Raw genomic sequence first — 72,089 nt, forward strand, 5'->3', positions numbered from 1 at the left:
TGTAATCTTTTTGCAATGGTAACATCAAATATCCGTGATCACAGATCACTATAACAAATATAATAATAATGAAAAGCTTGAAAGAATGTGAGAATTACCAAAATGTGACACAGAGAACACAAAGTGAGAAAATGCTGTTGGAAAAATAGACTTCCTCGATGCAGGGTTGCCACAAACCTTCAATTTGCGAAAAACACAATATCTGTAAGCACAATAAAGGGAAATGCAGTAAAACAAGGTATGCCTGTACAGAACACCTGAGATCTGTGTGACAATATTACATGATCTGACTTATGTGAAATTAGAATCCCTGAAGAAAAACAGAGAATATAGCAGAAGAAACAGTTTAAGAAACAATAGAAGAGAATTTGCCAGAATTAATGACAAACATCAAATTACAAATCTATAAATCTCAGAAAACAATGATCAGTATAATTTTTTAAAAGGCATATCATATTCAAAGTGCTGAAAACATAAGATAGTGAAATCTCGTGGAGGCAGACCAGGCAAAAAGATGCATTACATAAAGATAAACAAATATATGAATTACAGAAGACTTCTTTTCTGAAACCATACAAACCAGAATACAATAAATTGAACAAAATATGTGCAGGATCTATAAAATGAAAACTAAAAACAAACATAGAAAACAATCCACTGATGGAAGACCTGAAGTCCTAAATGAATGAAGAGATACACCATGATCATGGATTGAAGGACTCAATACTGTAAAGATGTCAGTTCTTCTCAAAATAATCCATAGATTGAAAGGAATTTCAATCAAAACCCAATTAGGCCTTATTTTTTTTTTTTGGTAGCTATCAGTAGTAATATTCTTAAACTTATATGAGAAAACTAAGGAACTAAAATAAACAAAATTTTTTTAATAAAAGAAGAAATCTTGAGAATCATATCCAAATATATAACTAAATGGGGAAAAAAGAGAAAACTCTTCGTTACAGAATAATTGACAGAAATAGTAAATCACCATAAAACACCACATTAATAATTTCCACAAGCAAAATCTTCTGGAGGATGCTAAAATTAGTGGGTAAGAGTTTAAGGAGAGAAAGGATATTTGCATAGCTTCAAATATCGTCCCCCAAATATTTAATAATTAGAAGGGGAAAAATAGTCACAGTGGAGAATCACTGCAGACACTACCTTAATCAAATGATCAAGTTTACATCAGCAGTAGCACTTATCTAAATTAAGTGCTACCTGATACAGTCCACTGAGAGGGCACATCACACCATGGCATTGTTCCCAGTAATATATAACCTGTATTTAATAATAAAGAAACCCACAGGGGGAAAAACAAATTGGGAGATATTCTACAAAATAACTGTCTGGAAATCTTCCAAAGTGTCCAGGTCATTAAAGATTTGAATAAATTCTCTACTTTAGCTAATAGTATGTTACCAGCATTAATTTCTTAATTTAGATAATGACATTATGGTCATGCAAGATGTTAATATAAGGGGTAGTTGGGTGAAAGGTACATAGGGTACATTATTTTTGCAGTTCTTCCGTAAATCTAAAATTATCTCAAACATTTAAAATGAGGTCAAAATCTACACAATTTACAAAAAAACAAATGAATAGAAAAAAATCTGCATCTCCTCACATTCCACATTTAACATTTTATAAGAAAATAATATATACATACTTTTAAGTGCCATTGATTATATCACATTACGTATACACTTTAAACAGTTATTTTTACTTACTAGCAAAATATTGAGTTTGTGACCATCAGAATACATATAGATACAGTGCATTTGTTTAAGAAGTTTAATCGTATTCCATTATGTGTAGTGTTTGTTAATTTTCTGTTTTCTCTCAATTCTATTCTTGTTCTTTCTTTTTTCTCCTATCTATATCACAGGAGGGCTGAAATTCAGCAAACTACATTTCCTAGACTCCTTGCAACTTTGTTTCAGGTTAGTTTCTATCTGTGGAAAATTAGAGTAGTTTCTGTATTCTTGAATGGATGTTAATGGATATACATGGTTGAACCATCACTACTTCAATGAATTCTTTTTAGAATGACAGTAGGGATTTTTCTGTCCTTTTATCTTCTATAAAGAATGTTGGAATGAACATACATACGTATCTAGTAATTTCTTTAGAATAAATTATTAAAAAGGAACAATCCAACCATAGAGAATGATCATTCAGTTTTTAAAAATATATACATTCCATATTCTTCTAGAAATGTGAAATACATTTTTACTCTCTCAAGTGGTATATGATTACATACTGTCTTATCTCTTTGATTAAGATAGACTAAAATAGTGGTGTATGGATAGTCAATTGGTGAAAAATGGGATGACACAATGATCTAAAATTTTAAAGATTTCATAAGAACAGAGTTTTTATATAAAATATAAATTTCAGGGAAATAGTTCCCATGTTTTAAACTCTCTCTTTTATTGGATCTTTAATCACACTTTCAGTGATTAAGCTCATAAGAGGCAGATTAACTACAGAAGTACAACTCATAACCTTCAAACGTTTAGACTTTTCTGTTTCCTGGCAAATGTGAGTATGTTTGCTTACATCAACAGTTTATTTTCTAATACTATGACACCAGGCAATTTCAGTGTGAACTTATGGTCTTAAAACCTGTTTGTAAATACCTTGACCCCTTCACATCAAGATAGTTAGACCATGCCCATTCTTTTGAATCTGAATGAGTCGTTATGACTGCCTTCTCAAATAATACGCTGTGGACGTGATTCTCAGTGACTTTTGAAGCTAGGATAGAAGATGCCATGTACCTTCTGGGAGCCTCAATCACAACGTAAGATGGTTAGTGACTATGTGGCCACTATATAAAAAGACTAGAGGACGTGACAATATAGACGAAGGAGGGGGAGAAAGAGAAAGAGGGAGTGCGAGCGCGCGCGCGCGCGCGAGAGAGAGGGAGCGCGAGCGAGAGAGAGCTACTGAATAACTCCAGCTGTTTCAGTGTCCAGATATTTCTCAGCCAGGCGCAAGAAAATTGACAGAAGAAGCCTTCAGGAGGACTGTAGGCACATCTGACTACAACTGTATGGGTTACCCAAAGAGAACTGCCCATCTGATCCTAGGCCACGTCCAGGTTCATGAGCAAAATAAGTGATAGATATTGTTTTAAGTCACTGGCTTGTGGTAGTTTGCTTGTCAGCCATAGATAACTGAGAGTGAATTTATTTAGAATCATCCCTAGGACTGTTACTGAATTTAGATACATAACCTTTTGTTCCAACTAAGTTAATAGTCTTGAATCTTAAACTCCTTGAAGTGATAATGTTTCTGTGATCTCTCTGTATTTTTTTCTGAGATGGTCTTTCTGTGTATCTCAAGAGCCTTTACCTTTATTAACAACTAAATTTGTCAAAATTCCTCTTTCTTCATGAATTCAATTGACTTGCTTATAGTAACGGAAAACAGTTTTTCATGAATCATCTTTCTAAAGCCTTCAATTAAGCAAGTTTCCTGGTAAATCCCCTTCATTTGCTTGGGTGTCTTTTGACAGAAGAAATATGAACTGTGATGTTTAAGTCAACACTGTGCTCTCTATATTTTAAACAGCAAGAAAAGCTCTAGTCAAATGCTTAAATAACTATAGACTATTGTCTTCATTTCTTGGTCATCCTTTTCCTTTCAAAACCTTAGACAAAGTTTGTAGTATCTAACTATATCAAGCAATAGGGATACTGGAGTCCATATTACTAAATTCTGTTTTGAGTCTTACTACAGATTCACTATAAGAAACTGGAAAAATTGTGTAAACTTGCAGGGCATAAAATAACACATCTGAGAAATATGTCCTTCATTGTCGCCAGTGTTTATTCTTCCATTATTAACATCTGAGTATATTTGAGAAATGCTTTTAGAAATGCCTAAATGTTGAAGTACAGCAACTTCTAAATGTGACATCATCTCAAATCTCAAAAGCTGAAACAGAAGTAAACACTTCAGCCAAGAAGTTCAGAAATTAAAAAAAAAAAGTACCCATTGCATAAAGAAGTCATTGAAAGCTGCCATTAAAAAATGGGGAGGTAAACTTAGCTCTCTGCCTTTCACCTCTGTGGTGACTTGATTCTCAGAATATTCTCTCCTTACAAGATTTGTTTTTGGCTCTTTCCTGCCTTCTGACATCACAAATTACAGGCAGAAAAGAAGAAAGAATACTTAAGTAATAGTGTCAGGAAATGGAAGTAAATTTGTACTTTAACAGCTGTGTGTCATATACATAGTCAAATAAAAACTGAATTGAAATAGGAAACATATTTCATAATATTTCCCACTATTCTCATACTCTAAATTGATGTTAGATATATTAAGATTTTAAACATTCCTTGATCAACTCATTTAGTTATTTTATCAACCCATTCCTTAGCCAATTTATTAATTATGCCAACTTTTAAAAATAGGCTACCTGAAGACCCTAGGAAATGGAAATAGGATGCAAGCAGTTATAGTTATTTCCCTCAAACTGTGCTACTAAAAATTTAAACATGGATAAAACAATTAAATACCTATAAAATCATGATGATTATTAATTCATTCTCAATAGAGGATGCCAAGTGTGAAATTCCTTAAAATTCTGGAAAATCATAAGTAACCTAGAGATCAACCAATTATGAATTAATAATTAAATTTTAGTACCCAGATGCAATCAAATAGTCATTCATTAAGTGATTAAACAAATATGCATTCACATGAAATAATATTAATTGCATATTAAGTGAAAAAAATTTTTTAATTTTAAAACAATAATGAATTATACCTTGTCCTATGAAATAATGAAATAGCAGAGACTAGATTTACCCTCCAACATTAAAATGAAAACCAGAAAGCTGTACAAATTATATAAAAGAGCAGTTTTTACACACTGGTCATCATGCAGAAAAGGACTGTGATATCTAGAGAAAGACTTAAAGGCAAGCCCAGAAGCTATTAAACTGATGACTAAGTATTTAAATGCATGCCAGGACAATGTCCAAACTAATTAAAATAATACAACAAAACCCTGGAACCAACAATGTAAAATTGACAATGTACATTACCCAATCAAAAGTGACCAGGCATGCAAAGAAACAGAAAAATATGTCTTTTCACCAGGAGAAAATCAATTACTAGAAATAGAGTCAAAATTATAGAGATAATAGACTTACAAAACATAGATGTGGGTAAAGAAAAGCTTTTATAAATATGTTCCACACATTTAAGAAGGTAGAGGAAAAGATGAATATGATGATGAGTGACATAAAAGATATGTGGAAAAGTTCAAATGAACTGCCACAAATTTAAAATTTATGAAATGAATAATACACTGGATTGGACTGACAACAGATTAGACACTGCAGAAGAGACAAGTGCTATTGAAGACAAAACAATAGAAAATATCCAAAATGAAACATATAGAGAAAACAGGAGTTTAAAAAATAAACAAAGCCTTGTTAATCAGTGGGACAATATCTCACCATCCAATATCTATATATGCTCCCAGTAAAAGAAGAAAGGTAGGGGAGTACCAAAAAAATGGAAGAAATACAGGGTTTAGCAAAGCTCTCTTCATTTGTAGGTGGTATGATGGTCTATATAGAAAATCTTAAGTAATCTACAAAAATGCTATGAAAAATATTAAATGGTTTCATCAGGTTGTGGGATGGAAATAAATGAAAATTTATATTAACAAAAATCAGCATTAAAAACAGTAGCATATGAAATGTGAGAGAAAAACATAAAGAGGAAACAACATGTGGAGTGTGTTGAAAAATTCAAATGCAAAGAGGATTATCTTAAGCAACATATTTTCATGTCCCATAAAGGAATATATGTCAATTGCCAAGAAAGGGCTATGTAGAACCTACACACTGTGCTTAATTTCCAGAGCCATATTCTCTCTTTCCATGAGGAAAAGCCCCCATTTATGTGTGAACAATCTGTCTGTGGGAAACGACTTGCAACGAAACATTCTCAGTTAGGTGTGTCCTGTGCTTGACCTGACAGGAAGAACATGAAGATCAAAATAAAACCATCTCGTGAAAAACAAAGTTTGCCCTCTCGTCTCAGTGAATATATCCCTCCTAAAAGGAAATGAGGACAAGGATTACTTTGCCTGAAACGAAGAGTCACTGAACTGTATTAAAAACAAAGTGCTTTCCACAGTTGTAATACCTATACCTCAGCTAAATAACAGACTGCTTTGTTTAAAGGACTACAGACAAACAAGCTTATTTTCTCTCAGAAGCATATTTTTCTTTATTAAAATCACTAATTCAGTCTGGAATATCTGTTCACTGATGTCAGTGGGGTGTTAAAATCTCTTACTATTATTGTTTTTCCATTAATTTCTCCCTGTATGTCTGTTAGTTTTTGTTTTATGTATTTAGGTGCATGTTTCCAGACAGAAAATCAATAAGGTAACAGAGATCTTGAATGACACAATAGAACAGTTAGACTTAACTGTTATTTTCAGGACATTACATCCAAAATAACCCTAAATATACATTCTTTTCAAGTGCACATGGAATATTCTCCAGGATAGACCACATAATAGGACACAAAAGAAGCCTCAACAAAGTTAAGAGAATAGAAATTATTTCAAGCATCTTTTCTGACCACAATGGCATGAAACTAGAAATCAACCACAGAAAAAGGAAGGAGAAAAAAACGATTTAAAAACATGCTCCTAAAAAACCAATGGGTCAATGATGAAATCAAATTAAAAAAAATACCTTGAGACACAAGACAATGAAAACACAAACATACCAAATCTATGAGGTGCAGCAAAAGCAGTCCTAAGAGGGATGTTCATAGTGATATAGGTCTTCCTCAAAAAACAAGAAAATTCTCAAATAAACAACCTAACCTACCACCTAAAAGAATTAGAAAAAGAACAAACAAAACCTAAAGTTAGCAGAAGGAAGGAAATAACAAAGATCAGAGAGGAAATAAATAAAATAGAGATGAGAAAAATTAAGAAATCAATAAAACCAAGGGCTGGTTTTTTGAAAGGGTAAACAAAATCGACAAATCTCTGGCCAGTCTCACCAAGAAGAAAAGAGAGAGAACCCAAATAAACAAAATAGGAAATGAAAGAGGAGAAATAACAAATGATACCACAGAAATACAAAAAACCATAAGAGAATACTATGAACAAATATATGCTAACAAATTGGACAACCTAGCAGAAATGGAAAAGTTTCTAGAAACATATAGCCCACCAAAACTAAATCAAGAAGAAATAGATTATTTGAACACCAATCACTAGAAGTGAAACAGAATCTGCAATAAAAAAAAAAAATGCCCTGTAATCAAAAGTCCAGGACTGGATGGCTTCACTGGGGAATTATACCAAACGTACAAAGAACTCATACCAATCCTTCTCAAACTCTTCCAAAAGACTGAAGAGAAAGGAACACTCCAAAAGTCATTCTATGAAGCCACCATCACCCTGATACCAAAAACAAAGACACTACCAAAAAAGAAAATTACAGGCTGGTATCTTTGATGAATATAGATGCAAAAATTCTCAACAAAATATTAGCAAACCAAATCCAACAACACATATAAAAGATCATACACCACGACAAAGTTGGATTCATCCCAGGGTCACAAGGATGGTACAACATATGCAAATCAATCAATCTGATACACCACATCAACAAAAGAAATGACAAAAACCACATGGTCATCTAAACAGATGCAGAAAAAAAGCCGTTGATAAAATTCAACATCCATTCACGAAAAAAACTCCTACCAAAGTGGGTATAGAGGGAACATATCTCAACATAATAAAAGCTATTTATGACAAACGAACAGCCAACATAATACTCCATGGTGAAAAGTTGAAAGTTTTCCCACTAAAATATGGAATAAAGCAAGGATGCCCACTCTCACCACTTCTATTCAACATAGTATTGGAAGTCCTAGCCACAATAGACAAGAAAAAGAAATAAAAGGTATCCAAATTGGAAGAGAAGAGCTAAAATTGTCATTATATGCAGATGACATGATACTACATATAGAAAATCCTAAAGACTCCACACAAAAACTACTAGAACTGCTAAACAAATTCAGCAAGGTAGCAGGATACAAGGTTAACATTCAGAAATCTGTTGCATTTCTTTACACTAACAACAAAATATCAGAAAGGGAAAGTAAAAAAAAAAAATCCCTTTTAAAATCACATCAAAAAATAAAATACTTAAGAATAAACCTGACCAAGGAAGTGAAGGACTTACATGTGGAGTACTATAAAACATTGATTGATAAAGGAAATTGAAGATGATTCAAAGAAATGGAAAGACACCCCACGCTCTTAGATTGAAAGAATTAATATTGTTAAAATGGCCACACTACCCAAAGCAATCTACAGATTTAACGCAATCCCTATCAAATTACCCATGGCATTTTTCACAGAACTAGAACAAATAATCCTAAAATTTATCCAGAACCATAAAAAACCCAGAATTGCCAAAGCAATCCTGGGGAAGAAGGACAAAGCAGGAGGTACAACCCTCCCAGACTTCAGACAATACTACAAAGCTACAGTAATTAAAACAGTGTGGTATTGGCACAGAAACAGACATATGGATCAATGGAACAGAATAGAGACCTCAGAAATAAACCCACACACCTAACGGTCAATTAATCTTTGACAAAGGAGGCAAGAACAATGGAGAAAAGACAGTCTCTTCAGCCAAGTGGTGTTGGGAAAGCTAGATAGCTACATATAAATCAATGAAGTTAGACACTCCCTCACACCATACACAAAAATAAACTCAAAATGGCTTAAAGACTTAAATATAAGACAGGACACCATAAAACTCCTAGCAGAGAACATAGGCAAAACATTCTCTGACATAAATTGTACCAATGTTTTCTTAGATCAGCCTCCCAAGGCAACAGAAATAAAAGCAAAATAAACAAGTGAGACGTAAACAAACATAAATTTTTGCACTGCAAAGGAAACCATAAAAAAAATGAAAAGACAACATACAGGATAGGAGAAAATATTTGCAAATGACGCGACTGACAAGGGCTTAATTTCCAAACAGTCCATACAACTCAATAACAACAAAAAAAACCCCAGACAACCCAATTAAAAAATGGGCAGAAGACCTAAATAGACATTTCTCCAAAAAAGACAAACAGACAGCTAACAGGCACATGAAAAGGTGTTCAACATCACTAATTATTAGAGAAATGCAAATCAAAACTACAATGAGATATCACCTCACACCAGTCAGAATGACCATCATCAAAAAGTCTACGAACAATAAATTCTGGAGAGGGTGTGGAGAAAAGGGAACCCTTCTACACTGTTGGTGGGAATGTAAATTGGTGCAGCCGCTATGGAAAACAATATGGAGGTTCCTTAAAAAAACTAAAAATAGAGTTATCATATGATCCAGAAATCCCACTCTTGGGCATATAACCAGAGAAAACTATTAATTTGAAAAGGTACATGCACTGCATCCCAATGTTCATAGCAGCACTATTTACAATAGGCAAGACATGGAAACAACCTAAATGTCCATCAACAGATGAACAGATAAAGAAGAGTTGCCATATATATATATGAATACTACTCAGCCATAAAAAAGAATGAAACATGCAGCAACATGGATGGACCTAGAGATTACCATACTAAGTAAAGTGAGTCAGACAAGGAAGGACAAATATCATATGATATCACTTATATGTGAGATCTAAAATATGATAAAAATGAAATTATTTACAGAACAGAAACAGACACACAGACATAGAAAACCAACTGTGGTTACCAAAGGGGAAGGGGGGAGAGGGATAAATTAGGATTTTGGAATTAGCAGATACAAACTACTATACATAAAATAGATAAACAACAAGGTCCTACTGTAAAACACGGCACAGGGAATTATATTCAATATCTTGTAATGACCTAAAATGGAAAAGAATATGAAAAAGAATATATATATATATAACTGACTCACTTTGCTCTACATCAGAAACTAACACAACATTGTAAACCAACTATACTTCAATTTAAAAGAATGAAAAAAATCACTAATTCAGAAAAAAAAGACTTCAAGGAAAGTTCTAGAGATGACAAAGAAATGTCTGAAATTTAGAATAAACAGCATAAGATTCTATAAGAATATATATAGGTAGAAAAAAGATTAGTGAACTTTCATGCACAGCAATTGAAACTATCCAACATGAATTACAGAGAAAAAAAATTGAAAAATAAAGAGCATCAGTGAACTGTGGAAAAATTTCATATGACTGAATATATGTGAAATTTGGATATGAATAGGTTCTGAATAAATAATGGCTGAAATGTTTTGAAATTTGTTGAAAACTATAAACACATTTCCAAGAAGCTCAAAGAACCTCAAGAACAAGGAATATGAAAAAAAATTACATCAAGACACATCATAAATAAATTTCCTAAAACAAATGATAAAAATTATAGCAGCTACAATAACTACAACAACAACAAAGGTTTATTGTCAGGAACAATGAAGCAAATATCTTTAAAGCAATGAAGGAAAAAATAGGTCAACTAGCTCATTCTATGCTCAACAAAAATACATTTTGAAATTCAAGGCAAAAAAAAGACTTTTTCAGATGTACAAAGGCTGAAAGAATTCATTAGCAACAGATCTTTGCTACCAGAATTGTTAAAGGTAGTAATCCAGACAAAGTCATTTACAATAGCATCAAAAAACAAAATAATTAAGGATAAAGCTGACAAAACATATGAATGTCCTGTACACTGAAAACTGCAAAACACTGCACAAAGAAATTTAAAGAAAAATAAAAGGACAGATATACTGTGTTTATGGATTGGAAGACTAAATATTGTTTAGATATCAATTACCCCTAAATTGATCTATAAATTAAATGTAATTCTAATCCACATCCTGGCAGGCATTTGAAAAATTGTATCTGATTTAAAAATTAATGTGGAAATGAAAAGAAAATTGAATAGTCAGAGCAACTTTGAAAAAGGAAAGCAAGCTTGGAGGACTTACACTGCCTGATTTCCATACTTACTATAGAGCTATTCCGAAAAAAAAAAGGAGGATATGTGTGTGCTTGTAAATTAACACTAAAGTCAGGACATGTATAAAGAAGGCTCTTATTAGTGGTTATTTCTGAGGAGGAAAATATGATTGTCTGAGGATTCAACAGAGCTTCCACTTTATTGAGAAGGTTTGACTTCTTTTTTACTAGAACATTGTGTATGTATATTATTTGAGCAATTATAAATACATTTGAAGTAAAATCAAAAATTTTAAATGCCATTTTTTCTTATTATAATTGCATTTATTTGGGACTGCAGTTATTTAGCAAAGACTGGATCAGGTTTTATATTCATTTGACAGTTGGAAAGGAAAAATACGAATACCAAAGAATTAGATACTATTACTGAAGGTATTTAACATGTTGGGTTATTTTTCTTTTATTCTATAAGTCACAGTCAACAAGTTATGGTAGTTTCTTGAATAGATTTTAAGGAATTGTACAAAATTGCATATAAGAGGATTTTAGGTGATATTGCATGAATATTTTACCAATTGGAAATTCTTGAGACCACCATCAATATATTAGCAATATACTGCAAGTTCATTTGATATAAAAGGGAATGGGAGAGTCAGAAGAGACTCACCCTAAAATCACAAATGAGAATTTAAAGGAAGGCACTTTTAACTTCCACTGCTGTGCTAACTTTAGTTCTGATGAGATTTGAGTGTATAAAGTACTTTCAACTATGTTTGACTTTAATGTATGACAAGCATTTGATTTTGCTATTCATCTCGCTATATAATAACTATGCCTGAAGGCCATAACATGCATCTATTTTAGAGTCTCAAATATCACTCATAAACTCAAGTTATTAAAACTCAAAGAGATAAAAGTTTCTATATAAATTATTATAATACAAAAGGGAAATGAGTCCATAGCCTGTTTGGAAGATAAGCTCTACATTTGGGAATAGGCTTAGAGAGTTTAGCAGCATTGATGCATTTCACATTGCTCCTCACAGAGGAGAAATTGCCATAGAAAACTCCGGAAAGTAAATGAGACATAGGCTGCATCCTATGCATCTCATTTTTAAAAATGTCTAATTTAAAAGATTTTAAAAGCTGTTCAATTTAATTAATAATGAAGGAAAAATTATCTTCTATGATTACAGACTGCTTCCTTCCTGTTTCCTAGGAGAAGTAAAGCTTAGTGAGATATTCTCACTTTGGGGAAAGAACTTATTATAGGTCCATAGAATGTTTGCTTCAGAAAAAACTCTTAGATCTTAGTTTTCTCATCTCCACATTTTACAAATTGGAAATTAAAAAGATGTTTTCTTCAAAAGGCAATAATCCCCCTTATTTTACCTAACCATTATTCAAGAAGCCTTGGCTAACTCCAAAAGACTGCATTGTTTTCTTGGTTACATGTACAGGTGACTCACTACTCAGTCATGAAGTACAGGAAAGGATCAGCTGGAGGATTTTAGGAGCTAGTAAACATGCGATCATAACTCAAGGCAGAATATGGCTTTCATCCTTTTTCTTCTGGGAACAGGTTACAGATGATCCAGAAGAACAAGAACAACATCAACAAAAAATAAGCAGAGAAACCAAAAAAAAGAGGAAAGCAGTACTGTTCCCACAAATAACCCTCAATAATCAGTACTCTATTGTTCACAATGAAAAATGCATACTATAGAGGAACATGACATTCTGTGGTTTTGAATGCCATGACCATTTTTATTTTGAGATTTTTGAGTTAGGTGCTTTTAATGTTGTTGCATCATATATTCTTAGATTCTCTGGTAACAGGTATTTATGTTCAAGAATGGCATTTAAAAAAAGCCAATAAATACTATAATTAACGATGTTTTCAGGTGATGCTCAGAACTGTGAACTATTACACAGGGCTGGATCAAGCGTCGAGCCACATCATTGATGAGCCACCTGACCAGCAATGAGATCCTCAGAAAGTTGTCTTTATTAGGACAAAACCATGCTGTGTTAAAGGTGACATGATGAAAATGGGAATGTGAAAGGTGCTATGCAGGACGCCCACAACTCAACTGCTAGCCACCCTCCTACACACTGTACAATCCCAACCAGTGAGCTAATGTTAATACAAGACAGAGACAGCCTCATACAAAGTAGGAAGGGAAACTCATTTCTAAAAGAGAACATAATGGAACTGTGTGCTGTTGTCAAGGTAAAAACCCCATGGCAGTATGAAATAGAAAGGATCTGATCAGAATGTGCAGTTTAACTTCTTACTAACTTAAGATGCAGTTCCCAGGGAGGGGACTTAATCCCTAATTTTAGTCAAAGGGCAAATGTACAATTAAGCTAACACAAATGCCTCAGCCAATCATTTAGGAGAATTCTATTAGTCCTGGACTCCCTAACCTGCCACAGCTTAATAAGAAGTTCCAACTGCACCAAATTGCTGTTTGTCAGGCTGAAAAGAGCACAGCCCAATGCACTGCTCTACAGACACTTTGCTCTGAACAGAATGTGAATATAAAATAGAGTATAGCATGCACAGTTGCTGGAACTGAAAACATACTTTATTTCTTCATGCATGGAAAATACCTCATTTAGTTCCAACCCCCAAGTTTCCCTGCCAGCCACTGTTGGAGCCACCACATACAGCCAGACTTTGGCCACCAAATGAATTTGAAAATAAAAAAGTATATGAAATCACAGGCTTTATTTAAAAAGCTTCCAGAATAAGGAAGTTCATAACTATAGGAATGCTTGCACCAGTACCTCCAGTGGCCTGAGTCTCCTTATGTGTTAACAGAGAGGTATTTCTAATCTACAGAGCTGGTGATGGGTTGAGTACTGTTGGTTCACATAGCTTGCTCCTGTGAATAAGTAGCTTACCCTTCCTGATGATGAAGCTTGTCCTTTGACTGGTGAGGGTTCACTAGCCCCTCTTCACCTCCTGCAAAGGACCCTTTAGGAAAAGGAAATAATGAGGGAGCTTTGGAAATTAAACCTGATTTAAGAAAATGGTCTGGCCTTAGCTAATATGATGCACTGTTTCATAGCCTCTATTCAACTAATTTAAATTTCAACTCAAATGCGCTCAGTTACATTTATCCAATACTTTTAACATCCACATATTAAACCTGATGTCATCAAGGTTTCCGGGAATGCACAGGAAAACAAAACAGACTCTACACTCAAACTTCCAGTTTATTAGTGAAAATTAAAAGTTCACAAATAAAAATATCTCAAAGAAGAATATAAAACTATGAAATAGTACAAACAACATGTCAAGAAGAATAAAATAAAAAGGTATCAAACCCACCGAATCATGCATATCTGCCCCTGCCCCTCCAAGCTGGACATACTAGGAAAATTGGTTCCTTGCTCAAAACATGCTACTGTTACTTGCTTAAAATTTGTCACAAGAATCTTCCATGATTAGAAATGTGAAAATTACCTCTAGAGTTGCACTCATATATCAGAGACATGGAATTTTAAAAAGAAGCATTAAAAAGTATTATCACTTGCAGATAATATTATCATTTACTTAGAAAATCTAAAATCTATTGGTGATTACTGACAAACTATTAGAATTGCTCTGGAGTTCATAAAGATGGTTGTTTACAGGTCAACATGCTATGTATCAGTGTCAGAACTGTACCTGGAAAAAACATCTAGTTACATAGGCAAAGTATTTGGGCTAGTTTTTGGCAAAACTGTCGGGTAATAATTAACTAATTTCTCCAATGATCATATTAGACAACGTAAGTTACTCAGTATTCAACAGTTTACCAAGTGTTTACTGAATGTTTATTGTCTTGGTACCTTACCAGGGCAACTGCAGTAAATTACAATGCAGGAATTAGTTACTGACTCCAAAGGCCAAAGGCCATCTGCTCCTATGCATAGATACATGCTTTGACTAAAATCGACATGAAACCTGTGTGTGTGCGTATATATGTGTGTATGGTGTGATGGTCATTTATAATATTTTGCATCATATATTTTCTAATCAGGAACTGAAGAAACAAATCAAAAAGAGATACGTTTGTTCCCCATTTTTAAATTATTCTTGAAACACTGCTAAACTGAGATCTTTGTTCTCTTTACATTTTCTTTGTGATTAGCAACATTCTGTGACTCAAACTTCAGGTTGTCATACTATTTAATTTTGGACTTCATAAAGAACACATAATGATTAGTATAAGATTATTACCACTAACATAGTGGTAAAATAAGCATGATAATTATATCACAGACTTTAGGTATTCTTTAGTGTTTTGGGTTTTTTTTTGGCCACACCCAGCAGCACATGGGATCTTACTTCCCTGGCCAGAGATTGAATTTGCACCCCTTTCAGTGGAAGTACAGAGTCTTAACCACTGGACCACCAGGGAAGTCCCTAGTGTTTTTTACATTAATTTCTAATTACACATTTCTAGGCACTCAAGCATATATGGTTAGCAGTATTATCTCTCTGGTCTAGATTTCTCTTCTTGTGCCATCCAGACCATGTCTTCTCTGCCTTTTCTTTAGGTTCTGAGTTCTTGCTATACGTGAGTCTATGCAAGAATGTTATTTTTTGCAGGGCCATTATTATGAAGCACAGCATTATTTAAAAAATCTTGTGTGCAATCAGACTTCACGTTCTTAATTATTTTTGAATCCAGTGAATTTTTAAGAGGACACTGCTTCTCTTAATTATCCTGTTGAACACCTGCCATTTTCTATTTACTTTAAGAGAAATATTTTGTCTTTGGGTTAACCTGCAGCTTTTGATTTCTCTTTCATCAGTCATATTCTGGTGGCTGCTTCTGAGTTCGTTTCTCTATTCCATTCCCATACTATATGTTTGTATATATATGTGGGGGGGGGTGATGTCGGGAAGAGAGAGAGGGACATTTTATCATGGATTTAGTCTGGTTTATCCTGGTTCCTAGAAGAAAGTAGAATTAGATCTAGAATGTATACACACAGAATGTAAATCCCTGATCTGGCCAGAAATGAAGACACCATAATACTTCTAATGTCATGTTATTATACTTAACCATGGGCTGCACTGGCTCAGGAATTTACTATTATCAAATCATGGTAATTATGAAAGTTTGGGGGACTTAATAATTTATCAACTTTCTCCTCAGGCTGACATACACAACAAGCTAGAAAAGAGTCAAAGAATAGCGATGATTTTATTAGTGGCCGTACTGTGCCTATAAACTTGCAAATACAAGGATTTTGACATATACTGTTAGAAGTAATGACCAGGACTTGAGGCCAAAATGAAGTTGTCTACTGCTTACTCCCCAATCTAAACTTTAACACCTGTTATTGAATTTGTGGGGTTAGGAATTTACCCAACTGGCCATTTGGAAAATCTTGGTCTGCTTCACAAACTTGGCATCAGAGCTGCATTATGACTTCCATGGGCCCTAGACAGTTTGCTTTCATGGCAATAATATGACTGCATTGATATAAATATAAATATACTATACTGTATGTTAAAATATTTCCTCAGCTTAAGAGTTTACTATTTTCTTCCAATTTTAAAAGAAGTCAAAACATTTTTGGGGGCCCCTAAAAGTACTGTATGCCCTAGACAATGCACCTACTATGCTTAATGGATAATTCAGTCCTGCCTGGAAGAACAGAGATTAGCAGAGAAGGCTGTTGTTGTTGTTGTGTGTGTGTATTCATTTGTTTGATTTTTTGTGTGTATAGGAAATCTTTCATTGATTAGCATGGCCTAATGGGTGTCTGGCTCTCCTCTAACATCATAACTTCTCCCCTGAGAAAAATTATAGCTTCTCTTACAGAGAGGAGAAAGTGAAAGGATTAGAAGGGAGAAAAATTATCATTTCCATACTACATTGCCCTGCGAAACAGAATGAAGGTCCCCTTTTTTCAATGGAAAGGTGTGCAGCAACAGGTAAGCCTCCCCTCAAAGACAGGAGGGTCTACATTTGACTCTCCCCATTTCTATAGAGTACCTCAGATACAGCAGGACAGACATGGTTATCATTTACGTGAAAATGTATGTAAGTCACATTTGATCATTTCAGAGGAATGTGGGTTTTCTGCTTTTTCTACTTTTAATAGTGAGTGTCTTCCTTCAAATTATTGAATACTGGTCCCTAACATCATATTTGACACTCGTAGGTACTTCAGCTCCCCTGTGAAATAAGTTGTCAAATTCTAGAGTCTTTTCTTAAACCATCTCTTACACCTAGGTCTTCATTTTTAAATCCTTCAAAATATTTTTTCTCCCAATTAACTTATTCTAGATTATAGGTACAAGACCAAAAATTCTACTGAGCTCTATCAAAGATATGAGTCTGACTGTGGGAGCGATGCTAACTTCCTTATCATGAGAAAGATATTCCAGATTACAAATCCAAAGTTAGTTGCGAACCAGCCTTCTGGGAGAAAGAAACAGTTAAGACCACAGAATTGTTAAAAGGGGAGAAAATGGAATGTGATCCCAGCATAAAGATAATACAGGTAGTTAGTGCATGTCCAAAAAGCATGCAGTTAACAGACAGCTTTAGAAAATATAAAGTATTTATTTATATATCAATAGTATAGATAAATAATGATTTTTCAGTGAGATCTGGATGCAGTTCTCAAAATAAGAATCAAATCTCCAGATGGGAAAGGACATCAGACAGGGAATGCAATTCACTAGAGGGCATTAAAGGAAACATACACATCCCCTCCCTGTTTTACATGCATCCTGTACAGTCTTGAAAAAAAATTTTTATTTTGACCTTACTGCCATTTCCCCTATAATAAAGATTTCTTCTTGTTATCATGAGACTATCTTACTTCTTGATGTATCTATCCCTCTGTAAATGAACTATTTATTATCTTAATTATTATTCCTCCAGTAGTCAAGTCCTTAAAGAATTAAGATTTCTGGGAAAAATTAGGTGCTATGATCAAGTCAGCAGTGATTTCAAGTTTACAAGGTAACTTAGGGCTGCATGGATGGCGCTGGCCTAGGATCAAACCTGGTCACACATTCCAGTAAGGAGTTAAACCTACTGATGGAGGTTAATTAGTTGCCCTGTGAAGGGTAAAGGAACTTAAGGCAGGAAGTCTGCATCTTTCTCGTCTCTACTTCTATGTCACGTTATAAAGCAAGTATGTCTTCGAAGTTACTCCCTTGTTATTCATTCTATAGACCAATATATTTTTTTTCTTAATTGTGAATAATCATGCTTAGGCAAAAGCCTCCAACTTTATCTCAATATTTCAAAAGACTCAATATTGTCCTACATTTAATGTACATTTCTTTGTCCTAAATTTCACATATAATGATTTTATACTTTGAGAGCATATTTTTAGTTTATTAACTCATTTATTCATTCATTTGATAAATATTTATTGAGCACTTGCTCCTTGTGGATACTGTAGTGAACGAGACTGAGGATCCCTTTCCTTATGGAGTTATCAATGATGGAAAGAGATAAAATAAAAACAATTCACTGCCAATCATATACCCTGAGATATGATGTGCTACAGCACACATATTTTTTTAACCAATTTACCTACAGAAAATAATAATAATAATAATTAGTCACTTTATAAATTGCTTACAATTTCCCAGGCATAATCTTACTTAATTATTTACAACAAGAATACAACAGATGAAATACAAATCTCTGGGATATTAAGTGACTTGCCGCGACTCAAGAGTCAGGAATTTCCAATGCTGGACTGAGATACAGGTTTCCTGAGGCCAGATGCTTAATTAACATAATATACTTGGTCTATTCATTTTCACAACAGATGTTTGGACAGAATGAACTCCACTTTATATATCCATTAAGACTGTATTGACTGAATCATCAGGTAAAGAGCACATTTCATTAAATGTAGCTCTAAACAAATTCATTACTCTTTGGGGGAGCCCACTTTCAGTTAGGTTACAACATTTTAGAAACCACAGAAGAAAGTCAAAGGTAAAGACATTAATGATGAATAAAATGTCTTTGGAGAATTAAAATGGTAATTTACCTCAAAACAAGTGATTTATATATTCCAAATTACACTTCTCATTACAAAGAACAATTTGTAAAGGATTCATTTTATGAAGCTCAATGGATCGTAAAAGTCAAATAAATAGGGTGATTTTATCACTGAGATTTCTCACATATTTCCTTTATTGCTCTGATAGCACAAAAATTTAGGATTTTTCTCTCAATTAAAATTATTATTGTTTTTATTCATTATAAAGTCCCTATGGCTATCTTTGACAAAATTTCAAAAGTCAGCTACTTACCTATTAAAAATCACGTTTCGGTTCTCAGAATCTCTTTTCTCAAATCACCAGAAAAAATAATGCCTAAAAACACCACCAAGAAAGTTCCTTTATCTTGCAAGCATTTAAAAATAAAAATAAAAACCTCAATTTCAAGTGATAAAATTCTTCAAATTTTAGACATGGAAAATGTGATCCTATATAACCTAAAACACCATTTACCCTCTGGACTATTGCTGCTGAACATTTAATTGTGACCCAAATGAATGTTCTAACATTTTAGGAAACCATCTTCTTTTGAACAATAACAGCACTAAGATTCAGGTGGCTGGAGAATACTCACAATAGATGGCTTCTAATTAAATGGTGGTACCCTTGAAAGCTTTTGTGTTTAGGCAGCAGGGTGGGAGTTATTTATTAGTCATATACTATCCACTCTAAAAAGAGGAGGTCAGGCCATTGCATAATACACTCACTGTTCTATTTCTGCTTTTTGAAAATATGTTGAGCATCAGGACAGTGATAAAGAAAACCATTTATAAGTAAGCATCAGGAACCTGGCACCAAATGGATATAAAATAGATATATTGCATCTCTGGAACTTTATCCCTTATTTCTGACACAGCTCTCATTGTTAGGATCTCCATGAATACTGTATGATTACTGCTTTTCACACAGTTCAAGGAAACAACCATGTGGCATCGCTAAGGCATTTCTGTGCAGAAACTTAAAAAGAATTCCTAGAGGTGAACACTGATAAAAAGGATGGATGAGGATAGGTGTTAGAGGGAGACCTGTCTAGAAAAGTTAGGTCAAGTCACCTCTGGTCATGTGGCTAGAAGATAAATAAGAGTGTGCACACCAAGAAGCCATTCTAAGTCTCCCTTTACCACTCTTCATTCTTAATATTTTTTCATGTAGACATTTAAGATCATCAAGACTCAATTAAAAAACTGAATTTCTCACCTGCTTCTCATTCAGAGTAATGGAAAAAAGACAACTGTGTTCATTATTTGTCCAGTCTGATTTATATCCTAGAAAAGTCTATGGGAGTAGGTGCATATGTAAATTCTTTCTAGTCATAGTTATTTAAAAAACATATAATGATAAATAAAAATGACATCTTCAGTAGTACAAATAGATATCCATACTGTAAGGTGCTATTTTTATTCACTTGATAATTCTAATGATTTCTATCCTGAATAATTTTAATAAATTACTTTAAAATCTCATATATAACTGATTCATATAATAGAAGTTTTTACAGAGTAGCATAATTTCAATGTTAGTTATTAATTATTGACCATATTAGAGTTACGATTGACAACTACCATCATGATTTGAATGTTGATATTTGATTCCTTTAAACACCATTGATATATAGGAAATATGTGAAATCCTGGAAGAGTTTAGTTATTCAGAGCACTTGGCAACGTTTTTCCCATGGACAGTAATTCAAGATGAACTTTCTTATGTTAATATAGCTTTTGGATCAGATACTACAGCCAGGAAGTCAATTAAAGATGTATTAGACATAGAAATCAGTGAGAGCACAAAATAAAGGCACTGTTCCTTCTCTGAAGGAACATACAGTCTACTTAAGGGGATTATACACAGACCCATAAAATTACAACTAAATATCTCTATGTGAAATTCAAGTTACAGACAATAGCAGAGAGAGAAGGGAGACAGCCATGAAGGATGTGAGGGTGGGCGGTGGTAGAAGCCTGAGAAATAAGTAAGATACATATAAATGAAGAGCAATGGAATCCCACTGTAAGCAAGTACTAAGAGGTGAAAGTGGATTTTGCATATACAAAAAAAAAAAAGATCCTATTGACTGTAATGATTGAAGAGTTCAGATTAGGAGACAGAAAGAAGTCTGGAAATTTTGAGAAACAAGTTCAAAGTGATCTTGAATACTAAGCTAAGTAGCACAACCTTTCTTGTCAAAATATCGGATTGTACTGATGTCGTGTGTGTGTTAAGAGAACGACATGAAGAAAGTAATCTCTTACTATGGTCTAATTGGGCTGTAAAACAGAATGGATTTGGATGAATGAAGAAACTACTCTGGTGGTTAGGATAGATGTGTTAGGACCTGCACCACAGTGGTTTTCATGTGGAAGGACATTTTAGACAGAGATTATATTAAGAAAGAGGACCATAAAAGGCTTTTGGATCAACCAGTTATATAGAATAAAGTAGGTACAGGTTACAGATTTTGCTTGTCTGATTTATGAGCAATTTAATCATGAAAACCAAGGAAAAGCTTTCTTTATTTCTTCCAGACCATATTTGCCCTTAACCTAAGGTCAAACTTCCCCATCTACTGTTAATTCAAAAAATAAATAAATAAACCAGACATCTGAAAGACATTAACTGATAAAGTGATAACAGCAATCTATCATAACATCCTGCATAAATCATTTGAACCTATCTTTATCCAATATTTTTCAATTAATTATACAATTACACACATTTCTTTTAATTGGAAAGTGGCTGGTTACTCATGCTACTACACTATTGGAATTAAGCAAGATCATTTCAGATACTTTTCTAAGTAAGTGTCTAAGCTCTATAAGGCATCTCTCATAGTTTCATAATATGCAATTGCTTTGTTTCTCCCCCTCCCAAGAAGAGTTTGATTATGTTCAGGTCACTTTACATTTACTATATCTTAATCTTTTAGCACTTTCAAGGTAATTTAGTCATACCAACCCTTAATATTTAGTCTGGGCAGGGAAATCCCTCCTCTGTACAGCACAGAACAAACTACCTCCCATGTGGAATTTTCCACATATTAGAATGTAGATTTGAAGTATTGGTCACGAAATGATAGCACATGGTTTGGGGTTGGGCAAATCTGAGTTTAAATCCCAACTCAAACTTATCTAATAAATTACCTAATTCTTTAAGGCCCAATTGTTTCACCTATATCATAGGTATAATGACCTTAAATCTAAGATTTCTTGAAGGCAGCAAATGAAGGAAAATATGTAAGACACTTGGCATACCTGGAATATAGAGTTAATAAATGAGAAAAATAATAATCATCATTACATTTGTATATTCATTGAGAGAATATATGGATTTAAATTTCTGTTGTGCCACTCACTAATTTCATGACTTTTGTAAGTTATCTGATCCTGGTTTAATAATACACACTTACAAGGCTTTAATTTTTTTTAATAATACAGCTTTTGTGAAGTCACATGGCTATTATTACATGAAATATGGTAAATATTTTAAAAGATTTTCTTTTTTCTTTACATCTTTATCTTTTATAGAACTATGGAGATTGCTTTGCACATAGTAGGGCTTTAGTAATGAAATAATGAAAAGATGAATATTTGGTTAAATAAATAATCATTTAAGGCATATAATAAATAAAAGTTTGTAAATTATCTCAATGACATCCTTGGGAAAATATAATGCATTGTTTTTCTGGTATAAAGTATCTTTCAGTAAATATCATTTCATGTTTATAGTATATACAATTCAGAGGTAAAATGACTCTATCATTGAATCACTTTTTATTGCTGTCCTCAGCACTCTTGTGACCATTATCGATCATTAGCATTATCGATCATTTGCAAGATACCTTAGCGTTCCTAAGGTATCTTGGAAATACACACCTAGATAGCAACTTGCTTCCTTTAAACATGATGGATAAGCAAAAAAATAAAATTACACCTCTTGCCTTTAAAGATATGTTTGAAGTTTCTCTATCATTAAAATGGCATAATATTCCTTATCATGCTTAAGATTACCCCTTGAAAAAATAGCAATATGCCATGGACTTTAGCTTTCTTTGATCATAATTTGGAGAGATATGTATGAGGTGGAATTTTTTGTTGCTTTAGTTACTGATATACATATATAAAGAGAAGGAGAATAAGGAAAATATTAAAATTTATGTAACAGATACATAAAAGATAATACAATGGAACATAAAGGAAAGTATAAATTTAATTTCCAATATTGACAAAGTGTTATCCTAAACAATCCAGAACTTATACTATCGTTACTATTTCATATTGAAAATATTTGCAATTATATGAGCCAGTTAATTTTATTTACTTTTTTCACTATTCTGTATATTTTGAACCCAAAAGATGCAGTATAAAATATAACCATTACTGTAGCAGAAAGAAAAGACAATTTGGCACAAATAGTGAGTATAACTAATTCATTGTAGATAATGAGAGTGTATCTGGGAGGCAAAGTTGAAAAAGGTGCATCCCTCTCTGTAAAATGTTGAATTCTAAAATATTTTATATATTACAGTGCACATACAAAATGAATTTTTCCAATTATAAATATACACAGGTAAAGTATTATATAAAATAATATATATTCTGATTAAAATATTTCCCTTCCATTTTTTAGAGGTGCAGCTGTATATAATATCACACACTACACTACTGTCAAAGCAAGAAATTCCATATGACCAATGCGGATTTATAATCCTGGTGAAGATGACAATGTAGCAGAAAAAGTCATCTTTTGTACTGAGCAAATAAGCAATATTTAATATGTTTACATTAGTTAAGTGGTAACAGGAATAAAATATTATTTAAATTTAAGTTATTAGTGAAAAGCTGGGAAAAATAGAGCTTTGAAAGTTCAAAGGAGAAATCAAGGTGACTATCACAATAAGAAATTCACTTTTAAAACGTAAGTTCAATGATATTCAGAAGGAATTAGAAAGAAAAGGACTTCAAAGGTCTCATAAGCATAAAGAAGTCAAAGAAGGTCAATCTTGAAACAGCTGCTGGAAGGGATCAGAGAGATAAAACTTAAGCCTCATAATTACTGTTAGAAAATTAAAGGAATAAAAGTGGCCAACATCAAATCAAAAGCTTTCAAACTGGAAAAGGAGATTCCTGAGAAACAGCAATAAAATCCATCTGGACATAGTGATCAGAATTCACATTAAAAGATGATGAAAGAAAAAAACAGCCTTTATCAATACACTATCAAGAAAGTCCCAAGAAATCATTCAGAATAAGTAGTAAATGACAGAAAATAGGAAAGATGACTTTTTCCTGAGTCATGGAAAATTAAAAACCTTGAGAAAAAGAAATAAAATTCTAAATTAGAAATCTAACAAGACCCAAGTCAAGGATGAGCTCCTGAATGGTGTTAGTAAATTCAACCGAAGCAGCTCTGATTCTGTGGGCAAACGGTCCAGTGACCAAGTAGATCAGAAAAAATTTAATTTATGTGGTTCTTTGAGATAGCAATTTGTATACTATTCTCAGTAATCAAGTATAGAAACTATGAATCAGTATGAGTTTTTCTACTTTCTGAGTAAATTCCACCAGAAAGCATTCATATCTATAGGAACTTAATCATACTTAGTAAAAAAGCTTAAGTAGTGTGGATCCATAATACTGAGTAAATAAATAAATGGAGGCGAATACACCCATTTCCCTGTGCACAAGAATTCCAAATAATTTACATATATACTCCATACTCAAGGAGGTAGCACATAACTCCCCATCCTTTAAGTGGGGGCTGAGCAAGGAGACTTCCTTCCAAAGAGTACAGCATGTAATGGGGGAAGGAGAGTAGTGTTACAATGGAGAAACCTGACATAACACTACCTCAGTCAGATAATCAAGGTCAACATCATCAGTGGTAAGTTATATTGATAGTGTGTACCCTTGATAGGACGTGATGAGAACGGTACTTGGCCTCTGTACTCTTCCTACCAAAACCCAGGTCGTCCATTTTATTGGCATGTAGTTGCTTATAGTAGTCTCTTTTTTTTTTAATTAATTAATTAATTTATTTATTGTTGGCTGTGTTGGATCTTCGTTTCTGTGCGAGGGCTTTCTCCAGTTGCGGCCAAGTGGGGGCCACTCTTCATCGCGGTGCGCGGGCCTCTCACCATCGCGGCCTCTCTTGTTGCGGAGCACAGGCTCCAGACGCGCAGGCTCAGTAGTTGTGGCTCACGGGCCCATCTGCTCCGCGGCATGTGGAATCTTCCCAGACCAGGGCTCGAACCCGTGTCCCCTGCATTGGCAGGCAGACTCTCAACCACTGCGCCACCAGGGAAGCCCTATAGTAGTCTCTTATGTGCACATTTTAAAATTGGGCTCTTTATCTTCTTATTGAATTGTATGAGTTCTTCTATATTCTGGACCCCATTCATCTGACAAAGTATTTTTCTTGCAGTATTTTTCCTGTTCTTTGGCTTTCTATTTTATTTCACTTTAAAAACAAAGTCCATAGGTCATCATAAGTAATATAAGTCCATATCAATGATAATCAGAACAACAGTGCAGTTAAAATATATTATAATAAAGTACCTATTAAATAGGTATTTCTACTTCGGTTGTTAAGACTAATTGTTATTTTAATCAAATGTTTCTATCACCTGGAAATTCAAGGAAAGTGTGATTTGCCAACAGATTAAAAAAAAAAATTGCATAGCATCAGCATCCATGGAATGATATAAGAAGGCAGATGATCATTTTATATTCATTTACTATATGAAAAGAAATATTCTAATATCAGAATTGTCCAAAGGCTAAGCTTTTTAAAATAATATAATTCATTCACTACATGTTAACATAAAAAACACACTTTTAAAAATTTTTAAATATTTTCCAAAACAACATAAATTTTTGAGAAGAGTAGCCTTGTTTTACTTTTTTTTTTCCTTTTGGTCTGGCTTACTGGAAGATAGTGGTACTCTCATATAAGATTCTACATTTAATCTGTTACATTGTTCCAATTGAAACACACAGTGAAAATCCAGCCCAACTTTTCAGATAAGTCTGGATATACTTTGATACTACACCAACACTTTAGGTGCGATGTGGTGTTTGTTGCAATAATATTTAACTCTGAGGAAAAAATGGAGGGAAATGGAAAGGGAAGAGTGGTAGGGAGTGGAAGTGGATTCAAAGAGCTCACAATTATCTGTAATATTCTGTATATTTTACTTTAAAAATCTGGAGGATATCTGAAAAAAATGCTAATGGATATCTATTCCATGAAGTCTCAAAATCAGCATCATAGATTCTCTATTAGTTTAAATTTTCTCAAAATAATGTTTGAAAGTATGGCTGTGATATATGGAAGGTAAACCAGTAACTACTACTTCAGAAAAATGTTCCCTGAAGTTTAAAACAATCAAATAAAACAATTTTGACAATTTACCTAAGAAATTTTACTCTTTTTTTTAGTCTTTTTTAAAATTCATTAAAAAAATTTTTAATTTATTTTATTTTTGGCTGTGTTGGGTCTTCACTGCTGCACACAGGCTTTCTCTATTTGTGGCAAGGGGAGGCTACTCTTTGTTGCGGTGCGTGGGCTTCTCATTGTAGTGGCTTCTCTTGTTGCAGAGCACTGGCTCTATGCATGCGGGCTTCAGTAGTTGTGGCATGTGGGCTCAGTAGTTGTGGCTCGTGGCTCTAGAGCGCAGGCTTAGTAGTTGTGGCACACAGGCTAAGTTGCTCCACGGCATGTGGGATCTTCCCAGACCAGGGCTCAAACCTGTGTCCCCTGCATTGGCAGGCGGATTCTTAACCACTGCACCACCAGTGAAGCCCTTACTCTATTTTTTATGTAATAATTAGGGAGATTAATCGCAATTAATTTAACAGAATAGAACTCTCATGTAATGAAAACCCAGAGAAGTATGATAGCATTAACAAAAGACGTTTAAGTTCTAAATATGAAAACATGGAGAGATAAAGATTAATGTCCACATATTTAAAAATTGAAAATACAAAAGACTAAAAATAAAACTTTTCTTTGCATGATATATTCAAGAGCTTTTGATAAAATTAAATTTTAATATTACATGAAAAACCAGTCAGCAGGGAGAACATGACCAGCTGTAATGAAATGACTGATTCTCCTACTTTCAGGGCTGATTAGTTATGTGATTTGGATGAGCTATTGTGTGCTCCTAACATGTTCTGAAGTGACTGGGAAAAATTATTAGAGTTATGAGTCCTTATGTTTCCTGGAGTAAGTTGATCCCTGCCAGAGCTAAATAACAAATTAAATCCACAGTGCTATATCAATAACTAATGCAGCACCCTGGAACCACAATTTGTTTTTTTCCCATTTAACAGAGGAAAATAAAAACTTTGTAGACTAGTTTGTTAAAAGTTCACATCCATACACCAGAGACGGACAGGCAAGGTACAAATGAGCACTACTCCCACAGGCTACTCCTTCCTGCACATTTATCCCTCCTCCCCAGTAGCCGAGTTGCATCTGTGTCTCTTCTATGAAACTGCTGTACAATGCTGCTGGGAGAACACTTACCCAATCCTTGGGCAAGAAATCTTTTGAAATTGTTATTTTTGGTATCTCTCTTCTCATTGTTACTTGACAGGCAGAAGGATTTGAGGCATTTACTTATTTTGGTGAAGAACTTAAGCGACCACTTTGATCAACAATGTCAATGAAATCTCACTTTTGTTAACATTTTAATGCTTTCAAGTGCTTTTACCTACATTATTTCATTTGCTTTTTATCACATCCCTGGGGTGGGGAGGGAATGAATTTATTTTAAAGTTTGAGGAGAATAAGACATTTAGAGACTTGCAGAAGCTCTTAAGGAAATACTAACAAAAGAAGAACTGGAATCCCAGTTCTTTTGAACCCTTTCAAACACTCTTCCCATGATACCTTGTTTCTCATGATAAGCAGTGCGAGGGGCACTTGAAATAATACTTCTTAAAAATAATAACCCCAGTAGAATGTTGCTCTAGAAACTTTATTTGCAAACAAACACATTAATCCAGAATTTGTCTTTCAATAGACAATCACTTATTAAATCATGATTAACAAATCTTTGTATTAAATTTCCCCTGTTTAGTCTAGAGCGTGGTTTCTGTTTCTTGCTTAGACAGACCCAGGCTGCTAGAGCTCTCAATTCACACAGCATGAATGTCAAACTTGTCAAATGAGAGTGATCCCAGGCACTTGTTTAAATTCAAAAACATAGAAATTTTTTCAAATTAATTCATTGCTTTCTCTATCTCCTTTGCTCCAGGGGTACCATCTATATACAAGGCATACTAATGGGTTCTCACAGCTTAAGAGCAAATACCTTGTTTGATATTAGCATCTGTTTAAACTTAGGTCTATTCAATTATGCACTTTCAAGAAATTCTAAATTCCTCTTTTTCTGTCTTACTCTTCTTTCTCTGCAGGAAACACTCAACAAATATTTGTGGGAAGCATACAAAATGAGCAGGGAACTCTGTTGTATATGCTTGGCTCCACCTTCTAGTAGTCATGAAAAATGATCAAAATTGCAAGAAAAGTGTTGTAGATTCTTATTAATTACTTAAAGAATTTTCCCAAAAACTGAACATATTAAAAGTTTGAAAGAGAGTAAACATACCCTAAGTTTATTCTTTCCTTGTTCATCCTCTATGACACTGTATATCTTTTCCTTGAAAAGATTTAAAAAAAAAAAAAAGAAAGAAAACATATTTTTTTCTTCACGTCCCAAAACTACATGCACACACTTAAGGTACCTAGGAAAAACCCAATGCTAAAATAACAATGTGTTTCAAGGGTGCATATATTTAGTTGCATCCTGTGTTTTTATGAGCTTATTAACTACTTTAAATCAAACCACTTAAATAATTTAGCAAATATCTACCTGCCTACTCATTTGGAATATGTTACTATGTATTTGTGCTCCAAGAAGTAAGAAGCTACTGAATTCATTAAGTTATTTAAAATCGTTTTAGGATTAGAGGGCATTAAAATAATTTTTAATTAGTATATATTTTTGTTATTTATTTACAATACTAACTTCATAACAGTGACAAATATTTCCCTTTAAAATGCTCTTCTATTAACTTTGAAATTTTTCACTAAATAAGTGAGAGAAACATCATTATTTCCTAATTGTAAACCTTTTCCTCTTTTTAAACTTTACAGGATGACAGTATCATTTTGTCAAGATTTTAATCAAACCTGCATGCATGAGATTCATGTCTGGTACCCACAAAAACGGCCATATATAAATCTGTCTTTGAATGACTACTCCCATGCTCTGTGCTCTCAAGATGGGTATCAATGTTTTTGATATAGAAAGTATTGTATCTCTTGGCCTGGAAGAAGTCCAATTATTTAAAACTGTATACATGAAGTTAATAATATTTCAGGATTTCATTAAATAGTTCAATATTTGACCAGTCCCTTCCATCAGGAAGCTTACACAAGCCTCTTAGATAGACTCATCAACCAGAGGGCAGACAGCAGAAGCAGAGAAAAACTACAATCCTGCAGCCTGTGGAATGAAAACCACATTCACAGAAAGATAGACAAAAGGAAAAGGCAGAGGACTATGTACGAGATGAAGGAACAAGATAAAACCCCAGAAAAACAACTAAATAAAGTGGAGATAGGCAACGTTCCAGAAAAAGAATTCAGAATAATGATAGTGAAGATGATCCAGGACCTCAGAAAAAGAATGGAGGCAAAGATTGAGAGGCAAGAAATGTTTAACAAAGACCTAGAAGAAGTAAAGAACAAATACATAGAAGAATTAAAGAACAAACAAACAAAGGTGAACCATACAATAACTGAAATGAAAAATATACTAGAAGGAATCAATAGCAGAATAACTGAGGCAGAAGAATGGATAAGTGACCTGGAAGAAAAAATGGTGGAATTCACTGCCGTGGAACAGAATAAAGAAAAAAGAATCAAAAGAAATGAAGGCAGCCTAAGAGACATCCGGGACAACATTAAATGCACCAACATTCACATTATAGGGGTTGCAGAAGGAGAAGAGAGAGAGAAAGGACCAGAGAAAATATTTGAAGAGATTAGAGTCGAAAACTTCTCTAACATGAGAAAGGAAATAGCGACCCAAGTCCAGGAAGCACAGAGAGTCCCAAGCAGGATAAACCCAAGAAGAAACATGCTGAGACACATAGTAATCAAATTAACAAAAATTAAAGACAAAGAAAAATTATTGAAACCAACAAGGGAAAAATGACAAATATCATATAAGGGAACTCCCATAAGGTTAACAGCTGATTTCTCAGAAAAAACTCTGCAAGCCAGAAGGGAGTGGCATGATATATTTAAAGTGATGATAGGGAAGAAACTACAACCAAGATTACTCAACCCAACAAGGATCTCATTCAGATTCAATGGAGAAATCAAAAGCTTTACAGACAAGCAAATGCTAAGAGAATTCAGCACCACCAAACCAGCTCTACAATAAATGCTAAAGGAACTTCTCTAAGTGGGAAACAAAAGAGAAGAAAAGTACCTACAAAAACAAACCTAAAACAATTAAGAAAATGGTAATAGGAACATACATATGATAATTACCTTAAATGTGAATGGATTAAATGCTGCAACCAAAAGACACAGGCTCACTGAATGGATACAAAAACAAGACCCATCTATATGCTGTCTACAAGAGACCCACTTCAGACCTAAGGACACATACAGACTGAAAGTGAGGGGATGGAAAAAGATATTCCATGCAAATGTAAATCGAAAGAAATCTGGAGTAGCAATACTCGTATCAGATAAAATAGACTTTAGAATAAAGAGTGTTACAAGAGACAGGGAAGGACACTACATAATGATCAAGGGATCAATCCAAGAAGAAGATATAACAATTATAAATATATATGCACCCAACACAGGAGCACCTCAATACTTAAGGCAAATGCTAAGAGCTATAAAAGAGGAAATCGACAGTAACACAATAATAATAGGGGACTTCAACACCTCACTTACACCAATAGACAGATCATCCAGACAGAAAATTAATAGGGAAACACAAGGTTTAAATGACACAACAGACCAGATAGATTTAATTGATATTTATAGGAAATTCCATCTAAAATCGGCAGATCACATTTTCCTCTCAAGTGCACATGGAACACTCTCCAGGATAGATCACATCTTGGGTCACAAATCAAGCCTCGGTAATTTAAGAAAACTGAAATCATATCAAGCATCTTTTCTGACCACAACGTTATGAGATTAGAAATCAATTACAGGGAAAAAATGTAAAAAACACAAACAGAAACATGAAGGCTAAACAATATATTACTAAATAACCAAGAGATCACTGAAGAAATCAAAGAGGAAATCAAAAAATACCTAGAGACAAATGACAGTGAAAACTCGACGATCCAAAAAATATGGGCTGCAGCAAAAGCAGTTCTAAGAGGGAAGTTTATAGCAATACAATCCTACCTCAAGAAACAAGAAAAATCTCAGGTAAACAATCTAAACTTATACCTAAAGGAACTAGAGAAAGAAAAACAAACAAAACCCAAAGTTAGTAGAAGGAAAGAAGTCATAAAGATCAGAGCAGAAATAAATGAAACAGAAACAAAGAAAACAAGAGCGAAGATCAATAAAACTTAAATCTTGTTCTTTGAGAAGGTAAACAAAACTGATAAAACTTTAGACAGACTCATCAAGAAAAAGAGGGGAGGACTCAAATCAGTAAAATTAGAAATGAAAAAGGAGAAGTTACAATGGACACCGCAGAAATATAAAGCATCATAACAGACTACTACAAGGAACTCTATGCCAGTAAAATGGACAACCTGGAAGAAATGGACAAATTCTTAGAAAGGTGTAACCTTCCACACTGAACCAGGAAGAAATAGAAAACATGAAGAGACCAATCACAAGTAATGAATTGAAACTGTGATTAAAAATTTCCCAACAAACAAAAATCCAGGACCAGATGGCTTCACAGGTGAATTCTATCAAACAATTAGGGAAGAGCTAACACCTATCCTTCTCAAACTCTTCCAAAAAATTGCAGAGGAAGGAACACTACCAAATTCATTCTATGATGCCACCATCACCCTGATACCAAAACCAGGCAAAAATACTACAAACAAAGAAAATTATGAACCAATATCACTGATGAATATAGATGCAAAAATCCTCAACAAAATACTAGCAGACAGAATCCAACAACACATTAAAAGGATCATACACCATGATCAAGTGGGATTTAACCCAGGGATGCAAAAATTCTTCAATATACGCAAATCAATCAATGTGATACACCATATTAACAAGCTGAAGAATAAAAACCATATGATCATCTCAATACACGCAGAAAAAGCTTTTGACAAAATTCAACAGCCATTTATGATAAAAACTCTCCAGAAAGTGGGCATAGAGGGAACCTACCTCAACATAATAAAGGCCATATATGACAAACCCACAGCAAACTTCATCCTCAATGGTGAAAAACTGAAAGCATTTCCCCTAAGCTCAGGAATAAGACAAGGGTGTCCACTCTTGCCACTATTATTCAACATAGTTTTGGAAGTCTTAGCCACAGCAATCAGAGAAGAAAAAGAAATAACAGGAATCCAAACTGGAAAAGAAGAAGTAAAATTGTCACTGTTTGCAGATAAAATGATACTATACATAGATAATCCTAAAGATGCCACCAAAAAACTACTAGAGTTAATCAATGAATTTGGTAAAATTGCAGGGTACAAAATTAATGCACAGAAATATCTTGCATTCCTATACACTAACAACGAAAGATTAGCAAGAGAAATTAAGGAAACAATCCCATCCACCATTGCAACAAAACGAATAAAATCCCTAGAAATAAACCTACATAAGGAGGTAAAAGACCTGTACTCAGAAAACTATAAGATGCTGATTAAAAAAATCAAAGATGACAGAAACAGATGGAGAGATATACCATATTCTTGCATTGGAAGAATCAATATTGTGAAAATGACTATACTACCCAAAGCAATCTACAGAATCAATGCAATACCTATCAAATTACCAATGACATTTTTTACAGAACTTGAACAAAAAGTGTTAAAATTTGTATGGAGACACAAAAGACCCCAAATAGCCAAAGCAATTTTGAGGGAATAAAAGAGAGCTGGAAGAATCAGACTCCCTGACTTCAGACTATACTACAAAGCTACAGTAATCAAGACAATATGGTACCAGAACAAAAGCAGAAATATAGATCAATGGAAATGGATAGAAAGCCCAGAGATAAACCCACACACCTAGGGTGAAGTAATCTATGACAAAGGAGGCAAGGATATACAGTGGAGAAAAGACAGTCTCTTCAATTAGTGGTGAATTAGTGGTGCTGGGAAAAGTGGACAGCTACATGTAAAAAATGAAATTAAAACACTCCCTAGCACCATACCCAAAAATAAACTCAAAATGGATTAGAGACCTAAATGTAAGACTGGACACTATAAAACTCTTAGAGGAAAACATAGGAAGAACACTCTTATGACATAAATCATAGCAAGATCTTTTTTGATCCACCTCTTAGAGTAATGGAAATAAAAACAAAAATAAACAAATGGGACCTAAGGAAACTTAAAAGTTTTTGCACAGCAAAGGAAACCATAAACAAGATGAAAAGACAACCCTCAGAATGGGAGAAAATATTTGCAAATGAAGCAACTGACAAAGCACTAATCTCCAAAATATATAAACAGCACATGGAGCTCAATATTAAAAAAACAAAAAAACCCAATCAGAAATAGGCAGAACCTAAATAGACATTTCTCCAAAGAAGTCATACAGATGGCCAAGAGGCACATGAAAAGCTGCTCAACATCACTAATTATTAGAGAAATGCAAATCAAAACTACAATGAGGTATCACCTCACATGAGTTAGAATGGGCATCATCAGAAAATCTACAAACAACAAATGCTGGAGAGGGTGTGGAGAAAAGGGAACCCTATTGCACTGTTTGTGGGAATGTAAATTGATACAACCACTATGGAGAACAGTATGGAGGTTCCTTAAAAAACTAAAGATAGAATTACTATGTGACCCAGCAATCCCACTACTGGGTATATACTCAGAGAAAACCATAATTCAAAAGACACATGCATCCCAATGTTCACTGCAGCACCATTTACAATAGCCATGTCATGGAAGCCACCTAAATGCCCATCCAGATAACTAATAAGAACCTGCTGTATAAAAAAATAAATTAATAAATAAAAATTTAAAAAAATAAAAATAAAAATGTTTTAAAAATTAGTTCAATATTTAATGAACGGTTATGGTGAATAACTTTTATTCCCTCTGTATATTCATGAAAAGGGTAGTTTATTTTTAGAATGCTACATATTATTTACATGGTTTATCAAAGTTATATATGTGTGTAATATGTAACTAATTTTCTTGCTTGGAAGATTCCATATGAAAAATTATATTGGAAAACTGATATATCAGTACATTAACATCACTAAAACTGAGACTTTAAATTTTAAATGATTTAATCAGCTAAATTCTTCAGTAAATAAGTTAAATCTTGGAGTAAGTCACTTAAGTCATCCCTTTAGTTCTTTCAAGCCATTACAGGTTCTATTTGTGCTCAACAGGCTTATTATAAGCATTAGTAGAATTCTTCTATGATTAAATCATTGCTGTCTCTATGACTCTTCTCCTTTGTTTTCTTCTTGTTCTCTACTTGACTGTGGACTATGAAGGACATGGAAGATCTTCCAAGAATATTCCACTAAGATCTTAGGTGTTAACTCAATATTGAAAAAAACAACCAAATTAAAAAATGGGCAGAAGACCTGAAGCAACATTTTTCCAAAGAAGACATACAGACAGCCAACAGGCATATAAAAAAATGCTCAACATCACTAATCAGCAGAAAAATGTAAATCAAAACCACAATGAATTATCACCTCACACTTATCAGAATGGCTATCATTAAAAAGACCACAAATAACAAATGTTGGCAAGGATATGGAGTAAAGGGAACCCTTGTACACTGTTGGTGGGAATGTAAATTAGCGCAGACACTGTGGAAAACAGTATGGAAGTTCCTCAAAAAACTAAAAATATAACTACCAGCAATTCCACTCATGCATATATACTCAAAGAAATTGAAAACACTAATTCAAAAAGATACATGAACCCTAACGTTCATAGCAGCATTATTTATAATAAGCAACCGAAGTGTCCAACAGATGAATGGATAAAGAGGATGTGGGATATATATGTATACAAAAGAAATACTACTCAGCCATAAAAAAGGATGAAAATTTGCCATTTGCAACAACATGGATGGTCTTGGAGGGTATTATGCCTAGTGAAATAAGTCAGATAGAGGAAGACAAATACTGTATGGTACCACTTATATGTGGAATCTAAAAAATAAAACAAACTCATGAATATAACAAAAAAAGAAGAAGATTTGCAAATATAGAGAACAAACTAGTGATTACCAGTGGGGAGAGGGAAGGGGGGAGGGGCAAGGTAGGGGTAGGAGATTAAGGGGCACAAACTACTATGTATAAAATAAATAAGCTACCAGGATATATTATACAGCACAGGGAATATAGCCAATATTTTATAAAAACTTTAAATGGAGTATAAATTATAAAAATTTTGAATCCTATTTTATACACCTGAAACTAATATAATATTGTAAATCAATTATAGCTCAATAAAAAATTAGAAATTACATATATAATTATATATATATACATATATATTTATATATATGTATATATATATATATCTTGTTACATTTTTCACTCTGGATTTCTGAAGTCTTTCTACCATGTCACCAGATAATTATAAATTTCACTTCTCCTTATATAAATTATACATGGTACTGGTGCACAGCACATTTTAGTGGGAGGCCTACATTCTTCATGAAGACATTTGCTATATTCAATTAGAAGTTTCTCGAAATGGAGAAAGGAAATTATAGTAATAAAGTATATTATGTTATAAACCCATCTGTGCTTTAAGGTAGGGTAAGGCAATTAATGTATATGTAAGTGTGCTATGCAAACATTTAGCTGTTTTTGGAAGTAGAGAATTCATGGATGTGATATACCCGTTGATCTTTCTAATATCTTTTTCAGAACATTAAACTGTATACATAGATCTGAAACTAAAACCTGATGGCATAATGGCTAGCCACATGAATTGTTTGTGCCTTGGTTCTCTATGTACATATACCATCATCTATATTTCCTGATATCAACATGAATTGAATCTAGCTTTTAGAAAGTTTAATGAAAAGAGTGGATATGTACCTGTTACCTACCATCATGCTTCAGAAATCTAGGAAAACACCACTTAATTCACAAGTAGTAGTTATTATTCTTGTAACCTCATATCATACTGCTCTCCATTTCACTTTCAGCTTCATGTAAACTGACACAGTTCTTGTTTAGGGTTTTGAATTTGCTATTTCCTCTGCCTAGGAAGTTCTTTTTCTAGATCTACCTTGGCTTATTCTTTCACTTCCTTCAGATATTTGCTCAAATATTACCTTCTCAGTGAAGTCTTCCCTAACTACCTTATCTAAAATTACAGTCCCTTCTCCCTGATATTTCCTATTCTAAATACCTGATATATTTTTCTCCATTGCACTTGTCATGTTCCAATAAAGTTTGTGTGTGTTTATGTACGTGTGTGTGTGTGAGTCTTAAGGTTACCAGATAAAAAGGAGGATTCCTGTTAAATATGAATATGAGATATAAGTATGTCCAAATACTGCATGGGATGTAATAATAATAAAAACATTATTTGTTGTTTATCAAAAATTCACATTTAACTGCATTTTAATATGTAATATATGGAACATATATTTAAAATACAATATATTGTACATTCTTTAACTATGCAATATTTGGGACGTATTTATACCAAAATTTATTTGTTGTTTATCTGAAATTAAAATTTAAACTGTTATTTTGTATTTTTTTATAAATTTGGCCATCTGTGGGTACATGTACACACAGTGTGTTTCCAACTAGAATGTAATCTCTACAAGTGAATTTTTGCTGTTTTGTTCTCTGACGTAGAGGTGAACAAATAAATAGGGTTGCTCAGCAGTATGTATTTAAGAGTGAATTTAGTTACTTAACCCTTTATAATCTGGGTTTCATTATGTGTTAAATTAGGACAATATCTACCTACAGAGTTTTGGTGTCATTTAAAAGAAAGAATTTATGTAAATAGTTTTTCACAGTACCTAGCAAGGTAGTAATTTTTTTTTCCATACAGGTTTGCTTTTATTTCCACATTCAGCCTATTGAGACAATGGTAGTAAGTATTTGATGATTATTCATTCTTTCGCATTTGTTATTACTATAGCCATTATTATTGTTATTGTTCTTAATCCCAACAAGGGCCCCTAAATATTCAGGGTAAAAATTTCTCAAAATCTGCAAGTTTTTCATATAGAAAATGTCATTAACTGCTTTCCCTAGGATTGAGCTCAAAAGAGATTCGCTTTGCTTCTGAAAGACATATGCAGTGTCTATTGAGTCACTGTTGGAGTTCAAGAATATTTTTCTATTTTTCAAAGGATATAAAAATAACAGATTTTTTCTTTCCTCATTTGGGAAAAAATAAGATGGGTCAAAGAAATTTATAAAGGTTTGGACTGAAGCTATAAAATGACACTTCAAATGTTATATCTCATTTTCAAGTAGAAGTCTGTTATAGACAGGAGGATGGTATGGGTGGTGGGAACTGCTTAAAAAGCAGCTGCAAAGTAATTTTAAATAGCACCATTTCAAAACTTGCAATTTCCTTGTTTTCTGGAATAAGCTTGATAAGAGGTGAACACATCAAACGCACTTTAATGCATTAAGTGCTGATTCTCTTTTATAAGGAGACTCACCTAAGAAGCTGAGTGTGCTGCGATGGGGCAGGGTTGGGTCCTCTGGAAAACAGAGGGCCACCTCCTCTTTCACTAACAATATAGAGCCATAGGCTTTGTACATGTATCAGACATTGGGGCTTTTTTTTCCAGTTCATCATCATGGCTTCTTCAGAAATCAAGTTTACATAAGTTTAAGCAATACATGCATGCTTGAAAAAATGGTTGTAAACTGATTATTTTCTATAATGCATCATGTATATCAAATTTCTCTTAGAGGATTTACCATTTAAAGAGACATTTTAATGAATATTCTTGTGAAGTGAGAAATATTTTGGGATTTCATATAACCACACTCTAACTTATCTGTTTTGTAAATTTGGACATTGACAAAGTTATTTTATTTTTCATGTTGGAAAACAACTAGTAAGCATCAGATAGACTTAAAGCCAGATATCAGAATTTTGTTGTGATTATATCACTGACAAAATTGAACAGATATTTAATGTCCCATTCGGTGACACACATTATTCATAGTACTCTATTGAGCAAAAGGCACCAAATTAAAAAAGGGATATACTATTACTAAGATTTATACTTGCATTTTTACAAGTACACTTACATATCAGAATCCTCACGGTTCCTAATTGGGTATGAGAAGAAGCATACACTTGAATTTTCACATAAATGACTTTAATAATAGACATGTACGGAGACACTCTATTTCTGAATTTGCCAATGACTATTCTCTGTGGTAGAAGCAAATAAAGAACAGAGGTAATAAGCATGGACTTTAGAGTTAGACTCCTGCTTAGCCCCTTCCTATTCATATAATCCTGCAAAAGCTACTTATTTTCAAGGCTGATGCTCACTAATTTAATTAATGGGGGACTATAATAGTACCAGACTCAAAAACCTTCTGCAGTGGTATAGTGACATAGTTCATGTAGGGTGCTTACCACCAAACCTTTTACATAGTATAAAACACATAAATTTCAATTCTTAATATCATTTCATATCATATCATGAAGAAATGTGTATAACCACTGTAGGGGAGCAAAATTTGCCACCCCAAAATGTCTCTTTGGTATGAGGATTGTTTCGAGGTGAAAACAATCAAGGCCCAAAAGACTCAGGAAGAAACTTTGACCTTCCCCTTAACTGTCTGAAAGAATGTAGATAGAGGAACTGTTCCAGGAAGGGAGCTGCCACCATAGATAACTACAGTATGAACTAGGCGTGATAGGGAGGAACCTAGCAAAGTCTGTTTGTTAAAAGTTCTCTCTGTGTCCCATTGTCTCTGCATGGCCCTGCAAACACTTTACCAAATACTTGCTTTTCCATCTCTATGTGAATTGCCTTCTTCCTCTTTGAAGTCCTAAACCACTACCCCCAACATCCTCTTTTATCTTTAGCTGAAGAGGTATTTAAGGTGAGGGTTTCGGCCATTTTGGCAAGTACTCAGTTTTCCTGGGTCTCTCTCATGTATACATGTTATTAAACTTTCATTCGATTTTCTCCTGTTAGTGCATCTCATGTTAATTTAATTCTTAGACTAGCCAGAAAAACCTAGAATGGTAGAAAATGTCTTCTTCCCCGACACCACTTTGAATATGAAGAACTCATGACCCTCTTGGCAGTTATTACCATTACTATCATCATCATCATTATTTTAGCTGTTATTAAAGATATTAAGAAGTTTTTGTGTTACAGATGATCCTTTTACACTATACAAATATATATATGCATATTTTCCATTCCATACACACATATATTTTACATGCCATGCTTACATTTTTGAGAAGAGAACTGTCAAATTTTAATAGCATCTTCATATTTTAAAGTAAGGAGGACAAATAGGCTATTTAAAAATTACTTCTCTCCATATAATTTGCAGAATGGCAATTTCTACTCTTTATTTAGTAAAGTTTTATATTTTGTGTAATACTACTGTGCTTACAAAAGCTTGTGATTTAAGTAACATATGTAAATGAACTTAAGTGGTATTTGCATACTAAGACTCATTTAATCATAATATTCATAATCAAATGAAAATCATTTTAGGTAAGCATAGCCCTAATTAATGTAGTGAATTAGCTTTAATTTGCAAATGAGGGCTTTTAAATAATGCTTTTAAAATTTGACTTCATATCGAAAAAACATTGATCATTCTTTTCCAACTTTAAAGAAAATATTGGAAGCTGACTAGTTTAATTCAACCACTCTGTTTCTGAACAAAAAGTTATTGACCTTTTGTATAATAAATAACAATGTAATAAATAATAACAGTACTCTATGTTAATTAGTCAAATGACTGACTGACTAAGCCTTTTAAAATGATAAAATTCTAACTTCCAGTTAGTAACCATCTCATCTACAAAAGCATCTTCAATTGAAAGATAAATCACAAGATACTGTACAACTTACATTTCCTGGAAAATGGAGCCAGTATATGCATGAATATAATACATATTGGTTTCTTGTACTCAGTTTATCAAGAAAATTAATAAGTATCCAACAGTTTCTAATTTTTTTGAAATAAAGCAAAGATTTAACAAACAATTTTAATAAGGCATAACTCATTTTATTGCACTTCACTTTATTGTTCTTTGCAGATAATTGCTTTTCTTTTTTTTTTTTTACAAATTGAAGGTTTGTGGCAACTCTGCTCAAGCAAGTCTTTTGGTGCCATTTTTCCAACAGCATTTACTCACTTCATGTCTCTGTGTCACATTTTGGTAATTCTTGCAATATTTCAAATTTTTTCATTGTTATTATATTTGGTATGGTGATCTGTGATAAGCAATACTTGATGTCACTAGTTGTTTGGGGGTGCCGTGAACCATGCCCATATAAGATGGCAAACTTAATTGATATATGTTAGATTTGTTCTAACTGCTCCACCTACCAGCCATTCCTCCATCTCTCTCCTTCTCCTTGGGCATCTCTATTCCCTGAGACACAACAATATTGAAATTAAGCCTATGAATAACTCTACAGTGGCCTCTAAGAGTTCAAGTGAAAGGAAGAGTCACACAAATCTCACTTTAAATCAAAAGCTAGAAAAGATTAAGTTTAGTGAGGAAGGCATGTCAAAAGCCAAGACAGACCAAAATCCAGGCCTCTTGTGCCAAATGGTTAGTCAAGTTGTGAATGCAAAGGAAAAGTTCTTAAAATTAAAAGTGCTACCCCAGTGAACACACGAATGATTAAAAAAAAAAAAAAGAAAGAAAAAAAAAAGTGGAACAGCCTTATTGCTGATATGGGGAAAGTTTTAGTGGTCTGAACAGAAGATCAAACCAGCTACAACACTCCCTTAAGCCAAAGCGTAGTCCAGAGCAAGGCCCTAACTCTCTTCAACCGTATGAAGGCACAGAGAGGTGAGGAAACTGCGCTAGAAAGGTTTTATGCTGGTTTATGAGGTTTAAGGAAAAAAGCCATCTCTATAACACCAAAGCACAAGGTGAAGCAGCAAAGGACTGGGATAGAAGCTGCAGCAAGTTATTCAGAAGATCTAGCTAAGATAATAAATGAAGGTGGCTACACTAAACAGATTTTCAGTGTAGATGAAACAACCTTCTATTGGAAGAAGATGCCATCTAGGACTTTCATGGTGAGAGAGAAGTCAAAGCCTGGCTTCAAAGTTTCAAAGGACAGGCTGACGCTCTTTTTAGGGGTTAGCAGTTGGTAACTTGAAGTTGAAGCCAATGATCATTTACCATTCCAAAATCCCTGGGGTCCCTAAAAATGATAGTAAATGTACTCTGCCTATGCTCTAAAAATGAAACAACAAAGCCTGGATGACAGCACGTCTGTTTACAACATGATTTACTAAATATTTTAACCCTACTGTTGAGATCTACAGCTCAGGAAAAAAAAAGATTACTGCACCTGGTCACTCAAGAGCTCTGATGGAGCTATACAACAAGATTCATTCTGTTTTCATGCCTGCAAGCACAACATTCATTCTGCAGCCCATGGATCAAAGGGTAATTTTTTTTTTTTAATTTCTTTACCAATATATATATATTTTTTAACATCTTTATTGGAGTGTAATTGCTTTACAATGGTGTGTTAGTTTCTGCTTTATAACAAAGTGAATCAGCTATCCTTATACATATATCCCCATATCCCCTCTGCGTCTTCCTCCCACCCTCCCTATCCCACCCTTCTAGGTGGTCAAAAAGCACCAAGCTGATCTCCCCTGTGACGCAGCTGCTTCCCACTAGCTATTTTACATTTGGTAGTGTATATATGTCAATGCTACTCTCTCACTTCATCCCAGCTTACCCTTCCCCCTCCCCGTGTCCTCAAGTCCATTCTCTATGTCTGCATCTTTATGCTCAAGGGGTAATTTTGACTTTCAAGTCTTATGATTTAAGAAACACATTTCATAAGGCTATAGCTGCCATAGATATTGATTCCTCTGTTGGATCTGGGGAAAGTCAATTGAAAACCTTCTGGAAATATTCACCATTCTAGATGTCATTAAGAACATTTATGATTTATGGTAACAGTTCAAAATAGCTACATGAACAGGAATTTGGAAGAAGTTGATTCTAACCCTCATGGACGACTTTCAGGAGTTCAAGACATCAGTGGAGGAAGTCATTGAGACGTGGTGGAAAGAGCAAGAGAACTAGAAGTGGAGCCTGAAGATGTGACTGAATTGCTGCAATCTCATGACAAAACTTTAATGGATGAGGAGTTGCTTCTTATGGATGAGCAAAGGAAGTGGTTTCTTGAGATATCTACTCCTGGTGAAGATGCTATGAAGACTATTGAAATGACAACAAAAGAATTAGAATATTGCATAAACTTAGTTGATAAAGCAGCAGCAGGTTTTGAGAGGACTGACTTCAATTCTGAAAGAAGTTCTGAGATCAAAATTCTATCACACAGAATTACATGTTACAGAGCAATTGTTCATGAAAGGAACTGTTGATTGATGTGGCAGACTTCATTGTTGTCTTATTTTAAGACATTGCCACAGTCACCCCAAGCTTTAGCAACTACCACCCTGATCAGTCAGCAGCCATCAATACTGAGGCAAGACCCTTCCCCAGCAAAAAGATTATGACTCACTGAAGGCTCAAATAATGGTTAGCAATTTTTAGCAATAAAGTATTTTTAAATTAAGGTTTGTACATTTTTTAGACATAATGCTATTGCACACTTAATAGACTACAGTTTCGTGTAAACATAACTTTTATAGGCACTGGGAAACCAAAAATTTCGTCTGTGACTTGCTTTATTGCAATGTTAGATTTACTGTGGTGTTAGATTTATTGCGGTGTCATGAATCTAACCCACAGTACTTCCGAGGTATGCCTATATATTGTAACCACCTGTCTATATGTGAAGGTAAGATAATATAGTTTTTAAGAATATGGATATCTGAGTCAGAAGGCCTCTGTTCCAATTCTGGTACCACAGCTGCTGTGTGACCTTGGGCAAATTATTTAACTTCTCTAATACTTACTTTTCTCATCTTTAAAATAGCAATGATAACAGTACCTAATTCATTTATTTATTGAATTATGTAATATCATGCTTGGCAATCTTTTAAAAAGCAAAAGTACTTAATACATACTAGCTATTATCACTATCAGTGCTATTATTTGCTAGAAGGAAAAGCCTATCTTTATGAATATACTTCTTGATATTTTGCCCACCAATATGGGACCTGTTTAAGAGAAAAATTACAGAGTATGGCAGACCTCCTACAGCAACCAGAAACAGATAAATAATCTCCTCTGTATCCACTCCTGGAAGAATAACATGAACCCTGTGGCTCCCAAACCTGAGACTGACAAAGATGTTTGGCCTGCCCCAGGTTAGATTATAGGTGCTGGGAGCACATAACTAACAAACATGTGTCCCATAAAACTACTGTGGCTCTCACCCTCCTCTCACTTCCTCACTGTGAAACCTAATTCCCACACCCATATTTAGATGTTACTCTATTCCACTGGTCAATCTGCAATACAGCAGATATCTGTAAGGAGACAACCCAGTTTCCTGTACTTTGAAACAAGTTAAAAGTGGTTTATGCCCATAGATTTGTGCAGTGTCCAAATTAAACTGAGCTGAAGTACAAACCCATTTCAAAGTGACTTACTGTCATGCAAATTAGTTTAGATTATGTATTTTCTCATCCTGTTTAAAAACATATTCCAAGATAAACTATTTTAGTAGTTAATGTTATTACACTTGAAAATTTAAAAATTAACTTATTTTAAAGGCTTCCATATCACATTGGCATATTTGCCTCTCCCAAAAACCTTGTCAAAGAGACAGGGCATAACTAACTGTTAGTTATATTTTATAAGTGAAGATCAAAGAACAGGAAGACACTGAGGTACGGAAGAAACTAAATTCAAAGAGTTGGATTGTAAGCAAAGGATTCTTGTTTTTGGACCACTAGATAAGCGCGTGTGCGTGCACGCACACACACACACCCCTAAAACGAGGGGATAATAAATATGTGGTAGGCAGGTAACAGTCTCTACCAATTCAAAAGTTTAATTTTCAACCTATTACAAATCTCTGTCCTCAGAGTAATCATTATGAAGTCACTAAAAATTCTACAGATTTGTCCATAAAGCTGAAGCCCAAATCTTAATGTGTCACAAGGTTTTCAAATCATCCCAAGTTTTTCACAAATTTTCAGTGAAAATATTTTTACATTTTACCTAAGATATTTGTAAATAGTAGAAATACAGACTACGTACAGTCTACAGGCTGAACAAATGAGAACAAAGAGAAATATCTTCTTTGGGCAATAGATCATAGTGACCCTTCACTTCAAAGTAAGCTTTACAAAAACTCATTATTAAATTGACCATGTGGAGGAGTTGTTAATTAGGAAACAAATACACACAGCAACTCACACACTGAGAAAGACATACACTAGAACTTGCTTGAATCTTCTAGCCTGATAGCTGTATAGACCAATAATTCTGAAGTAGAAAATAATTTTGAATTTTAATAAATACAAGGTAAAAAAGAGAGTTTAGGTTTATTAATTTAAAGGACATTCCTTATGTTAGTTTTTAAGTTTTTGTGCATTATATGAACTTCACAAAGATTTTTCTTTTGTCTTGTTCAAATTTGATTCTTGAGATAGAGATATCGGTGTGTTTATTTTCAAAATGTTGCAAAACAGAAAATGCTGGTATTACTTAAATATTAATAGGGAAAGTATATCCAGTTAAATAGATAAAATTAGTTAAAGCCATTGCTTTAAGCAAGAGGAAGACTCTACTTTACTTAATATGGATCAGACCCATCTTCAGTTATATCTTGCAAACATGACATTTCTAACATCGAACTAATTTTGGGAGCAAAATATAAACATTTTATCTTTCCTCATTTAAGAAATGTTGGCCAAGTTCCTAGGTATGATACAGAAGCATTATTTCTTCTTTACTTAATATTTGTTGATAGAGCACAAACCTCCAAAATGCTGGCAAATACCTCCTTCATACCTAAAAGCAGTTATCTATGTACTATGGTGTCAGAAGTGTTATCATACCGAAGGTGCAAATTTTATTGTTACCAGGTTGTTGCTAAGGGGGAATTTGTATATTCTTGAAAGATAATAGTTATGGGACTTTCAATATTTTTTCCCACATCACCCATATAATTTAGCCAAATAATTTATAATTAAAATAGAAGAAAGATATTTAAACAAATCAGCCTTACTAAAACTTTAAGAAACTACTGATAAAATTCAATGGGCCTTTAATCTATGGCCTGTAAACCACCTTTCAGGATATCAAAACATACAGACAAGAAGATTAATTAATGCAATAGTGAATATCTGTCTTGGATGTTTTAGGCATTGCTGGCTTGAAGGTAGAGATGTGGGCTCATGATTTCAGAGTCTTTTCAAATTCTTAAATATAGTGACCTTCGAAAAGCTGCATTGTGAGTTACTATCTATTGATATATTTCACTGTGATATGCAGAGAAAATAAAACTTACTTTTAAGAACTTACATGTCAACTTTTTAATAATGCAACACTTTAGTGTATATTATATTATAGCAAGCCTCTAATTTTCATATCTTGAAGAAAATTTACTGATTGCACGTAAGGACAGAAATGCCTAATCTAAATGTGCTTGCCACCATCCTGACCACACACAGACCCTGGGGAAAAATAAATTAATAGATAAGCCTATGAGCCTGAATGAGCCTTAATGAGTTGGGGGCAAAAGGCAGGGAAGGAAGATGGAGCCAAAAGTATATTTCTATGCATAATAGTGTCCATTTTTTTTGTTGTTGTTATGGAAGTGAATATGAAGTGGAAACCACAGCTGGAGTCTCTAAGAAGTTATGTCAACTTAACATTTTATTAAATACTTACAATTTGTCTTCCACTGCTGGACTAGACACTTAGAATTCAAAGTTGAAAAAGCGAGGCATTTTGCCCCCTCAAGGAGCTCAGTGTCACAATCAGTGCGAGATGAGTAAAATGGTTCTGGCAGTATGGTGACTGATGTGCTAACCACACAAGCATACTACCATGAGAATACAAATAAGAATCTGTTCATGTTGAGCGGAGGGAAGACTTTGCTGAAGGAATGATGTATGAGTTGGACCTTGTATTGTATAATACAGTAGTTAAGCATGTAAAGTAGTTAAGCATGACGGTTATACAGAAAGATTCACAAATGGCACGATGGTCATGCGTATAAAATTTTGACTCCTTGGCTGTAATTTTTTTCCATAAAATTGAAGTAGTGTTACATGCAATGTCATATTCTAGATCAGATCCTGGGACAGAAAAAGGACTAAAGTGAAAAAACTGGTAAAATCCAAATAGGATCTGGAGTACAGTTAATGGTAATTTATTACTGCATTTGTTTTAGTCAGTTATATTTATGAGGGTCACAGTCACTTTCTTATAGTACTAGCTTACTGCTGGCTGTCACACTATAGCAACAGCTTGCAAGACTACTCCTACCTATAGTGCAGCTTGCATCTGAGAAGAAGATGCCAGCCAAACCCCTTTTCCAATTTCAGTGGGTTCTATGGGGCCTAATAATGGAAATATTTGGATTGTAGAGGCCCCAGAATTAAGCTGATAATAAATTCCTTTAAAGCACGGAGTTTATAAATTTAAAAAAACTTTATAAATTTTAAAAAATTTTATAAATTTTAAAAAACTTTTCACTACATTTGACAAATTCCTAAAAAAGAAGCAACATACCAATAAAAAGTTGTGAACCTAAAGCAACTTTTCTAAGTTATCAATAAGTAAAATAAATTCTTATGGATCATGCAGAGGAAAGCTTGAATTGTCTTTCTATCTACTTTATAGAAAATAGTATTTAAATATTGTCAGCAATCAAAGAATATTCAGTCAACATACATAAAGCATTATGAAAATGGGATGGCAATAATAAAAATGTTAATTTTCTCAATTTTGGATTACTTTTATAAATATATATTTATATAAATCCTTTTATGTCCTTTTTTCATATTGTACCTTATTTTTGAAGTTATGATTTTTGTAATATATATCATAAAATGACTCCTCTAAACTTTGTAAGCTAGAGGTCACAAAAATTCCTGGATTCTTCTCTGTAAGTAGAGTCGCTAAAAATGACTGATGGGGGCTTCCCTGGTGGCACAATGGTTGGGAGTCCGTCTGCCAATGCAGGAGACATGGGTTCAAGCCTTGGTCTGGGAGGATCCCACATGCCACGGACCAACTGACCCCATGCACCACAACTGCTGAAGCCTGTGCTCTAGAGCCCATGCTCTGCAACAAGAGGCCACCACAATGAGGGGCCTGTGCACTGCAGTGAAGAGTGGCCCCCACTCTCTGCAATTAGAGAAAGCCTGCAGGCAGCAGCGAAAACCCAATGCAGCCAAAAATAAATAAATTAATTAATTAAAAAAAAATGACTGATGGGAAATTAAAACAATGGCATTTGTTAGAAAAACTCAAGTGCCCATAATTACAAAATGTGCTTTATGAGGTATATTCTGCATACAAAGAGCAAAGGTGGTCTAAGTCTGATGAACAGAAAAGTCTGTGTTACGTGAATAAATGGCAAAAAAGGAGAGGAATTACAGGAGGCCTGTGCTGCTTGTCTTCTGTGTGAGGAATATTTTCAGAGATTGAACTAGGTGTATTCCGGTCCCTTAACCCTGATGCATCACCTCCTAGAACCCTGAGGGTAACTACAGATGAGTTATTGAAGCTGCTTACAGAATGGTTCACTAAAAACAAACAAACAAAAACAAAGACAATAAAACAATAAGGATTTTAACTCAAACTGACCTGGGTCCTGAGTTGCCTTCAAGCCTGCAGTAACTATACTCTATAAAACTCTACTCATAGATCACTTCCTGACCACACATCTCAACTGCAGACATGACTCTTTAAGAGGGATGCTAAGTCCTGGTTTTTACAGAAGAACAGAGCCATTATGGAATAGCTTATCATATGGCTGAGAAGGAAGAACAGATGGTCTAGTGGTCAACATACAATCTCTGTAGCCAGATTGCTCAAGTTCATATGTAAACTCCACCACTGAATAATGCCAGGGCATTGAACAAGTTACTTAGCCCCTCTGTGACTAGATTTCCTCATCTATACAATGGGGATAATGATATAACCTATCTCAAGTTGTTGTGATGAGGATTAATTGAGTAAGTACTCATAAAGTACTTAGGATAACGCCTGGAAGATAATATAAAACTTCTTGGGCTTCCCTGGTGGCGCAGTGGTTGAGAATCTGCCTGCCAATGCAGGGGACACGGGTTCGAGCCCTGGTCTGGGAAGATCCCGCATGCTGCGGAGCAACTGGGCCCGTGAGCCACAACTACTGAGCCTGCGCGTCTGGAGCCTGTGCTCCGCAACAAGAGAGGCCGCGACAGTGAGAGGCCCGCGCACCGTGATGAAGAGTGGCCCCCGCTCGCCGCAACTAGGGAAAGCCCTTGCACAGAAACGAAGACCCAACACAGCCAAAAATAAATAAATTAATTAATTAAAAAAAAACACACTTCTTTAGTTAAAAAAAATCACTAAACAAGTTGTTAATCTGTAGGCAGAAAGAAGGAAACTTGGGAGACAGGCTCATTATTTTGAAAAATCTACGTTTTCTTTCTACAGAAAAGGACCTGGTCTAATTGTGATAAGAAAACAAAAATGCCAGTATAAACTAGATGAGATTCAGAATCACATATGGTGGGACTTTTGAATCTATTTCTCCATATCATTCTACCCTCACCTAGGCAACTACTCTAATGTGCTTACTTAATATTTTATTTTGTGAAATTGGCATCATTGTTTTATGTGTGCATGTTTTTAATTTGCACAAATGGTATTGTATCATATACCTTATTAAATATCTTTCTTCAATAATCCCCATGCTATGGATATTTACCAATGTTGTTTTCTGTATCTCTAAACCATTTCCTTCAAACACTAATACTTCATGGTGTGCATTCAGTCCATTTTACCCATTTTGCTCTTCGAGTGACAGACATACAGCCTGACTGGCAAACATTTGAAAAAATGTGCCTATTGTTATTAAGGACCAGAAACTGCAAGAACATCCATACACTCTAGTTAAAGGACAGATTGATATAGGCATTCTGGGAAGTAATCTTTTACCAACTATTCAATTTAAGTAATAGCTCCTTGTTTTGACGTGCATGTATCTCACAAATGATTATTTTATGCTTTCTTCACATATGTGCTTTCAGATTTTTCACTTTTTTTCTGAAGAGTCTACTCATGTCACTTAACAAATTTTTCTACTAAAATTTCCCCTTTTGAAACAGGTTCTTGAATATTTTACATAATAATCCCCAGCTTATTTTAGACATTGAAAGATCTTTTCCCAGTCAGTCATCTATTTCTTAACTTGGTCTGTGGTATCCTTGGTTAAGCAGGTGTTGATTTTCTTAACCTTTAATTTCAAATTCACAAAGAAAGCTATAATAATACTCAAATTATCTCATATGCCGTGTACAAATATGCATCAGTTGTTTACAATTTGCTTTTGCTAAATTATATATAAACCTACATATATAAACACATCCACAATATCATAGATACATATTTATATTTTTTTCTGAATCATTTGAGAGGAAGCTGCAGAAACTATGCTCCCCTACTTTTAAATATTTCACTGTGTATGTCCTAAGAGCAGAATTTTCAAAGTCAGAGAATAACATTGATTCAATATTTTCTAATCCACAATCCATATTTAACTGTTGTCAGCTATCCTGATAATGTTCTTTAAACTTCTTACCATTCCCAATGTGGGATCACACAACGCATCTTGTTATTGTGTCAAATGACAAAAATATTGCAATTAAGTCATGTGCTTAATGACCTTTATTCAAGAGAAAACAACCCATGGTTGGGGAGATGCAGTGGCTCACAAGCAGTGGAGCACTGTTCCTGAGAGAACTACATTATCTTCAATTTGCTTTTTTAAATCAGGGAGAAGATCTTCAACTAAAATGGAAATCAAAAGACCTTGTATTCTAGATTTAGAGCTGTTTGTCTTTGGAATGTTTTTCTTTCCCTCTGAGTACATAGTTTCATTTAAGCTTAGGGGAGAAGGCCTAAAACAAAAAGTTCTTATCAGGCTCTGAATATCAGCTTCCAACCTGGCAAACTTCTGACCATAGAGCTATTTAAAAAAGCCTTTCAAATATTTTGTCACGTTTCAGCTGGTACAAATAATAAATATACCTGGTGGTACTGAATAAACACATGGAGGAAAAAGGCATCCTCAAAGAGGGTGCAAAAGATACTATCCTCCCAAGATCCAGAGCCACTCCAAAAGATAGCCAAAAGAAAAAAAGAGACTTAGACAACTCCCCTGAGAACTGGCAACAGTTTGTATGACCCTACCTACAAATGGAGTGCAACCCACATTTCTGTCCGGCCATATTTTGGGGCCCCAAACCTGATGGTTGAGCTGCCTGCATATGCAAGAACCCAATAACCTGTGTGCCCCAGGCAGGGTAGAAAGCCAAGCCAAGCTCTCAGAACACAAAAAGGAGACAAACATGAAGGAAACTGCTGTTCCTGCGAGAGAAAGAACCAACAAATGGGCACCGCAAAACCAAATCCACAAGAGTATGAATTTGGAAAGGAAGAGACAATGTGAAATTTCACCTTTTCTAGGTACTACTAAGGTCTGGAAGAGCTGACCCTGGTAAGAACTCTCACCCTTCACTGGCTTCTGCCAATTTTCCCAGGATGCCATCTGTAGGCTCTGGAGTGAGTGGTGTTTAAAGAACAGAGTGTAGCTCTGGTATCTACCAAAATTTAGCAAGGTTTTCTATTAATTTTAATTTTAGTTTCCTCTTGGTTGCCTAAGGGAATAACTGGTAGCAGTTTACCACAGAATCCCTGGAATTCCCACCAACTCTGAGAGGGGAACCATAAACTTTCAAGGACAATCTCTTCTTCCAGTATCCTGGTTGATGGCGAATGAGACAACAATTTCTGGGCCAGGGTTTTGATGATGCACGCTTGGTAGGGTACAACAGGGGACACTAGATCTTTAGGTTAGGTTTCTGGCCTTGAAGCTGTTGTAGTTGTCAGGGCACTAACTTGATGGACTTTGTTTGCAGTTTTGTAGTCTCTTCAGAGTGGAGAGGCAACTCAGTTAGAGCAGGGGTCCCCAACCCCCGGGTCATGGACCAATACTGGTCCGAGGCCTGTTAGGAACTGGGCTGCACAGCAGGAGGTGAACGGCAGGCAAGAGAGCAAAGCTTCATCTGCTGCTCCCCATCGCTCCCCATCACTCACATTAACCGCCTGAACCATCTGAACTATCTCCCCCGCCCCCGCATCCATGCAAAAATTGTCTTCCATGAAACCAGTCCTTGGTGCCAAAAAGGTTGGGGATTGCTGACTTAGAGGATTAGTAGGTTGAGTGCTCAAGAGAAGGAGGCTAGAAGGGGTAATTAGGAGTCAAGTCAGTTTTATAGTCTTTTGTTTTAGGTACTTCTTGTGTCTTTAATTTTTCATTAGCCTTTTGTAATGAATCTTTCAATGAAGCTATTTTGGAATCTTGAGGCCTTTTGGAGGCTTCTGCATGCCAATTAAAATAGGTATCCCATTCTGTGTATTGATTTGGGAACACCTGCTTTCAAGTACACTTCTTAAATAAACAATCTTATCTAACTGGAACGTTCCCCATAACAGCCACTTTGTAAGATTGCGCCATATTTGTAGATAGATACAGTTTCTAGGATCACAGTTCGAAGACATACAATAAGCAGGTGTGCTGGAAGGTGGTATGCTCATTTCTTTGAAACTTGAGGATCCTGTTTCTTTAGCTAAGTGTTGGATCTCTTGGAGCCAAATTAATACCTAATAGGGATGCACCACTGGGTTGGGGATTTTGTGGTGTTTTACAGTGCACCTTGTTGCACAGAAATTTTCTTGAGGTTGGGAGGTGCCTAGTGTCAATAGAACCCATTCCATGACCAACTTATCCTAGCCTGGGAGTCTTTACAATTAGGTAGCAAGAGTTCTAACAGCTTTTAAGCACTAAACCCACTACCAATTTTGTGAGATGTGGCTTCTTAGATTCCCATTAGCAATATATCTCTTACTCTTTCCGTGAGAATATTTCTTTATAGTGGTAGATTCCCTAATGGCTTTGAATAGTCTGACTTGTGCCTAGTTAGATTTTGATGTGTCATTGGTCAAAAAACCTTGGACTTCTTGTCTTAATTTATTTCCCAAGTCCCCCAGTGGTTTCTGTAATGGACTTAACCTCCAGGCTTTGTGAGTCTCCTAAAGGCTGCCATCTTGCTTTCTTAGATTTAGGGGTACCCATTATTTTCCCTTGAAATAATCCTCCATAATTCAACTAGACTTACTGTTTCTGGATGCCTGTGCACAGTTCTTAAGAACTGTAAGTGTCAACATGAAAATCTGGAGTCTCTCACACTCCAATATACACTCTGTGAAAATGTGGAGTCTCACGCATCCCAATTTTCCACCCAGAAGGATTAGGACAAACAAACTCAAAGAGCTCAGAACGCAAAATAAGCGGAGCTCAATTCGAGAGAAACTTACCAGAGATGCTGGAGAATAGCCAAAGAGACAGCAAGCCAAACGGGCTCTGTGGGTATCTTCACCTGCATCTAGGACCTCTCCCTGGAATCTTCACCAGCTATCTTCGAGTACCATCTCACGCCCAAACTATCAAATGACAAAAATAATACAATTTAGTAATGAGTTTGTTGTCTTTTATTCAAGGGAAAACAATCTATGGATTGGAGGAATACAGTGCCTCACAGGTAGAGGAGCACTATTCCTGAGGAATTTGGGGCAAAAGTAAGTTGTATAGAGTGTTAGAAGTAGAAAGACAGGAATAGGGCATGATTGGCTAGGAAGTTGAAGATTTCCTTACAGGGCTAGCAGGTCCCATTTTCTAGGGTAAGGTAAGCTAACTAAAGCTGAGTTGGAGGATTGTGATTGGTATATGTTAGGATTCCTTCACAGGTGTTTCCCGTAAGCATAGGCTGACACAGATTTAGATTTGTTATGTGACCTGGGCCACTGGGGCGGCCTCCATTTTGTGGGTCCCAATATATGAATTAACTGCATCAGTCATGACTATTCTTCTTTAATATAAAACATTTTCTCAACTTTTGTTTTTTGACCTTGATATTTTTGAAGAGTATGAGCTAGTTGTTTTGTACAATGTTCTACAATTTGGACTTGATTGATATTTCTTCATGATTGGAGTTATGCACTTTTGCAGGAACAACACAGAAATGATATTGTGCCCTCTTAGTGCCTCAAATGAGGAGGCACAATATTGTTCCAGTATTAGTGATGCTAGTTTTATTCTCTTGGGGAAGGAGGTCTCGGCCAAATCCTCCACCATAAAGTTATCAATTTTTCCTTTACAATTGAAAACTCATTTGTGAAGAGGTACTTTGAGTTCACACTACCCTGTTCAGAGTCAATATTCTTCCCACTAGTTTTAGCATCCTTGGATGATTTTTTTTTAACCATACAATTCTTCCTTATTAGTTAGCATTAAAAGGTAAAACAGTTTAGACTTCTTCCCTAATTATTTATTTATTCACTTTTTATATCTGTATGGATTCATGGATTTTTATTTTATTCAATGGGCTATAATATATTTCTAACTTTATTTTGATGCTCAAACTGTCCCAGATTTGGCCAGTGGAGGTCCCTTTGAGAAGGCTCCTGTGTCACTTTGACATGGGCCTATAATTTTTTAAAGAATTTCCTTACTTTCTGGAAATATGGTATTTTGGGCTTATCTTATATTTCCCCTATCTCTGCCCTGAAATTAGCCATTCCTCCAAGGAGCACTAGATTCTTGTAGTTGAAAATAATATTTAGAATCCAAGATCTGAGCAAGCTAGATATGCTCATTGTGACTGATGAATCATTGCATCTAGGCCTCTCTATTATGTATATTAAATATACATATTAAAAATATATATATAAATGAAAGCCAAGTTTTTCACTGTCTGATGAAAGAGTTGCAAATATAAAAAGAAAAAAGAAACTAGGTGGAATCCTGAAGTAATGGAATGGAACTGGAGGCTTCAATGAAAACTCATGCTGTTATAGTTAGGTTGATGGGGGATATAAAAATAGACACAAATAACAAATATACTTAATCACACATATACATATATATATTTGTATCTATTTTTATATCTCTCCATTGATCCATCCAATAATAGTATTTTACAATGTGTTAGAACAAGTCCTTTCCTCTTTCCTTTAGACTGAATGATCTCTTTGCAGATCTTATTCCCTCTGATTAAATCTTAGAGTAAGTTTATTGTGTCCCTCAAAAAAATTCAACAGGAAAAAAAAATTCAACAGGAATTTTGATTGGGATTGCTTGAGTATGTTTATAACTATATGAACGTAGAATTAGATAAGTCCTGAGACAAGAAGTCAAAAGATCTGGATTTGAATACTGGCTATATAATTAGCTGGATAAATCATCAAGGGCAGATTACATTCTAAATAAGCTTTACTCTTCTCATCTGTAATATGCATATAGTAATATATATTATAAACTATTGTCAAAATAAACAAATGAAAAATTATGATTATTGTTTACAAATATATTTTTCTCCTCCTTCCAAATTATTTTCCAGTTATTTCCTAACTACCACAGAAAGACAAATCCCAATAAGCTGGAACTAATTAAATCTAAATAAATACACTCATAGGATGATGACTTCATTTATTTTAATTTACGTTTAACTGATATGAATTGTGGCATCCCAATTATGGAGCAACTCAATATTCAGATCCTTATCCTTACATTTTGATTTAAAAAACTTTAGCATCTTTAAATTATAATATTTATATTGTAGATTTTATCTATAAAGCTGTGCTTTATAATCTAGATAAAGTATGAATTAGCTAGACATATTATTTTAACAATTTTAGAAATTATAACAATGGAGAAGTAACAGAAGAGACAGACAGACCCACTAAATTAAAAATAACAAATAGAATATTTGTTTGTTTGTTTGTTTTTAAGCGTTCCTAGCAATCATTTTCTAAAGTTCTTAGTGACTAAGAAATTTTGTCCTTAACATTGCTGGGTCATTTTTGTTATGGTAATGAATGCATTTAGTCCTCAAATTTAAAAAAAACCAAAACATATATACTGTTTCCTTTTATAATAAGATTTGTTTTTATTATGTAAGTCCTTTGTTAATCTTAACTAGGAGATGGTTTTCATTCAAATATTATTGCATCCACATTTAGGAGGGCCTGCTTTACAAAGTACTGTCTGATAATGTTTTTCAATAAACAAAGCCCTTGAAACTGTTCAGCTTGTTAGCCATTTGCTGTTGAAGAGTGCATCCATCTCTGAAAACAAGATGCAAGGAAACACTGTCCTCATTTTCTCCAGTAGTTAGCTGTTCAAAGGACTGTAGCCATTTCAAGAGGTGCTAGATATGCATGCATAAGGCTTGATCGTGCTAACAATGAAGAAGTATAATGAGCATTTATGATTTGAATTGAAGAGTTTCAAAAGAATGCAAATTAGTATCTTATCTAAAAGGATAAAAAACATCCCAACAAGTTAAAGAGCAATTTTTCAGATTTTAAGCTTATCATGAGCATTTAAAAAACAACCAGTGTTTACTACCCTGCTAAGAGTACATCACATCAGTTCATTTCCCCAGTGGGAGAGTGCTTCAAAGATATCAAGGACTCTCACAAATCTTAACAAAGTACACAAGTACGGAAGGGGTTCATGATAATAACTGGGAAATGTTATCTGAGAAAACAGAGTACTGTATACATTTAACTGTCAAAGTTAAGAGAAAGGAGATGTCATTCATATTTATCTTTATTAGTTTTCTACTGCTGTGTAACAAACTACCACAAACCTACTGGCTTAAAATAACACCCAACAGTTTTGATTTAGTTCTGCTGGTGAGAAGTCTGGGCAGACTTGGCTGGGCTCCCTGATGAGGCAGTCCGAAGGCCAAAGTCAAGAGGTCAGCTGGGCAGAGCTCTTATCTGGATGCTCTGGGGAAGATTCTATTTCCAAGCTCATTCCCAACTACGTCAAAATTCAGTTCCTTACATCTATAGGACTGAGGAGCAACAGAAGAAAAAGAAGTCACCAAATCTCTTCCTAATAAGATAGGATAAGTGAAGGGTAGCAAAGTATACCACCCAAAATATGCCTCATTGGCATACCGAGTATTTTGAACTGGTTATTTTTAAGAAACAGACAAAAGAGAAGCTCTGAAAACCCAGTAAAAGTTACCCTTTTGTAAGAGACATTTACATTTATAAGGGAAATCTCCATTGGTAAGGGTCTCCCTCTCTGTACCAGGAAGAAGAGGATGACCAAATCTCAAAAAACTCATATCAGTAGAAAAGCAGGACTTAAATCTGCCTAACAACCCAAACCCTTGTTTACTGGGCTTTTCCTGGTAACCTCCCATAACTGACCTCCCACACCCTTAATAGCTTTCTTCTGTCTTTAGCTGGAGACGGTATTTAAGGTGGTGTCTTGGGCCATTTTGAGGAGTTACTCAGTTTTCCTGAGTTTCTCTCCTGTATACAGGAGGTAGGCATGTTATTAAACTTCTGTCTATTTTTCTCCTGTAATGTGTCTTTTATTACAGGGGATCTCAGCCAAGAACCTAGAAGGGTAGAAGGAAAGTTATTTTTCCTCCCCTATAACAGAAATTTCTTATTCTTCCCTCATTCTTCCATCATAACTTTCTTTCCCTCAGATACTTCCTTTGACACGTCTACAGGAGCAATTGAATGAATGACACTCAATAACTTTCCTTAATGTGAAGGACAAGACTATAAACCCACTTTCCAGTCCAAGTGTCTATAGAAAGCTATGCTCAGGCAGGCACATATTGAGCTGCTGCAGTGAAAAAGCCTGCTGCTCCTATATACCATGTCTACTTTTAGTGACACTACCTAAACATCAACTCAGGAGTTGATAAAAACTAAATAACTTCCCACAATGTTACCACTAAAGCATTTTATGCTACCATAAAAGACATACTAATTAGCACACAAAATCAGGGACAGCTTTGTCTTTCCTCTAAATTATAGAAATCATGAAAAATTCTATATTTAGTATCATTCTTGTTGTATGTTCTTTAGAGAGAACGATAGACTACTTGTAAACTCATTTTGCAAAGCCCACACATTCACAAATCATTAATGACATGTATTTACACTGTAAGAATTTTTTTAAAAGGATAAACTGAGTTTATTTTAGACATAAAATGTTTTCATTTTTGCTACATAATCATAGAAAGGAGTTCCATAAGTGGGCCTCCAGTTTTCTACAAATATTACACATCAGTAACAATAAAGCTTTTCTGCAAAAGTAAATGGATTTTTAAAAATGACAGATTCAAACGGAATGACTCAAAAGTTATCTTTGTCTTCCACGTGCTAAACCTGGACAGAACAGGACTTAGAGCATCATTTTATTTCATTTTCACAAATTATTGTCTAGAATGTGCTACTCAAAATGTGCTTCTGATGGAGAGACCTTCAAGATGGCGGAGGAGTAAGAGGTGGAGATCACCTTCGTCCCCACAAATACATCAAAAATGCATCTACATGTGTAACAACGCCTATAGAGCACCTACTGAACGCTGGTAGAAAACCTCAGACTTCTCAAAAGGCAAGAAACTCCCCATGCACCTGGGTAGGGCAGAAGAAAAAAGAAAAAACAGAGACAAAAGAATAGGGATGGGACCTGCACCTCTGGGAGGGAGCTGTGAAGGAGGAAAGGTTTCCACATACTAGGAAGCCCCTTCACTGGCAGAGACGGGGTGGTGGTGGGGGGGAACTTTCAGAGCCACGGAGGAGAGCACAGCAACAGGGGTGCAGAGGGCAAAGCAGAGAGATTCCTGCACAGAGGATCAGTGCCAACCAGCACTCACCAGCCTGAAAGGCTTGTCTGCTCACCCACCAGGACAGGTGGGGGCTGGGAGCTGAGGCTCGGGCTTCGGAGGTCAGACCCCAGGGAGAGGACTGGGGTTGGCTGCGTGAACACAGCCTGAAGGGGGCTGGTGTGCCACAGCTAGATGGCAGGAAGTCTGGGAAAAAGTCTGGACCTGCCTAAGAAGCAAGAGACCATTGTTTCCGGGTGCATGAGGAGAGGGGATTCAGAGCACCACCTAAACGAGCTCCAGAGATGGGCAAGAGCTGCGGCTATCAGTGCGGACCCCAGAGACGGGCATGAAATGCTAAGGCTGCTGCTGAAGCCACCAAGAAGCCTGTGTGCAAGCACAGGTCACCATCCACACCGCCCCTCCCGGGAGCCTGTGCAGCCTGCCACTGCCAGGGTCCCATGATCCAGGGACAACTACCCTGGGAGAACACATGGAGTGCCTCAGGCTGCTGCAGTATCACTCCGGCCTCTGCTGCTGAAAGCTCGCTCTGCATTCCACACCCTGCCGTCCCCGCGCCCACCCCCACCCCCGGCCTGAGTGAGCCAGAGCCCCCTCATCAGCTGCTCCTTTAACCCCATCCTGTCTGCGGGGGGGGGGGGTGGGAACAGATGCCCTCAGGCAACCTATGCTCAGAGGCGGGGCCAATACAAAGCTGAATCCCAGGAGCTGTGTGAACAAACAAGAGAAAGGGAAATTTCTCCCAGTAGCCTCAGGGGCAGTGGATTAAATCTCCACAATCAACTTGATGTACCCTGTGTCTCTGGAATACCTGAATAGACAACGAATCATCCCAAAATTGAGGCAGTGGACTTTGGGAGGAACTGTAGATTTGGGGTTTGCTGTATGTGACTGACTGGTTTCTGGTTTTAGTTTATCTTAGTTTAGTATTTAGAGTTTATTATCATTTGTAGATTTATTTATTGATTTGGTTGCTCTTTTCCATTTTTTTAATATATAGATATATATATTTTTTTCCTTTTTCTCTTTTTGTGAGTGGGTATGTGTGTGCTTCTTTGTGTGATTTTGTCTATATAGCTTTGCTTTTACCATTTGCCCTAGGGTTCTGTCTGGTTTTTTTTTTTTTTTAAATATAGTTTTTAGCGCTTGTTATCATTGGTGGATTTGTTTTTTGGCTTGGTTGCTCTCTTCATCCTTTCTTTCTTTTCTGCTCCCTTTTCTTCTGAGCCATGTGGCTGACAGGGTCTTGGTGCTCCGGCCAGGTGTCAGGCCTGTGACTCTGAGGTGGGAGAGCCGAGTTCAGGACATTGGTCCACCAGAGACTTCCCGGCTCCACATAATATCCAACAGTGAAAGCTCTCCCAGAGATCTCCATCTCAACGGTAAGACCCAGGTCCACTCAACGATGAGCAAGCTACTGTGCTGGACACCCTACACCAAACAACTAGCAAGACAGGAAGACAACTCCACCCATTAGTAGAGAGGTTGCTTAAAATCATAATAAGGTCACAGACACCAGGTTAAAACACACCACTGGACATGGTCTTGTCCACCAGACAGGTAAGATCAAGCCTCATCCAACAGAACAGAGGCACCAGTCCCTTCCACCAGGAAGCCTACACAACCCACGGAACCAACCGTAGCCCCTGGGGGCAGAAACCAAAACCAATGGGAACTATGAACCTGCAGCCTGCAAAAAGGAGACGACAAACACAGTAAGTTAAGCAAAATGAGAAGACAGAGAAACACACAGCACACGAAGGAGCAAGGTAAAAACCCAGCAGACCAAACAAATGAAGAAGAAACAGGCAATCTACCTGAAAAAGAATTCAGAGTAATGATAGTAAAGATGATCCAAAATCTTCGAAAGAGAATGAAAAAAATACAAGAAACGTTTAACAAGGACCTAAAAGAACTAAAGAGCAAACAAACAATGATGAACAACACAATAAATGAAATTAAAAATTCTCTAGAAGGAATTAATAGCAGAACAACTGAGGCAGAAGAACGAATAAGTGACCTGGAAGATAAAATAGTGGAAATAACTACTGCAGAGCAGAATAAACAAAAAAGAATGAAAAGAATTTAGGACAGTCTTAGAGACCTCTGGGACAACATTAAACGCACCAACATTCGCATTATAGAGGTCCCAGAACAAGAAGAGAGAAAGAAAGGGACTGAGAAAATATTTGAAGAGATTATAGTTGAAAACTTCCCTAATATGGGAAAGGAAATAGTCAATCAAGTCCAGGAAGCACAGAGAGTCCCATACAGGATAAATCCAAGGAGAAACACGCCAAGACACATATTAATCAAACTATCAAAAATTAAACAAAAAGAAAAAATATTAAAAGCAGCAATGGAAAAGCAACAAATAAAATACAAGGGAATCACCATAAGGTTAACAGCTGACCTTTCAGCAGAAATTCTGCAAGCCTGAAAGGAGTGGAAGGACATATTTAAAGTGATGAAAGGGGAAAACCTACAACCAAGATTACTCTACCCAACATGGATCTCATTCAGATTCAATGAAGAAATTAAAACCTTTACAGATAAGCAAAAGCTAAGAGAATTCAGCACCACCAAAGCAGCTTTACAACAAATGCTAAAGGAACTTCTCTAGGTAGGAAACACAAGAGCAGGAAAAGGCCTACAATAACAAACCCACAACAGTTAAGAAAATGGTAATAAGAACATACATATTGATAATTACCTTAAATGTAAATGGATTAAATGCTCCCACCAAAAGACACAGACTGGCTGAATGGATACAAAAACATGACCCGTATATATGCTGTCTACAAGAGACCCACTTCAGACCTAGGGACACATACAGACTGAAAGTGAGGGGATAGAAAAAGATATTGCATGCAAATGGAAATCAAAAGAAAGCTGGAGTAGCAATTCTCATATGAGACAAAATAGACTTTAAAACAAAGACTATTACAAGAGACAAAGAAGGACACTACATAATGATCAAGGGATCAATCCAAGAAGAAGATATAGCAATTGTAAATATTTATACACCAAACATAGGAGCACCTCAATACATAAGGCAAATGCTAAGAGCCATAAAAGGGGAAATCAACAGTAACACAATCATAGTAGGGGACTTTTAACACCCCACTTTCACCAATGGACAGATCATCCAAAATGAAAATAAATAAGGAAACACAAGCTTTAAATGATACAATAAACAAGAGGGACTTAATTAATATTTATAGTACATTCCATCCAAAAACACCAGAATACACTTTCTTCTCAAGTGCTCATGGGACATTCTCCAGGATAGATCATATCTAGGGTCACAAATCAAGCCTTGGTATATGTAAGAAAAGTGAAATCGTCTAAGTATCTTTTCTGACCACAATGCTATGAGACTAGATATCAATTACAGGAAATCTTTAAAAAATAAAAACACATGGAGGGTAAACAATACACTACGTAATGACCAAGAGATCACTGAAGAAATCAAAGAGGAAATAAAAAAAAACCTAGAAGCAAATGACAGTGAAAACACGAAGACAACCCAAAAACCTATGGGATGCAGCAAAAGCAGTCTAAGAGGGAAGTTTACAGCAATACAATCCTACCTCAAGAAACAAGAAAAACCTCAAATAAACAATCTAACCTTACACCTAAAGGAACTACAGAAAGAAGAACAAGCAAAACTAATATTTTTGAGCAAGAACACAATTGCCTACTACCCAAAATAAATTTTACATTATTTTGAACCTATAATTTCTGTATTTTAAAAACTTAGCCCATTTCTTTACTTTTTTTTCCCTGGCCACAGCAAATCTAATGTTGCACATACATGACTTCTATGCTTCCAACTCCCACACCTCCACACACAAATACTTAAGCTTCTACGTATGCCTCAGAATATCTGAATTCCAGTGCAGCTACATTAGCATAGAGACAGGTCTAAACACAACGTTGTGCTCTGTAAGTCCTATCTCAGGTATCCCCATTTTTCCCCCTTGAGTCTGCATTTCCTAAGTCACTGATGGTATCTGTTACGCAGGAGGCCTTTACTAAAGTCTTGCTTCACGTGTGAAATTTATTACAATTTTAGACATAACCATATTTCTCACTAGCTGTGCCATCAGAATAAGTGAATGGATATGAAAGTGTGAATAGCCTATAATGGCATAGTAGGATATTTCATCAGAGCATTTGTGTGGCATTATATTGAAGATTCCTGTAGCTAAGATAGCAGCTATTTTTGAGTGTCTATGATTGTACAGAGGCACTCTTCTGATACTTTACACAAATTACCTAATTTAATGTTCACCAAAAAAAAGCTGTTCGGTAAAAATTATTATTTCTATTTTACAGTTAGGAATTTGAGGAAGAGAAAAGTAACTTCCACAAAATCATAGTATTCAAAAACTTATTTTGTCATAGCCAGGATACAAGCTTTATTTTATCTTTCTTCAAAACTTATACTTGGAACCACTCTGATACCTGTGTACAGAGAAACAGGATAGCCGAAAAGTAAATGGCTCACAACATAATTTTACCTAAGATCAGCCTTCTCCTAATGGGATGTTAGTTGAAGCCAAGATAATTATCATTACCGAAAAATATCTATAAAATGTTCTAATCTTGATATGCCTCAAAAAGAAGAGGGACTCTAGCATATTCTGCAAGAGGGGAGCTGTCACTTGTCAGTAGGTCTAAGTGATAATTTGTAAAATGTAATTCTTTAAAACAGTGATACAAATCCCTCACTCAACTGGGTTCATTTACATCTTACTAAACTGGCTTTCAGATAGGGTATCACAACGTAATAGTTAATTCACAGTACTAAGCACAGAAGTCAAGAAACAGATCCATGAATATTTTTAGCTTCTTAAGAGAACACTTTGTACCTTAAGCTAATTTTATTTGTGTATTTCAGGCAGATTAAGAAAAGGCATAGTATAAATATACTGTTAAATATAATAATGTACTGAGATCTGAGTACATTCTGCAGTTGTTACATTGCATGATAAAAATAAAAAGTATCTGGTTAAGTGAAAGAGACAAAGGGATATCAAAGGATAAGGCAAAGAATAACACAGCAAAACAATAAGGAGAAAATGGAAAATTCAATCTGTTACTTGCTAGGCAAACAATAAACACCAAGAAGAACTTCACATAACAGTACTCTGAGAGGGAAAAGTCAGGAGATATTAAATGGTAGAAAGGAGGAATTCATAATCCTGCTCTTAATTAATCATTTAAAACTAGTTCTCCAGATGGGACAGAATGAATTACTCGTATGTTTATATTCGAGTAAAGGAGTCCAGTTGTTCATTGGAAAGCATCTTCAGTTCAGGCCAGCAATGATTTCCCAGATGATGTTACTCAGAACCAGTAAAAATGAAGCAAAAGTTTCCAGGATTTTTAGAAATAAGCCAGCCTTTAAAAATGTTATAACAGTTTACGATTTACATAAAACTTGTGAAAACTGTAGAGTTCCAACAGAACCTAAACCCAGTTTTCCTTATTATTAAAATCTTACATTAGTATAGTATATTTGTCACAAGTAATGGACCATTACTGATGCTCTTGTTAACTAAAGTTTATACTTTATCTAGATTTCCTTAGAACCCCATGCAGGACTCCACATTACATTACATTTAGTGGTCCTATCTCCTTAGTCTCCTCTTGGCCATAACAATTTCCCAGACATTCCTCGTTATGAATGACCTCGACAGTTCTGAGGAGTACTAGTCCAATATTTTTTTAGAATGACCCTTAACAGGAGTTGGGCTGATGTTTTTTCTCACGGTAGGACTGAAGTTAGGTTATGTTTGAGATAGAAACTGTAGAGACAAGTGTCATTCTTATCACACCCTATCAAATGAACACACTATAACCTGGTATCACTTTTGAGGTTAATCTTGACCACCTGGTTGAAATAGTGTTTGTCAGATTTCTCTATTGCATAATCACTCTTTTTTTTTTTTCTTCAATGCCATATGGTACTCTTTGGAGGGTAGCCTATGTACACACCCCATTTAAGGAGTACGGAGATATGGACCACCTCCTTGAGGGCAGGGTATCTACACGGATTCTTTGGAATTCTTCTGCTGGGAAGAATAGTCTATTTTCTCCACTTATCTATCCAATCATTTATTTATATAAGTATGGACTTAAATATTTACTTTATACTATAGTTTATAATTCAGTATTATTTTATTTATTTTGTTGCTCAAATTATTTTAGGTTTAGCTATTGGGAGCTCTTTCAGTTGGCTCCTGTGTCTTTCTGAAATGTCTCCATGGTCACATTGGTTTGCTTTTGTGAGCACTTCCTTATCTTTCTGTCAATATAAAATGCTGTTGGCACATCTTGTGTATTTGCAGCAGCAGTCCTGCAATCAGTCATTTGCCCAAGGGTATTTGGTTTTGTTTTGTTTTTTAAAGAAGAATATAAAAATTTAAAAATACATACAGTATATATAATACACATGCATATAAACAGATATATTTTAGATATTCTATATATCATATATATATAATTTCATATGTATATTTAGATTTTTATATATATTAGAAACAAAAACTGGACACTAGTGTGCATGTTGCTACTGGGATTTAGTATTTCTAGGCCCTTTCAGCAGACAGAAAAAGGAAATATTATGTGTGTATTTTAACACACACATATATACACATTCTATATGTATCGACATGTATCTACATAACATTAAACATGAGTTCATACTGATGTCTCCAACTCTAACCAATTACTAGATGGACCATTCTAACCTTTTCCCCTTCATGGTCTCTAACTTCTCATGGCCACAATAAGACACCTCGCCCCAGCATCTGCCTTTTATTGAATTAATTGTTCAATTCCATTATAAATATATAGTGGTTTCAGAATTGATAACCTTACCCCCATAGGATACAACTTTATCAACTAAAGTACAGTGCTTACTTATAGTCCTTTTGCCTTTAGTCTTACAGCTGCAACTCATTTCCAAAGTTACATAGGTCAGCATGTTTTCCTCTACTCCATTTAGTGAGGTTACTTCATGCACTTCTATTACGATTAGATTGTTTTGTTCTGTCACTTTTTACAAAATGGGATCCTCTGTTCTCCCAAATGTTTTTTGTTGTTGTTTTTAATTACTATACATTGAAGTTCTCTCTTTGTGCTGTAAAGTTTTATAGGTGTTGATAAATGCATAATGTCATATATCCATGAGCATCATTCTTACCAAATAATTTCAACCCCCTAAAATATTCAAAGTACTGATACTTCACATATTCAGCCCTACCCCCAAACACCAGGCAACAGTTGATCTCTTTAAAATTCATTTAGTTTTGCCTTTCCAAAACATCATATAATTGGAATCATGCAATATGTAGCCTAGCTTCTTTCACTTAGCATTTAGATTCAGCCAAGTTTTCACACAGATTGACAAATCATTATTTTTATCTCTGAATGGTAGTCCACTGAATTGATATATTAAAGTTTATCCATTCACTTATTGAAGGACATCTTGGTTATTCCAGATTTTTGTGATTATGAATAAAGTTACTATAAAAATTCACATGCAGGACTTTGTAAGGACATAACTTTTCAAACCAACTTGGTAAGTACATAGGGGGATGATTTTTAGATCATGTGGTAAAACTATGATTTGTTTGGGAAGAAACTTCCACACTGTGTTTCAAAGTCCTATATCATTTTTTTTTATTTTATTAATAATTTATTGTCAGTAAGAAAGACTGGCTAATGGTAGTTTTCAGTAAAAACCTTTACAAGACCATTGCATCACAAATATACAGACACTATAAAAACTGTGTCATGGTGGTTTTGGTTCTAAACAGTCTGCAGAAGGTCCCCATTACACTTTCCAATATCATTTTTAATTTCCACCAGTACCGAATGAAAGGTTCTGATGCTCCATATCCTTGGCTGTCTATTTTTGGATTTTAAGCATTCTAATATGTGTGGTGTTTCACTCTTCTGTAAATTTGCAGTTCCCTGATAAGAAATGATGTTAAACATCTTTTTAAATACATACATGCCACCTATATATTTTCTTTGGTGACCTGCCTGGTCAGATCTTTTATCCATTTTTTTTTTTATTGGAGTATAGTTACTTTACAATGTTGTGTTAGTTTCTGCTGTATTTTATCCATTTTTTAATTGGGCTGTTTAAATTTTTTTGTTGAGTTCTAAGAGTTCTTTGTGTACTGTGGGCACACATTCTTTATCAGAGATGTGTTATGAAAATATCTTCTTCCAGTATGTGGCTTGTCTTTTCCTATTCTAACACTGTCTTTTATAGAGCAGTGGTATTTATTTATTTTTTTATATTGGGGTATAGTTGTTTTACAATGTTGTGTTAGTTTCTACTGTACAGAAAAGTGGAGTTCCCTGTGCTATACAGCAGGTTCTCATTAGTTATCTATTTTATACATGTTAGTGTATATATGTTAATCCCAAACTCCCAATTCATCCCACCCCCTTTCCCCCACTTGGTGTCCATACGTTTGCTTTCTACATCTGTGTCTCTATTTCTGCCTTGCAAACTGGTTCATCTGTACCATTTAGTGGTTTTTACTGTAATAAAGTCCAAGTTATTAATTTTTTCTTTCATGAATCAGGCTTTTAGTGTGGTATCGAAAAACTTATTGACAGGGAATTTCCTGGCAGTCCAGTGGTTAGGACTCCACACTTCCACTGCAGGGGGCACGGGTTCGATCCTTGGTCAGGGAACTAAGATCCTGTAAGCTATGAGGCATGGCCAAAAAAATTAAAAATAAAAACTTATTGACAAAGACAAACCAATTTTTCTCCAATGTTTTCTTTTGCAAGTTTTAATATTTTTGCATTTTATATTTAGGTTTACTATCTCATTTGTCATAACTTTTGTGTATGACATAAGGTATATGTCTAGGTTCGTTTTTTTGTAGACAGTTGTCTGAGTTTTCCAGTATCATTTATTGAAAAGCTATCTTTCCTCCTTTAAACTGCCTTTGTGCCTTTTTTTAAAAGGCACTTTTTTTTAAAAAGGCACTTTTTTAATTGAAGGTTAGTTGATTTACAATATTATATTAATTTCAGGTATACAGCATAGTGATTCAGTATTTTTACAGATTATACTCCATTAAAAGTTATTACAAAATAATGGCTATGATTCCCCGTGATATACAATATATTCTTGTTGCTTATCTATTTTATGTATAGTAGTTTGTATCTTTTAATCCTATACCCCTAATTTGTCCCTCCCACCTCCCTCTCCACTTTGGTAACCACTCCTCATTTTCTATATCTGTGAGTCTGTTTCTGTTTAACATATTCATTCATTTGTATTATTTTTTACTTTCCACATATAAGTGATATCATACAGTATTTGTTTGTCTGACTTATTTCACAAAGCATAATATTCTCTAGGTCCATCCACATTGCTGCAAATGACAGAATTTCATTCTTTTTTATGGCTGAGTAATATTCTATTATATTTATACATACACACAGACACATGCATACCACATTTTCCTTATCCATTTGTCTGTTGATGGGTACCTGGATTGCTTCCACATCTTGGCTATTGTAAATAATGCTGCCCTGAACATTGGGGTGCATGTATTTTTTCGAATTAGTGTTTTCATTTTTTTCCAGATACATATATACACCCAGGAGTGGAATTGCTGGATCATATTTTAGTTCTATTTTTAGTTTTTTGAAGAAACTCCATAGTGCCTGCACCAATTTACATTCCCATCAACAGTGTACAAGGACTCCCTTTTCTCCACATCCTCTCTAACATTTGTTATTTGTAGACTTTTTGATAATAGCCATTCTGACAGATGGGAGGTGATACCTCAGTGTGGTTTTGATTTGCATTCCTCTAGTAATTAGCCATGTTGAGCATCTTTTCATGTGTCTGTTAGCCATCTGTGTGTCTTCTCTGGAAAAATGTCTATTCAGGTCTTCGGTCCATTTTTTGATTGGGTCTTGTTTTTTGGTTTTTTTAAAATATTGAGTTGTATGAGCTGTTTATATATTTTGAATATTAACCTCTTGTCAGTCATCTCATTTACAAATACATTCCATAGGTTGTCCTTTTGTTTTGCTGATAGTTTCCTTTAAGGTCCCATTTGTTTACTTTTGCTTTTATTTCTTGTGCTTTAGGAGGCAGATCTAAAAAAATATTGCTATGATTTATGTCAAAGAGTGCTCTGCCTATGTTCTCTTATAAGAGTTTTATGGTTTCAGTCTTATATCTAGGTCTTGGATTAATCCATTTTGAGTTTATTTTTGTATATGGTATAAGGAAATGTTCTAATTTCATTCTTTTACATGTAGCTGTCCAGTTTTCCCAGCACCACTCGTTGAAGAGACTGTCTTTTCTCCACTGTATATTCTTGTCTCCTTTGTCATAGATTAATTGACCATAAGTGCATGGGTTTATTTCTGAGCTCTCTAGTCTGTTCCATCAATCTATGTGTCTGTTTTTGTGCCAGTACCATACTGTTTTGATTACTGTAGCTTTGTAATATATAGTTGGAAGTCTGGGACCATGTTATCTCCAGCTTTGTTCTTTTTTCTCAAGATTGCTTTGGCAATTTGGTATCTTCTGTGGTTCCATGTAAATTTTAGGATTATTTTTTCTAGTTCTGTGAAAAATGCCATGAGTATTTTGATAGGGATTGCATTAAATCTGTAGATTGCTTTGAGTAGTATGGCCATGTTAACAATATTGATTCTTCCAATCCAAGACCACAGGATATCTTTCCATTTCCTTGTATCATCTTCAATTTTCTTCATCAATGTTTCACAGTTTTCACAGTATTGGTCTTTCACCTTCTGTCTTTGTGCCTTTGTAAAAATCAATTAATTATATTTCCGTAAGTCTATGAGGTCTCTATTATATTACACTGACCTATGTATCTATTCTGTCACCAGTAACATGCTACCTTGATTACTAAAGTTTTATATATTAAGTCTTGAAATCATGCAGTGTGAGTCCTCCAACTTTGTTTTCCTTCTACAGCAGTGTGTTGACTCTTCTAGGTCTTTTGCCTTTCCATAGGAAGTTCAGGATCAGTGTGTCAAGACCTCTAAGATCCTTTCTAGGACTTTGATTGAGATAGTTCTGAATATATAGATCAAGTGTAAGAGAATTTATATCTTAAAAATATTATTTTCCAATAATACACATGTAATAACTCAATTTATGTAGATCCTCTTTGATTTCTTTCATCAGCATTTTATACTTTTCAGCAAACAGATCCTGTACATATTTCATTAGATTTACACTTAGGTTACATTTATATTGGTGCCACCGTAAATGATTTCTTTTTAAATTACACATTCTGATTGGTATTGCTGGCTTATAGGAAAGTAAGGCTTTTGTATAGTGACCTTATATGTTTCCAGTGAACGTGCTATAATTACTTGTTAGTTCCTAGAGATTTCAGGTAGATTCTTTGTTTTCTACATAGATGATCACTCTCTCTGCAAAAGTAGTTTTATTTCTACTTTTTGAATCTGTATTTTTTTTAATTTCTTCTTCTTTATAAAATTTTTGTCCTATTGCACTAAGTAGAACTTCCAGTAAAATGTTAAATAGGCATGCTGATCTTAGGAGGGAAGTGTCCAGTCTCTAACCACTTAGAATCATCTTAGTGATAGGTGTTCTGTAGGCAGGGTTTTTTATTTGTTTGTTTTTGTTTTGATCAAGTGAGGAAGTTTCCACTTATTCCTAGTTTGCTGAGAGTTAGTATCTTGAATGAGTACTGGCTTTTGTCAAATGCTATTTCTAAATCAATTGATATTTGGGTTTTCTTCTTTAGCCAGTTACTGTGGTGAATTACACTGACTGATTTTTTAAATGCTGAACCTACTCTGCTCCCCTGGCATACATCCCATTTGGTATATAATTTTTTCTTACATTTTTGGATTCATTTGCAAATATTTTATTTAGAAATTTTTTGTTCTCTGTTCATGAGAATTTCTGGATGATAGTTTTCTCCCCATGTAATGTCTTCATCTGGTTTAGTTTATGGTAGGACTAGCCTCACAGAATACAGTAGGAAATGTTTCTTCTGCTTCACTGTGTTGGATGGAATATTCCATAAATGTCAATTAAATCAAATGGATTAAAAGTGCTGTACAGGTCATCCGTATCCTTACTGATTTTCTGCCTGCTTTATAAATTCATTACCAGCAGAAGGGTGTTGACGTCTCCAACTATAATAGTGTATTCTGTCTCAAAATAAAAGTTAAAAAATGGAAGAGAAATCAGCTTTAAAAAATCAGCAACTAAAATATCAGAATATGGAGCAGGAAAAGAGAGTAAAAATCCATCAGGGCTGTGTTCTGAGTACTGGGGAAAGTGTGTCCATGAATATTTAGTCCTTAGAAGGCCGGCTGTGGCAGGTTCACGTTTCCCCTTTGCAGTAACAAATTTGGGGGAAGGAATTGCTCACTTGGAATCACATTTCCCAGCCTTCCTCCAGCTTGAATTTAGGTAGGTTCATGTGACCCTTTCTAGACCACAGAATGGTTGCAGAAGTGAGGTATATATATTTCAAGCCACAGTTTGTGAAAGACCTATGACTTCTTCACCTTTTCTCTTTTCATTTCAGACTTGCTGGCAAAACTCAGGGCAATTTGGGGAGTAACTTTTCTAGATGGCACAGCTTTTGTAGCTGGAACTCCAAAGACTGTGTGGAACAGAACATGGCTCACCCACCCCTGGAATGTCACATAACTAAGATATTTTTTTTTACTGTGTTCAGCCACCGATTTTATCATATATCTGTTATAGTGCGTATTGTTACCACAACAAATACAATAATCTACTGTCCATCCCTTACCATAAGACTTGGAGGGATAGAAAAAAGGACAACAGACAGCTGCAGAAAATGACAGGCAACTTACAAAAGCAAAATAAAGCAAAACTACAACAATAATAGCAAATTTTTAAAATGCAGGCTTATTTAGGACTGTCATTTAAAGAGAAAGTAATATTTCTTGCCAGCCATGTAGAATTAGAATCTAGTAGTTTATGTGATGTTGTAACTACTAACCTAATTAACTTTCAAGTTTTTGGAAAACCACAGGTGAAAAACTCCCTTACTAAAAGTAAATAACAAATGATATATTCTTAACTGAATGCACAGTGTTTTGTTCATGTCACCCCCATAACCACAAAATGAGAAAAGGTATACATATAAATTCTTTTTCATTGAAGTAAAATTATGCACTTTAACATTTTTAGTGTTATTTTTAAAAAGCATAAACCATGAGTTGACAAATAAAATTGCATAAGTTCATTTTCAAGTAACTGGGAAAAATTATCTCCAAAACCAACACATGCACACACATACACACTCACACACACACACCAATTTTCCTTCTTTTCTAGGAAATAAAAAGAAGTTATGGAATAAATTCTCCACATATTCCAACATTTTAACAATATACCATCAGATAAAACACAAAAGTTTAAAAGGGAATTGAAACTTGACAAAGTAGGTTCTTTAGCATATCAAAACATAACTAATAAAAATATGAAAATAAAATTGTAGGTCAAAAATTTTGTCAGAAGTGTAAAAAATGACTGAAGGAAATGAATGAGATTCACAGATTTTAGAAAACAACAGCCCTGAATTACACAGTCCTTCATGAGCTCTGTTAGCATTTACTAACCTCTCTCAAATTACAAAATTTTCATTTAGTAAGTAGAAAATAGTATTTGTCTTTAAATTTTATATGGTATGCCTGTGTTCAAATTCAG

Source organism: Balaenoptera acutorostrata, chromosome 2, assembly GCF_949987535.1.
Source record: "Balaenoptera acutorostrata chromosome 2, mBalAcu1.1, whole genome shotgun sequence".
Classification (NCBI taxonomy): domain Eukaryota; kingdom Metazoa; phylum Chordata; class Mammalia; order Artiodactyla; family Balaenopteridae; genus Balaenoptera; species Balaenoptera acutorostrata.